This window comes from Thamnophis elegans, chromosome Z (genome assembly GCF_009769535.1).
Source record: "Thamnophis elegans isolate rThaEle1 chromosome Z, rThaEle1.pri, whole genome shotgun sequence".
In the NCBI taxonomy this organism is placed as follows: domain Eukaryota; kingdom Metazoa; phylum Chordata; class Lepidosauria; order Squamata; family Colubridae; genus Thamnophis; species Thamnophis elegans.
In genome coordinates, this window is record NC_045558.1 from 121279967 (window position 1) to 121333427 (window position 53461).

At 44.2% G+C, this 53461-nt stretch overlaps 1 protein-coding gene across 1 annotated transcript; it reads left to right on the forward strand.

Annotated features, from left to right (window-relative positions):
* Nucleotides 1-963: 963 nt before the first annotated feature.
* On the forward strand, nucleotides 964-39654 carry LOC116522113 (sacsin-like). The gene is given in 9 exon segments (XM_032236755.1): nucleotides 964-1128; nucleotides 2025-2054; nucleotides 5563-5650; nucleotides 9509-9587; nucleotides 9590-9619; nucleotides 22164-22310; nucleotides 24018-25473; nucleotides 26081-26169; nucleotides 28646-39654. Coding segments are annotated over 8 exon segments (12669 nt in total). The 5' UTR covers nucleotides 964-1128; nucleotides 2025-2031; the 3' UTR covers nucleotides 39403-39654.
* Nucleotides 39655-53461: the final 13807 nt, after the last annotated feature.

Sequence of the window (53461 nt, forward strand, 5' to 3'; positions counted from 1 at the left end):
TGCCACCATCTTAAATACATGCTGGCTGTCATTCTGATCATGTGACAGTGGGAAAGCTGCGATGGTTGTAAGTGAGGACTGATTTTAAGTCACTTTTTTCAGTGCTCTTTTAACTTTGAACGATTGCTAAATGGATAGTTGTAGTTCGAGGACTATCCTGTAGTTCCAAAGTGTGTGGGAAGACATTACTTTAACAGGACAGACATGAAGAGTTCTGTCTAACCCTGCCCTCACTCCCTTCTAGAAGAGAGGAAGTTCTGAGCCCCCAGACAATCCAAGAATCCCCTTCCATTGGCCATGCTGCTGGAGCTGCTAGGAATCCAATCAGCCTTATGAATCCTAGCAATAGCCCTTAGACTTATATACCACTTCATAGTGTTTTACAAGCCCTCTAAGCAGTTTGCATATTGTCAGCTATTGCCATATCCTCCTTTTTTAAAAACCAAACTTGAAAGGATGAGCCAGCCTTGACCCGCAATGTGATCTTTTCATCTTTTCTAAAAGTTTTTACTTTAGCAAGCAGTATGAATGCAATATGTATTATCTCCCAGGGCCATTCCCACCTAATGCCCATCAATCAAGGTGATCCAGCGATAGACAAATCTGGCTTTTGGGTGGGGTCAAGATAAACCTGAACACTCGTTATTTTATGTATGGGTGGTGTTTTCCCAGCAGAAATCCCGGTTCTGAATAGGATCGCATTTTGAGGCTTGCAATGCTTTACATTTACCAGTACTTACTTACTTAGGAATAACTCCCACTAAACGTCTCTGAAGCTTAAACTTTGCATAAATCAACCGTAGAAATGCTACATGTTCAAGCAGCATTTCAGTCTCCCCCACTTTCCTCCTCAATAAAACAAAAGACTTCGCCCCCTGATTTTACAGCTCAGGGAGGCCGTCTCACTCTACTTTCTGTTTCCATTCTCCTCCTCCGCCAGAATAACTTTCGGTTTCCATTTCTCCAGCAGGGACGGCTGAAAGTTATTTAATTGCGTGCAGACATTTCCGCTGCCCGCACTCTCCTGATTGAGCGGAGAAACGTCGGGGAGCCGCTTAGACCTTTTCGTGTTCAGAAGCGACGGAGCATCGCTGAATTAATCGCTTGAAGACCGGGAGTGGCGTGCAGGTAATGATGGGGATCAGCAGCGTACCTAAACAGTAACAGAGTTGGAAGGGATCTTTGCGGTCATCTAGTCCAACCTGTTCATGCAGGAGACCTATAGTAGGGATTCGAACCTCCGACCTTTCTGATCAACAAACTCACAGGTTTTGGGGAAGAAGAAAGAGAAAAGGGACTAGAACGGTTCAAGAAAGCAGACAGGATCTGAGCCAATGCATCTCTCGTGCATATTAGTACCATCTCTGGATCGCGCGATAGTTTGGAGCATCGCTTCGGGCAGAAACTTGGCACAGATCTTTATAGGTCCTTTTAATGTTTACAAGGTAATAACTTTTTTAAAAAGCAAATTAGAAAAAAATACTCTACATTAAGTAGCCTTGCTACAGCGAGGCTAAGAGGATCTGTATGGAAGTAATTTTTATGCCTCGGTTCGAAGTTTTGGCAGCCTAGGGATCCCATTTCCTGGATTTGAAAAAATGCAATTTGAGTGAGGAGGGGATTGTCTTGGACAGAATCTAATGATGGATCAAATAGATTCTCGCCTGCTGAATCTGTGACTAATCTCGAATGACTTGATTCAAGGAGGGGTATCTAAGTTTTGTTTTTAATCAATAAATGTCATAATATTGATGTTATTGATCCAAACATCAATAAATGTTTTGAAAGACCAGCTTTGATTTGAGATAGAAATGGGAGATATATTCAATGTGGAAATGAATTTCTCCTCTCAAATCGTTCCCAGCTTTCCTAAAAATTGACTTGTTCCAGATTAGCCAGTGGCGAAAGATCATTTCTGTGCATTCAGTCTATAATTAATTTGCACTCAGTTCAAATTAATTGGTGTGATTATGTTATGCATATGTTAAGTATTTCATGTGTATTTTCCTCTTTTGTTCCTGCAGGTTGAAGATGTCTCAAAAGGAGAGAAAAAAGTAAGGAAGTATATGTATGGTGTGTGGGGGGAGAGAGGGAGGGAGAGAGAGAAGAGAGAAGATTATGGCTGGGAATTGTGAAAATGGAAATCCCACATACATGGGACCGGGTGTAATGTAATGGTTGAAACATTGAACTACAGTAGAGCCATGCTTACATGTATGCACAGGTTGTGTGTATAGAGTTGTGTATCATCTTCCAAGAGAAACATGAATGTGACATATATTCCCTATAGAAGATTTTGTGTGATGCACATGCACTTGCACCTCATTAGGAAGGCTAGGGAGGGAGATTCAGGTCCCCAGCCTACCCTCAGCACAAGAACTAACCTGGAAAATGAAATAGTTGGACTAGGAGCAAGAAGAGAGAGGCGAGTTCTAATCTTCCCCCAGCTCATTAGGTAAATTTGGGGCAAGGTGTCTCTTAGCTCAGCCCAGAAAAAAATTAGGCATTATGTGTGGATGAGCCACTTTGGTGTAGTAGTTAAGGTACCAGGCTAGAAACTGGGTTACAGTGAATTCTAGTTTGCCTTACGCACAAAAGCCAGTTGGGTGACTTTGGGCCAGTTTCTCCCTGTCCGACCTAAAAAAACCTTGAACCTCTCTCTCTGAAAAACCTTGCCAAGAGAACTGCTGCTGGGGATTCTCAGAGGTTCAGGAGAATCTCTAGCTAAGATTCTGTTGCTCAGAGAACCGCCCAATCCACTTCTGGCTGGCCATGCCCACCCCTCCCCTCTCTCCCAGGAATCCCCACAAGGCCCACTTTGGATGCAGGTAAGTGCAGGGCATGCACAAAGGCTCGGGGAGAGGGAAAAACAGGCCTACCAGGAGTGGGTCGCCAGAGGGCCTCCGGAGCCTGGGGAGACCATTTTCACCCTCCTGGAGGTATGAGTAAAGCCTCCGGATCACGGGCAGGGCAAAATGCCTCCCCCTGTCATGGTCCAGGAGGCCACCTCGGCCGTGGCCACTATGGCCACGCCCACCTAGCAAACAGGTAGAGTACCCTTTCAGTGGTGGGTTTCAATTTATTTTACTACCGGTTCACTCGTGCGTGCATGTGATGCTTCTGCACATGCACAGAAGAGTCTGGGCAGGTGGATGAAGCCTCCCACTGCCGCCATTACCGGATTGTCTGATCCAGGGAAAACCAGCAGAAACCTCTGAAAACCCCTTGCTGAAAATTTTGAAGCCCATCCTTTACTGCAGCAACTAGACAGAAACTGACTTCATAGCGTAGGAGCACACAAACACAAAACCCTGTGTGTAGATGTAAACACCCAAAAAAGGAATAAGAAAAAGACTTAATGTATCTTTGCAACATTGGGAAAGATCGCGACTTCCCCCAGATCCTTCCCATTTCTGCAACATTATATAGGGTGGCCGAAACTTTTAATATATTTTCCTGTTTCTTTTTATCTAAAATCTGTAAGGATCTTAAAATGCCCAGAGTTTTTAGGGGACGTGGCAATGCTATACCCCCAAAGTAGGTAGAATCAGAACCAACATACATTTGATTCTATATAGCTGGTTTATGTACATGGATATATTTTTATTAATGTTTCTAGCCTGCTTTTCACTAACAGCAATTTTAGAGGTATTAACTTTGAACAGAGTTAATACCATTCTTCCTAGTGAATTTAAGAGAGCTATTTCAGATCCAGTGGTTAAGACACTAGGCTAGAAAGCAGGAGACTGAGTTCAAGTCCTGCCTTTGCCATGACTTTGGGTCAGTTTCTCCCTCAGCTCAACCCACCTTACTGGGTTGTTGTGGGGAAAGAAGGAGAAGGGAGATGTGTTGATATGTTTGACACCTTGAAATATTTGCAAAAATAATAAAGGTGATTACAAATAAAAAATGTTGGAAAAGAATTTGGATCTCATAGAGATGCAACACTTTGTTCTTTCCTTAACGGCCTATTCCTGGTGACCTAAAATGGGATCGCTTGCTTTAAGGAACCCAATGATTGATATTTAAAGTGAAACACTTTTTTGTTCTGGTTGTTTTAAAGAAGAGAACCAGAAGTATTCAAAGTACTCCCCCCCCCTGCCCAGAATTTGTCCAGCTATGATAGCTAATTTTATCTCTTTCCATCCAATTAAATTTCATAATTTGGCAATACTTTAAAGGGCCACTGGAAGTCATGCCCAAGACTTGTGGGGGATCAGACTGAGTTCTCCCACTGATCATAGTTCTATTTACCAATTTATCAAATTTGAGATGGCCCATCTCACTGTTCTAACCTTAGAATCACCTTGTGAGGATAGCATGAAAGGAATGGTGATGAGTTAAATGTAGCTAGAATATGATTTGTGAATGGCTTAATGTGTTGCATGAACGCAACCATACAAAACAGAGCTGACTATTAAATATTCGTGGTAAACCCTACCTGCCATGCAATGAAGCAAATTGTTTATTGAGGGAGCCAATAATTCAAAATTTAAATCTATGGTTATTCCTTGTCTGGTTTTAATCACAAATTATCTTCGCTTGCTCATATAATTTATGGGGCATTGTATTTGTACAGGTAGTTTTCAACTTAACGACTACAATTGGGACCAGAATTTTTTATTACTGAGGAAGGCTGTTGTTAAATGAGTCATACCCCTTTTTTGCCACAGCTGTTAAGCAAATCATTACAGCTGTTAAATGACCATGCCGTCATTAAGCAAATCTATCTTCCCACATTGACTTTGTTTGTTGGAAGCTGGCTGGGAAACGGCAAACAGCAATCCCATGACACTGAGATGCTGCAACCTTTGTAAAACATGTTTCTTGCAAGCGCTTGAAATTTTATTATGTGACCCTGGGGATCCTGCAATGTTTGTGAGTGCAAGGATGGGTCATAAGTCCCTTTTTACACTGCTGTTGTAACTTTGGAAGATTGCTACTAAATGAATGGCTGTATGTGAAGAACTACTTGTGTCTTTCTGATACTCATACTTTCTGATACTTCTCATACTTCTGCTTTTTTTAAGGCAGGACGCCTCCCCTTCCTCCTCCCCCAATATTTTATTTTAAAAAATGTTTGAAAACCTGACATCCTTGAGATGTTACTAAACTGCAGGTCCCAGCATTCCAGACAGAATCACAGCAATAAAAGATCTTTAGAATTATTTTTATTCCGTAGTAGCTGCTGCAGGGCCAAAACTCCTATGCTGGCGTGAGATAGATGGAGTAGCTACACATTGTATTTGAATAGGCATTGATAGAAGTTGGCTCATACCAGGGGTGAAATTTAGCAGGTTCTGGAGAATCTAGTGGAAATTCTGAGTAATTTGGAGAATTGGCAAATGCCACCTCTGCCTGGCCCCAGAGTGAGGAGAGAATGAGGTTTTGCAGTATCCTTCCCCTGGAGTGGGAGGGAATGGGGATTTTGCAGTATCCTTCCACTGTCACGCCCACCAAGCCACGCGCACAGAAGTGGTAATTAAAAAAATTGACTTTCACCACTGGCTCATACGCCATGGACCTTCCAAAGGCTGTATCTGAAGTTTGTGTCTCTTTCAGGAAGGGCTTTCGGCAGAAACCACCACCTATCCTCAAGTATTTGCAGGGTATCCTTCGCAAATACCCAGATGGAGGGCAGATATTAAAGGTGGGTTTGTGAGAATTCAGCACTGGATATTTTTGTCTTTGGAAATATTGATAGAGAAGTAGACTCCAGCTGTTTTGTTCCTCCTTCATTGACTTCATTCATTCCATCACATTGATAATAACTATCATCTCATAAAGTTAATTAAATGTATCTGCGAACTAGTTTTTGTTTGTTTGGTTACTTAGATAGGTTAAATGCACCTATATGCAATAAAAAGCTAGTGCAACATTCCATTTTGATGCAAGGATATGATTCCTAATTTTAGAAATTGCACAATTTATTTGTCAATAAAGACAATTTTGTTTTCCACATGAAAGATAGTAAGGAAATTTTTTGTTTTGATATATAATTTATTACATATTGCTGAAAATTTCAAGCTATGTAAGCCTCTCTGGGTAATTTTAGACTTACTGCTCAGTATATATAATTATTATTGTTAATCTACGTATTATTCAACTTACTTTATAAATTGGAAGTATGAAGGAATGACTAGAATTAAAGTACAAGCAAGGAGGGGATAATTATACATTCAGTTACAGTAGGAATTTTGGTTTAAAACTTTACGTTTTCCCTGCTAAGGGAAATGTGACAGCTGCATTTACCACCCACATGTAGGCCAACAGGTTAGGGAAGTCATGATGTTTTGGGGATTGAAGCCATTGGGGTTAGGTATATTTTCATATACCTATGTTCATTAGTCATAATAATAATGAACAGGTAGATCCCGCCTACTGACTGCCTCATTCCTTAGGAAGTGGAAAATATGTTACAACCAGTGACCACTTTTACAATCTTGCAGCAGTTTTCATTACATGATTGCTGTTATAGAAGGATGCATTATGCTGTGCCTTATCTGGTTTTCCCTTCTCTTCTCCTTGGGATTGGAAGGGATTACAAGAGAGTAAGCAGACACATGAAGTGTATATGGGTGCTGTTTGTCTAGCCCTGATGCACAGGTTCTGACCAATGTTCCCTCTAATTTTTTTTCAGTATGAGCAGAAAAGTATAGTGTTTGAGCGGCATATTTTCATGCCTGAGCACCTGAATTTTTTCACAGATGTCACTTAACAACGAAAATCAGTATTATTGAAACTCAAAGTTATGTTTATTCAAGGCACCCGCTTAATTAAAAGTGTTATATAATATCAGTATCACTTAACAACAGTCCTGCTTAGCAACCAAATGTTGGCTCAGAAACTCTGGCATTGAAGCATGCAAGACTTAAGCTGTCAAGTTACAAGACCCTTGCACCCCTAACCCTTTAGAAAAAAACCCAGGGGTCTTCACAAACCTGACAGCTTTAAGCCTTGTGGACTTCACTCCCAGAATTCCTCCTCCAGTCATGTTGCAGGCAATGTCATCTGGGTGGATCTGCTCCACCTCGGTTTTTTTTCACAGGGGGCAGGCTTGCCGCTGAAGATTCCAATGAGCCCCGCCGCCACTAGAATACTGCTGCTGCCGGCCTCCTCCTCCTCCTCCAACAGCACCAACATATTTGCTGCTGCCCAGCGCTGCAGCCAAGGTGAAGCCTCCAAAGCTCCCACAGCGCTCCTGGCAATGGCAGCAGCGGTGGTGCCTCCCCCTCCGCTTGGAGCACCTCAGCTGGCTCTGGGTTACCCCTGCCGCCGCCTCCACCTCCGCCGTGCTTTTGATAAGCCATAGGCCTTTTTCCTGCTCCCGCCCCCTCCGCCGCTTCCTACTAGCTCCTGCGGCCTCATGGCTCAAAAGCACGGCAGAGGAGGAAAGGGGAGGGAGAACGTGGGCCAGCTCAGGTGCTTCGCGTGGAGGGAGAGGCACCACTGCCACGGGCGGGGGTGCTGAGGGGGCTTTGCGGCTTCACTTCAGCCGCAGTGTTGGCGGCAAATCCAGCAGTGCTATTGGAGGAGGAGGAGACGGCAGCAGATATTCCCCTCAGTTTTCGAGCCTGTGACAGAAATCACTGCGCGCAGTTAGAAACGGCTTGCACGGGTGTTTCTCTTGCCACGTGCGCGGCCGCGCAGGGCCGCGCACCTTAGAGGGAACAGTGGTTCTGACCAGTTTTGGAGAACTGGTAGTGGAAATTTTGAGTAGTTTGGAGAACTGGTAAATATCACCTCGATTAGCCCCATCCACATCTATTCTCTGCCTCTCGAGTCCCCTCTGATTAGGAGGAATGGGGATTTTGCAGTAAACTTCCCCTAGAGTGGGGAGGGAATGGAGATTTTACAGTAACATTCCCCTGCCACGCCCACCAAGCCACGCCACAGAACCGATAGTAAAAAAATAAATAAATCCCACCACTGCCTGAGTACCATCATATTGCTTTGAGTGCATATTCACTATTGGGTACATGCTTACTCTCTTCTAATCCCTTCCTACCAATGAATGTAAATATAAATATTAATTCTCTGGTTGCTACTCATCCCAGCACCAGGTGAGCATTCCAAAGACCAGGGAGTGAGGAAAGGGAAAAGTATAGTGTCATAAAAATATCCCAATAAGAAGACACAGACAAACCACAAGCAATAAATCTTACTTTACGATCAGAGTTTATTTCATGAGCAATTTGGAACATGAATAGCCATCATAGCCAGGGGTGGGATTGAAAAATGTTAGCAACCGATTCTCTGCCCGGTTGCTGTGTGGGCGTGGCCTACCCAGCCTCCTGCACCACAGCGGGGGGAGGGGGCATTTTCACCCACCCCCAGGCTCCGGAGGCTTTCCCCAAGCTTCCAGGGGGGGGGGGGGGGGTGAAAATGGCCTCATCTGGGCTCTGGAGGCCGGAAACAAACGGCCATTTTCGGACTTCCGTACTTACAGTAGGCCCATTTTGTGCCCTCCCCAGGCTCCAGAAGCTTTCCTTGAGTGTCCAGGAGGGTGAAAACGGCCTCTCCTGGGTTCTGGAGACCCGGTTTTCGCCCCCTCAGAGCCTCCATGTGGGCCCTGCACTTACCTGGCTGATGAAGGGAATGCATGGAGACTCCTAGGGGGGGAGGGGTGGCCGTGGCCATCCAGTCCTTGCAACATCCGGTTCTTCTGAACCGGTGTGAACTGGTTAAATCCCACACCTGATCATAGCAGTACTTACATCAATAACCTATTGTAATGAGGTCCAGTGACATAACTGAGTCCAGCAAGGATTAGCTACGGCCAGTGGCCCTGACTCATCCCAATACATTCTTTTTATACTTTTCTGCACACATTTCACACTTACTTCCTTACCTCCTGACAGACCGTCCCCACATACACCCATGTACATCTCGAACCTCTATCCATCGGCTACTTTCAGTTCCCTATTTCTCACTGTTTCGATGTTCTGATTCCAGGTATATCTCAAAACTACATACTTGGCAAGATCACATTTCAAAGCAACAGCTCAGCAAGATTACAAATAGTTCTGATACACTTTGCAATCTTTTTATCTAAAACTTTGGTTCATGTTTTTTAGGGCCTACTATCCTTCGAAAACCTACATAATCAAACCCCAGTTTTCCTGTTCTCACAATAGTATAGTCACATGACCTAGTGATCACTTCTCTTAACGGCAAAGCTGCTGGTCCCAATTACATTCACTAAACAAAGACTATCTGTACACAATAAATACACTTACATTTCACCTGCACGTTTAATCTCTTGTGTTTATCACAATGGGGAATCCTTATAGATTATAACTGGAGAAGATGCAGAGATGAAGGCTAAAACCTTGGAGAGGAAGTCCCAGGAAATCTCATGGCCTTTAGGAGAGAGTCAGCCAGGATAAGTAGCATTTCATCTCAGATGAGTTTTAAAGAATGTCGTATTCGTAAAGGCATAGCTTAATATTTACCAGCTTTGGTTTCTACCTGAATCTGTTCTTTGCTTCTCTGCTTCTTCTCAAAGGAGCTGATCCAGAATGCAGATGATGCAGAGGCTGAAGAGGTGATTTTACTCTACGATGAACGGAGTTTTGGAACACAAAGCCTTTCTCTGATGGACTGGCAAGCACCCAAGGTATTGAGCAGACCATATGGAGAGGACTAAACGCTATTCACCTTAACCCAGAAATAATTCCAGCCGTCAATTGGGGTGGTGGGCGGGGTGTGTGCGTCTTGATGGTGGAGATCTATATTATGTGGTTTGGGATACAAACGCCCCTCCACAAAGACCTGTGATCCATGTTTAACTGATAGAAGGAGGATATATTACTACAAAAGGAGATTGTACAGGTAGTCCTCAACCTACGAGCCCCAAATTTATGTCACTGAGACTTTATTAAGTGAGTTTTGTCCCATTTTAGAACATTTCTTGCCACGGTTGTTGAGTGAATCATTGCAGTTTTTACGTTAATACCCAGTTGTCCAGTGAATCTGGCGTCTCCACTGACTTTGCTTGACAGAAGGTCGCAAAAGGGGATCTTATGGTGATCTGGAGACTGTCATAATATGAGTCAGTTGCCAAGTGGCCAAATCTTGGGTCACGAGGATGCTGCAATGGTCAGAGGTGTGAAAATGGTCATCAGTCACTTTTTCAGTGATGTAACTTTGAACAGTCACTAAATGAACTGTTGTTAAGGGATTTAAGGAATGGTTTTCCATTTCTTTTAGATGTACATTAGGCAGCAGGGGCCCTTGCCCCATTTAATTTGATGCTAATTAATTGAGTTTTTAAAGCCTTATATTTTAGAGATAGACCTCAACTTATGACCACAACTGAGCCCAAAAATTCTGTTGCTAAGCGAGACATTAAATAGGTTTTGCCCCATTTTACCCCTTCCTTGCCACAGATGTTAAGCAAATCACTGCAGTTGTTAAGTTAATGAGATGGTTTTGAAGTGAATCTGACTTCCCCATTGACCTTGCTTGTCAGAAAATCACAAAAGTAGATAATATGACTCCGGGACACTGTGACCGTCATAAATATGAACCACTTGCCAAGCTTCTGAATTTTGACCATGAGACCATGGGGATGCTGCAACGATTATAGGTGAAAAATGGTTATCTCTTTTTTTCAATGCTGTTCTAATTTTGAATAGTCACATCTAAGAAAATGAAATTTAATGGTGAAAAAAGTAAGCTTCTACATTTAGACAAGGAAAATGAAATGCACAGGTACTGTATATGTGGTACCTTGCTCAGTAGTAGTACCTGTGAAAGGGATCTCGGAGTCCTAGTGGACAACAATTTAAATAGGAGCCAACAGTGTGCAGCAGCTGTCAAAAAAGCCAACATAGTTCTAGGCTGCATCAACAGAGGAATAGAATCAAGATCACAGGTTGAAGTGTTAATACCACTTTATAATGCCTTGGTAAGGCCACACTTGGAATATTGCATCCAGTTTTGATCGTCACAATGTAGAAAAGATGTGGAGACTCTAGAAAGAGTGCAGAGAAGAGTAACAAGGATGATTAGAGGACTGGAGACTAAAACATATTAAGAATGGTTTTCTGGAACTGGTATGTCTAGTTCAATGAAAAGAAGGACTAGGGGAGACATGATAGTAGTGTTCCAATATCTTAGGGGTTGCCACAAAGAAGAGGGTGTCAAGCTATTCTCCAAAGCACTGAGTCTAGAACAAGAAGCAATGGATGGAAACTAATCAAGGAGAGAAGCAACTTAGAACTGAGGAGAAATTTCCTGACAGTTAGAACAATTAATCAGTGGAACAACTTGCCTCCAAAAGTTGTGAATGCTCTAGCACTGGATGTTTTTAAATAAGAGATTAAATAACCATTTGTCTTAAGTGGTGTAGGGTTTCCTGCCTAAGCAGGGGGTTGGACTAGAAGACCTTCAAGATCCCTTCTAACTGTTTTTCTATTCCTGTTCCTATTCTATTCTATTCTATGTACAATACAATAGCAGAGTTGGAAGGGATCTTGGAGATCTTCTAGTCCAACCCCCTGCCTAGGCAGGAAACCCTATACCATTTCAGACAAATGGCTATCCCACATCTTCTTAAAGACTTCCAGTATTGGGGCATTCACAACTTCTGGAGGCAATTTCTGTTCCACTGATTAATTGTTCTAACTGTCAGGAAATTTCTCCTCAGTTCTAAGTTGCTTCTCTCCTTGATTAGTTTCCACCCATTGCTTCTTGTTCTACCCTCAGATGCCTTGGAGAATACTTTGACTCCCTCTTCTTTGTGGTAACCCCTGAGATATTGGAACACTGCTATCATGTCTCCCCTAGTCCTTCTTTTCATTAAAGTAGACATACCCAGTTCCTGCAACCATTCTTCATGTGTTTGAGTCTCCAGTCCCTGATCATCTTTGTTGCTCTTCTCTGCCCTCTTTGTAGAGTCTCCACATTTTTTCTACATTGTAGGGACCAAAACTGAATGCAATATTCCAAGTGTGGCCTTATCAAGGCATTATAAAGTGGTATTAACACTTCACGTGATCTTGATTCTATCCCTCTGTTTATGTAGCCTAGAACTGTGTTGGCTTTTTGGCAGCTGCTGCACACTGCTGGCTCATATTTAAATGGTTGTCCACTAGGATTCCAAGATCCCTTTCACATTTACTACTATTGAGCAAGGTACCACCTATACCAGTGATGGCGAACCTATGACACGCGTGTCAGTGCTGACACGCGTAGCCATTTGGGGTGACACACACAGTATTTCATGCAATTCATCCTCGGCTCCTGCACGGCCGCCGAGGAGGAAAGAATCTGTGCTGGAGGAACGGGGGGGGACGTGTGATCTCCCCGCCCACACTCACTTACTGTATCGCCGCCGCCCCTTTCTGAGCGCAGGGGCTGCTGGTAAGGCGTGCGTGCCGTGCGCACACACGTCATCAGTGCGGCGAGGGAGGACCCGCAGGAGAGGAGCGCGGGAACAGTGATTAGAACAGTGCGCGCCTCTCTCCAGTCAGGCCGGCACAGAGAGTCTACTCCTGTACTGGGACTGTCGGTTACGACCCGCACCACAGCAGGGAACAGCGGAGTGCCAACGGGAACTGTGAGCGCCATTAGCAGCCCTCGCGTCACTAGGAATATTCATAGCAGGGGCGGGCTGGACGGCATGTTGATGAGGACGTGGAGCTGGAAGCAGCCGACTCCACAGCCCTGGTTCACGGCACCCCAAACAAGTTCAATAATATCAAGGGCAACATACGAAATCGACTGATGAACAAAGAAGTTACTAAGCAGGTATGTTAAATAATTTGTTTTTGGTTTATTAAATACAATTATATATTGCAATTATACATTTTTGTAGTTTAAACTATAAATTGCGCAAAATTATGTTTTGTCGAAGTGACACACAACACGAGTTATGCTCAATTTTTTGCCGATTTTTGACACACCACGCCAAAAAGGTTGCCCATCACTGACCTATACTGTACCTGTGCATTTCGTTTCCTTGCCTAAATGTAGAACCTTACTCTTCACCATTGAATTTCATTTTATTAGATAGTGTCCAATTTCAAGTTTGTCAAGATCCTTCTGCATTTTAAGCCTATCTTCTGGAGTGTTGGCTGTTCCTGCCAGCTTGGTGTTATCTGCAAATTTGATGAGCTCCCCATTTGTTCCCTCATCCAAATCATTGATGAAGATGTTGAAGAGTACTGGGCCTAAACAGAGCCTTGGGGTACTCCACTGCATACTTCCCTCCATGAAGATGCAGTTCCATTGAGGACTACACGTTGAGTGCGGTTGGTCAGCCAGTTATGAATCCATCTGGTGGTGATTCTGTCTAACACACATTCTTCTACTTTATCTAGTAGTAGGTTATGGTCTACCTTATCAAATGCCTTACTGAAGTCCAAGTAAACTATATCGATTGCATTCCTCTGGTCCACTAATTTTGACACTTTGTCAAAGAATGTAATAAGATTAGTCTGGCATGCTCTGTTTTTTGACAAACCCATGTTGGCTTTTGGCTATTACTTTGTTTACTTCTAGATGTTCGCTAATTCGTTGCTTGATTATCTTTTCCAGAATCTTTCCTGGTATTGAGGTCAGGCTGATAGGTCTATAGTTTCCTGGATCAATTTTTTTCCTTTTTGAAGATGGGAACGACATCAGCTCTTTTCCAGTCCTCTGGTAGTTCCCTGGTGCTCCATGATCCCTGAAATATATAGTTCAGTAGTTTTGAGATCTCGTCTGCCAGTTCCTTCAGAACCCTGGGGTGTAATCCATCCGGTCCTGGTGATTTGAACTCATCTAGGGTAGACATGTGCTCACTTACTATTTTCTTCCCTATTTCAAATTGTATTCCTAATCTGATTTTTGTGTTTGATAGGTTGGACTGTTTTATCCCTTTGTGTAAAGACAGATGCAAAAAATGAGTTAAATAGTTCTGCTTTCTCCCTGTTGCTTGTCACCTTCTTGCCACTTTCTCCCAGCAATGGACCAATTGTTTCCTTAACCCTTTTCTTGTTTTTAACATGTTGGAAGAAGTTTTTTTTTTTTGTTATTTTTTACTTTTGTAGCAAGCCTTTCTTCATTGTGAGCCTTAGTTTCCTCACTTCATCTTTACAGGCTCGGGCTATTTGCTGATATTCTACCTTAGTTATGTCCCCCTCTTTCTACTTTTTATACTTATCTTTTTGTCTTTCAATTTGTCAGAGAGTTTTTATGCAGCCATGCTGGTTTCTTTTGGGAACCGTTATTTTTCTTCTTCATTGGTATTGTGGTAGACTGGGCTTTTGTAATCTCATTTTTCAAAATTTCCCAAGCTTCTTGAGTTGTTTTCCCCCTTGAGGATTCTCATCCATGGAATTCTTCCCAAGCTCTCTCTAAGTTTATTGAAATTAGTTCTCTTAAAGTCCAAGACTCTAATTTGATTTTATTCTATGACTTGTGTTGAATTCCAATATTGCATGGTCACTTGCCCCCAGGGTTCCTGTGGCTTCAACACCTTCTATCATTTCCTCTCTGTTAGTGAGAATTAAGTCCAATATGGCTAATCCCCTTGTTCCCTTCTCTACTTTTTGGGAAACAAGGTTGTCTGCTAGGTTTGTTAGGAACTGTTGGATCTTCCACTTGGTGCAGAGTTTGTTTCCCAGTTGATGTCAGGGTAGTTAAAATCCCCCATTACTATTGTGGTGTGCTTCTTACATACCTTAGTTAGCTGATTAGCAAAAAGTTCATCTACTTCCTCTGCTTGGTGGTGGCCTGTGGTATAGACCTATGGCATTCCCCCCCCCCACAACCTTTAATATCGACCCAAATGCATTCAAGATAGTTCTCATCATTGTTGTGCTCTATTTCTGTAGAGATGTGTTTCTTATATATAGTGCAACTCCACCTCCTCTTTTATTTGGTCTATTTCTTTTAAATAATTTAAATTCTTCTAGCTATATGTTCCATTTTTGTGTTTCATCCCACCAAGTTTCTGTAACGGCAACAATAACATATCTTCCTTCATTTAGTTGAATTTCTAATTCACTCTGTTTATTCCTCATACTCTGTGCATTGGTGTATAGACATTTGAGTCCATTTTGATTGACCCTGTGTTTACTGTCTACATAATCTGTGTTATTCCTGACTGCCCCTATTTTCTTGCCATTTGTATGATTCGTGCACATGGTATGGCACTCACTATTAAATGCTTGGTTTTGCTTGACAGCAGAAGTGATAATCTTACCCGTACAAACATCTATGTTATACGCACTGATAACCCCATGAATTTTAGATTGCTGGGGATAGAAATGTTCTGTATCAATTAATTCTCTGTCCCCGCTGTTCAGTTTAAATGTTTATCCAGAAAATCTGTGATTTAATGCCAATAACTCAGTCCCTTTCTTGGATAGGTGCAAACCATCTCTTTTGTACAGTTTTTCATTGGACCAGCTGCAAACATCATGACAAATAAAACCAAAGCCTTCCCTTTTATACCACTCCTTTAGCCACACATTAAACTCTGCTACACTCTGGCCCTTCCCTTCCCTGTTCCTTTTATATTGGTAAAACCTCTGAAAAGATAAACCTGCAACCTATACCACTAAGTTTATACCCCAAGCTCTGGAAATCATTTTGCACAGAAAGTACATCTTTTTGGGACAGATCATTTGTGCCAAGATGTATAATAGCATCAATATCACAGTCCTTACTTCCATTCTTGACTATTTTGAGAATACGCTTCTTGTCTCTGCTGGCAGTAGCACCTGGCAGACACCTGACCTCTTTTAAAACCTCCATATCATTTCCTAAATTTATATCCCTTACGATTGAATCACCAACCAGAAAGTGACTTCTGTTTTGCATACCTTGCTCTTCTTACGCGACTGATGTGTGATACCTGTTTCCCCATTTCGCCTTTCCGAAGAAAGTTCTTCATTTTGGACAACGATCCCCTGCTTATTTGAGTCATCATTATCACAACTACCTTGACCTGTTTTTAGTGTCCCCATTGAGGTCAGTAAGGACGCTATATCTGTTATGCTATGTCACAGCAAAAGCTTTGTGTTTATGGTTCACAGCTCTCACCCTGCCAGATCCCACAGTTGTCCTGACTGCTCTTCTCCTGCAGGATCTTTGTGGTAGAGGGGGCTGATAGCATGGCATCTCCATAGAGCGGAATGGCCGAATTAGACACCTATATGAAAGGTTATAAGTCAAGGACTATCTCTATGAGTTCTTACAAGAGAATGTTGAAAATAAACTGGATTTGGAGGGTTATTTCTAGCAAGTTCTTCATGGACATGAGATTTGATGAGATTTGAACTGCCAGACTGCAGGCAGCCAGCAGGCAGCAGAAATAGCCTGCAGTACTGCATTCCAACCACTGCACCATCATAGCTCTTAAGATCAAACCATACATTCAGCTTGTAAAATCGAGATAGCATTTTACCAACATGTGTTTACCGATGGCTGTTTTCTTTTAGCTGGCTGTTAAGCATTTATTTTTGCCTTGGGGCCCTCCGCCTGCGGCCTTGGTGGCAATCAAGATGTTTCTATGATGCTTTGGGCAGACAAACAAGTTTTTTTTTTCCTTTTCCAAAGGCTGAAACATTAATGCTGTGATTTGCATCGGAGCATCTCAAGGGAGTTTGGGGCTTAGGTTATTTTTTCCATTAGCGGAACTCCTTCCTCACTCTCTCCTCTCAAGGCAGCTTCTTAAGTAGCCTTGCCAGTAAATCTTTTTAAAACACAGCCCCGTGGCAGCAAGGAAAGAGCCTTTGCCCAGTGCAGGAGCTGGCAGAAAACAATACCTCATGCAAAGTGATGATGACATTTCCAACCCGTATTCTGCCTATGCAGTGAAGCCAAATAGGGCTTATCTCCTCAAACGCAGAAAGGGGGAGGGAGGGGAGCAATGGTGGGTTCCGGATCCAATTGCAACCGGTATGCTGCAACGGGGCCAGCCGTCCACCACATGAACGTACGCAGCACACATGCTCAACACGCGCATGAGTACTTACTGCCCGTGATGCCTCTGCGACGCTCCAGCTGCTCAGGCGGAGCATCACGCATGTGCAGTACGCTCTGTGCGCAGAAGCCCCAAACCGCTCAAACACCAGTAAGGAGAGCAGGCGGGTGGGCGGACCCTTCAGAACGGTACCTGGTGCTCCCAGCAGGCATCAGTATGCACGTGCCAGGGCGTACCGCCTGTAACCCACCACTGGAGGGGAGTTACAGATAGTTCTTGATCTATGACCATAATTGAGCCCCAAATTTCTATTGCTAAGTGAAACATTTGTTAGGTGAGTTTGTCCTGTTTTTACGACCTTTCTTGCCCCAGTTGTTAAGTGAACCACTGAAGTTATTCAATTAGTCAAACTGTTGTTAAGTGAATCTGGTTTCCACATTAACTTTGCTTGTCACAAGGTCTCAAAGGGGGATCATATGATGTCGGGACACTGCAACCGTCATAAATATGAGTCAATTGCCAAGTGTCTGAATTTTGATCGCATGACCGTGGGGAATGCTACAACGCTCGCAAGAATGAAAACTGGTCATAAGCTATTTTTTCAGGGCTGTTGTGACTTTGAACAGTCACTAAATGAATGGTTGTAAGTCAAGGGTTACTTGTACCTCATTTGGTGTCAGTTCCACAGAAGATTGGATCTTCTGTTAGTTTTCTGATTCCAGGAAATTGGTGAGACTAGAGATCTACCAGAATGGAATCATTTTTGGCTTACTTCTCATGCCGCTTATAGTCAGTTTCCCATTCCCGCAATGCCATAGCTCCCTGGGATCAGAGAAATGGCCACAAAAGAGCTATTCTTCCTTCTGGGGAGGAACAAAGGGGGAAGCAGGAGGGCCTGGTGCCACTTCTTCCAGCACCAAAAAGACCACCTCACTACCTCCAGTATAGAGGTTGATGTAATGGAATGAATGGTTGACCTTGGGGAAGAGAAGGAGAGAGGATGCCTAGGAAACCATCAGATGAGGGGCAGGAGCCCTCGGTGGCTTAAAGGTTGCAGAAAGAAACTGAGGAAGGGCCTGACTTAATGGATCAAGCAGTTAAAAGCGGCAGACAGGAAGATTGTGCTTTGAGATTCCCAAGAGTCTGTTAATGTGGCCTTACACTTACTGTTTTTTTCGGAGTATAAGATACACCGGAATATAAGACGCAGCAAGGTTTTGAAGAGGCAAATTTTTAAAAAAGTAGGTAGGTAGGTAGATAGAGGGATAGACAGGGAGAGAAAGAGAAAGAAATACGGTAGGTGGGTAGGTAGGTAGGTAGGTAGGTAGGTAGGTAGGTAAATGGATAAAGAGAGAGAGAGAGAGGGGGGGGGAGGGAGAAATACAGAAGATAGGGAGAAAGCGAGTAGTTAGGTAGGTAGAAAGGGATAGAAAGAGAGAGAAAAATAGAGATAGAGAGAGTGTGTAGGTAGATAGGTAGGTAATTAGGTAGGTAGAGGGATAGATAGAAATAAATAGAAAGAGAGAGAGAGAGAGATACAGTAGATAGGTAGGGAGAGAGAGTGTGGGTAGGTAAGTAGAGGGATAGAGAGAGAGAAATGGAGAGAGAGAAATACAGTAGATAGGTAGGGAGAAAGAGAGAGTAGTTAGGTAAGTATGTAGGTAGATAAAGGGATAGAGAGAGAGAAATACAGTAGGTAGGAGAGAGAGTGTATAGGTAGATAGGTAGGTAGAGGGATAGAAAGAGAGAAATAGAGTAGATAGGTGTTTCTTCTGTTTGCACAGCACTTGATCAATGTAATTCTCATCAATCAGTTAAAGAGCTTTCCAAAAGAGAAAAAAAAGTTTTTGCACTCTGCAAACCTCCCAAAAATGGCCCATTTTTCACGAAAATGGGCCTTCCCCCCCCCCAAAAGGCATGAATAGCCTTGGGGGGGCTTGCAGAGTGGAGGAGGGGCAAAAACAGCCTATTTTTCATGAAAACGGGCCTGTTTTTTGTCAAACAAATTGCATGCATAGCCTTATGGAGAATTTTAGAGTGCTGTTGAGGGCTGGGGGGGGGGTGGTGGCAAAAATGGCCTGTTTTTTGCTCATTTCTGCCCTCCCCAGCCCCCAGGAACTCCGAAAGCCTCCATAAGGCTATGCACGGCCATTTTGGTGAAGGGGCAGGGCTTCGGGAGGCAAAAAATGCTGTATTGAATGTATAAGATGCACCCAGATTTTCAGCCTCTTTTTGAGGAAAAAAGGTATGTCTTATACTCCGAAAAATTCGGTAGTCCATCTAGTCTTTTTCCCTGTCCGGTTTTACCTGGGAAGCCCTGGCAGGAGCTGAAGAGCCAAGGTGGCGCAGTGGTTAAATGCAGCACTGCAGGCTACTGCTAGATCAGCAGGTCAGCGGTTCAAATCTCACCGGCTCAGGGTTGACTCAGCCTTCCATCCTTCCGAGGTGGGTAAAATGAGGACCCAGATTGTTGGGGGCAATATGCTGACTCTCTGTAAACCGCTTAGAGAGGGCTGAAAGGCCTATGAAGCGGTATATAAGTCTACTGCTATTGCTATTGCTATTGCTATTGAAGAGCTTCTGCTTCCTTTCCAGCAGCTTACAGGTCTGCAGTAGGTAGCCCCACAAAAATTGCTGCCCACAGCTTTAGCAGCAGGACTGCAGAACTAACGGTATATGAGAATGACTCTGGGAGGCGGAAAGAAGAGATGTTGCCTAGGGAATGGTCAGGGAGTGGTCAGATAAGACAGCATATGGTCCACTGCTGCGTAATGGGTGGAGAAAGAAACTCAGAAAGGCATCTTCCTGAAGGCTGCAAGGGAGACAGCAGGAGACTTGTACTTTTGAACTAGCAAGGCTCTGTTAATGTAGCCTTACAATAAAGTAGAGTTAGTTCATCTGGGCGTGTTTCCTATCTGGCCCACTTGGGAAGGCTGCCAAGAATGGCGTTTTTGGAGACTAACTGTAACTCTGAGTTAATTAGTTGGGTCTTCAAATCCAGTTTTGAGGCAAATATTTCCTCAAAAATAAGACACATCCTGAAAATAAGCCTCATTCTTTTACGCCTATGCCCAATGTAAAGCCATACTCCCAAAATTAAACCCTGGTTAAGACGCCACCCACTCCAGTGCACCTGGTGGCACAAAATGTGGTGAGGCGCACAGGTAAAAATCAAGCATGGGTGGGGATGGAGGAATGCCCTGCACCCACTTACCTTAGGATAGTTGCAGCCAGGCCTCCCACACCACGACACCTGCCTTGCTTTGCTGACCCACTTCTTCTACAGCCATTTGCCACCGCTTGTGCGCATTGCCTCCACACTTCATTGTTAGAGGCCTTCAGGAAAGGCCTCTGCAGCCAAGAAATGAGCTCCAGATTGACGCACTGGGCTCCTGGCCCCCTTTTCACCACCAGGCCTTTCAGAAGCCACACAGGCTCCTCCTGGGCAGGGCTGTTGATGTCCCTGCCATGAGGTAACACAGTGAAAGACATTGTCCAAAAATAAGACTTAATGCTCCTTATAGACCAGGTCTTATTTTGGGGGAAACAGGATAGTCTTCATTTAATGTCCACTCATTCAGCAACTGTTCAAACTTAAATGCTGAATGAGTGGTATTTAATGACTGGAAAAGATTGCAAGCCTTGAGAAAAGGGGGAATGTGAAAAAGAAGATCAAAATAACCATGGTTTGATGTTTATTATAAGATAGGGCAGAGAGAAACTTGCATAAACTTTCAAGAGTTAGACGCAAGTTTACTTTACTACAATTATTTATTCCTAAAATCCCAGCCCTGTTGGTTTTTTATTTTCCTGCCTGAAGGCCTGACAGGATGCTACCGGGCTACAGAATTGGGTCCTTTCCTTATCTCAATTATGAGTGGGAATTTATAGATGGATAGAAGGAAGGAAGGAAGGAAGGAAGGATAGAAGGATGGAAGGATGGATGGATGGATGGATAGGATTTAAACTTCTAGGCCGCCAATGTCTCCCAGAAGCAACTCTGGGTGGCTTGCAATCATAGAAATGATAAAACATGAAAACAATAAATATTTATACTCAAATTAATTTAAAACTAATAAGATGAGGAGGAAGGGAGCAAGATGTGTATGGGGAGGAGGTGGAGTTATCTTAGTTCATTAACCATCCCCAGAATCACCCCCCCCCCCATTGGGACCCCAAGCCAGTTGGCAGAGCCAGGTCTTCAGGCCCTTCAGAAAGCTGAAAGAGTGGGTAGATTTCACCTTGGAGGTACAGTATTCCATAGAAGCCATGGCAGAAAAGACTCTTCTTCTGGACCCCATTGGCTGGAATTCCTTAACCAACAGGATCTGCAGCATCTTGCTTCAGTTGGGGTGGATGGATGGGCAAATCCCATTGGGGTGAACACAGTTCCTCAGATAGCCTAGACCATTCCATGCAGGGCTTTGCAGGCAAGAATCAACACCTTGAATTGGACCTAGAAGTAAATTGCAACCAGTGCAGCATAAGGAACAGTGGTATCACATGGGCCACTTTAGGGACCCCATATAGTATCTGCTATGCCAGCTATAGCTTCCAAATACTCTTCAAGGTAGAGCACATTTCAATAGCCAATGTTTAGTTGGCAGGCAGCTAGGAAGCATTCTCTTCACAGCACAACCACAACTTTTGCAAAATGGTCGAATATAGCATAGCCTGGGAGTATGGGTGTGTGAAGCAGTAGCAATAGCACTTGGACTTATATACCGCTTTACAGTGCTTTACAGCCCTCTCTAAGCGGTTTACAGAGTCAACATATTGCCCTCAAAAATCTGGGTGCTCATTTTACTCACCTTGGAAGGTTGGAAGGCTGAGTCAACCTTGAGCCTGGTGATAATCGAACTGCCGAACTGCAGGCAGCCGGCAGGCAGCAGAAGTAGGCTGCAGTGCAGCATTCTAACCATTGAGCCACCACGGCTCTTAAGAAGGAGTTTTGATAGTTTGGGGTGGGGTTGGTGGAGCCTTAACTGAATGTCAGTTTATGTTCTGTGATTGGTTGGAGGGAACATTGACTGCCCTATTGGAATTCCCTGCAGACGTGAAGCATTCAGAAGTTGGCGGAAATGAAGAAGAGGAGTGAATGGGATAGAGGGGCTGGAAAATGGCAAAAGTGGCCTGGGAAAATGACTTTTGAAGGTGGAATGCTACAAAAAATAAGCGCCCTTTTTTGACCCTGTAATCTCTTACAAAGGACTATGTTTAAGTTCACGTTTTTCTCTTTTAGGACCTGCACTTCTGGCTTACAATAATGGCATTTTCACTGAGGATGACTGGGAGGGGATCAAAAGTCCTGGCATCAGTCATAAGGAAGATGATCCGTCTACTATTGGTAGATTCGGCTTAGGCTTCAATTCTGTCTACCATATTACTGGTGAGTAGCTCTGCATGGCTTGATTTAGGAGAGAGCAAATTTCAAAATCAACAGACATTTCTGAAAATAATTCCTTGTGCATAGTTTGACCACCACTGCCAAAATTCTGAAGTGTTTTGAGAAAATGGAGTCCTGTGCTTGCTTTGTGCATATGAAATCCAGCAAGACACATTCCCAATATTTTAGACAAGGGAGGAGTTGTTGTTTTTTTGTCAAAGTATCCTCTAATGTTTAGCTTCGTACATTGCCTTAACCATAGGTTAAAACCAAACAAATCACACTGTGCTGCCTGATTTATCAATTATGGCTTATCATTTATTGATTTGTGCAAATCCAGCCAATTGTAGTTTACTGTGAATGTAATGCCTCTGTTTTAGTGCAATACGGTTTGTATAGGGAACTACCGTATTTTTCAGACTATAAGACACACCAGAATATATGATGCACCATGATAAAAAAGTTTTTGCACTCTGCAGGCCTCCCAAACCCTCAGCACACCTCATTTTTTGCACACACAAAAAAGCGGGGGACGTGCAGATCTTTGGGAGGCTTGTAGAGTGCTCCTGGGGGCTGGGGGAGAGGGAAGGAATGAGCAAAAATACAGACCATTTTTCGCAAAAAAAACCAAGGGTGTGCAGAGGGTTTGTGAGGCTTGTAGAGTGCTCCTGGGGGCTGGTGAGGGAATGGCCCATTTTTTACTCTTTTAAGCCTCCCCCAGCCCTCAGGAGCATTTTGCAAGCCTCACAAACCCTCTGCACATCCATTTTTGCAAAGGGGTGGGGTTTCGGTGGGCCAAAAATGCTGTATTCAGTGTATAAGATGCACCCAGATTTTTACCCTCTTTTTGAGGGAAAAAGGTGCATTTTATACTTTAAAAAATAAGGTAAGCCTTAATGTTATTTGCCAGGTTTGATTTAGCTCAAAGTAATGGCTGTTAGAATCTAATGTGATATGTGGGCACCCAGTAAAGCGAAGACACTCTATACCAGGGTCTCCAATCTAGGCCCCTTTATAACTTGTAGACTTCAACTCCCAGAATTCCTCAGCTAGCGCATGCTGATTGAGGAATTCTGGGAGTTGAAGTCCACACATCTTAAAATCGCCAAGGTTGAGAAACACAGCTGTAGAATGCACAGCTAAATATCTATGGAGGTTCTCAGTCATCCAGGTGATAGTTGTCCCAAAGGTGCTTTTTCAAAAAGCAACTGAACTTCGTGTTTTTTCTTTGAAGATGCTTCACTTTCTCATCCAAGAAGGGAACTGAAGAAGCTTCTGGGGTGAGAAGCGAAACGTCTTCAAAGAAAAAGTAGAAAGTGCAGTTGGCTCTTGGAAAAACACGTTTGGGACATGGCTGTAGAATGAAATTAAACCCTGCTGAATGCATTTGCTCTTTGCTTGGTAACAATCCAATGATGATTAACCTTTGCCATTCCCTGCCATTTTCAATTTTGTTTTACACAATGTTGCCCCACCACAATCACTTGACGGTTCTTGGGGTACATTGCCTGGTTATCTGGTCTACGACATCAATATTTCCTCGTGGTCCAAGTATTAATTGGGTGCAACGTTGTTAAAGGTCTAAGATAAAGTAAGGCAGCTGCTACTACTGACTAATAGGGACTGAAATAAGAACGGAGGAAAGCAATTGAAGTAGGAGTGTTCCTCTCGTGCTTGTGAAGTTAAATTTCTTTCCTTCTCATCCTTCAGATTTTCCATCAATTCTCTCTGGTGAGTTTTTGGGAGTGCTGGACACACAGCAAACGGCATTAGAGGAAGGCGGTCAGCTGTGGAATATAGAGGAATGGGAGGAGGCATCTGATCAATTCCAGCCATTCTGGGCAACACTGGAATCCCTTGGGAAACCTTGCCCAGCAGTCGAGGGCTACTTTCCTGGCACCCTCTTTCGCTTTCCTATTCGACAGAGCCCTTCCAAGATCTCAGACAACATCTACAGTCCACAACGGGTGCAGGAACTGCTGCACTCGTTCTTAAATGATGCCCCTGTTAGCTTGCTGTTTCTCAGGAACATCCAGAAACTGACCCTGGGCATAGTTGGGTCCGACGGTGCCATCTGTGAACTGCTAAAGGCTGATGTCTCAACTCGTCCATATTGTGAGTCAAATGCTATTCAAGACACGCCAAAACCAACCAAGGCATCTCTTAACCATGGTAGCAATAGAAATATCTCGGAAATATTTGCCGATTATAGTCTTGGCGCCACATTGGAGACCAGTGGCTGCATCAAAACACTTGCTTTGCAAGGAACTGGGGTTGCTAAAGCCGCCAGCTGTGAGTGGCTTGTATTGTCAGCCGAAGCAAACAGAGATGCCCTCCAAGGATTGTGGGACCTAGCTGAGAAGGTGAAATCCAAACCAGCCTTATCCTTGGCCTACTGTTTGCAAGACAGATGCACTGGGCGCCTTAGCTGTGTCTTGCCCCTCCCAGCCACTGAGGAAAACGTCACTGGATTGCCACTGCACATCAGTGCTCCTTTTCAACTCACCGATGACAGGAGGCATGTGCAGTGGTCTGAGGAGGGGTCCCAGGCACGGGGGGCTGAGGGCCGCTGGAACCACGTACTGATGGAGGAGATGCTGCCTGTTGCTTATTGCCAAATGGTTGTGCTGGCCACTTCCTGTCCAGGTGACCCATATGGTGCATGGCCAGACCCAACTCATAGCCAACAACTCCGGTACAAGCCTTTAGTAACTGAAATATGCCAGAGGTTAAGGAACATGAAACTCTTGGTGAGGGTTGGAGAGGGGGAGCCTCGCTTGCTCCCTCCTTCTGAAGCCGTCTTCTTGCCAAGGGCCGTCTTGGATAAGGCTATAGGTATGGTGTTGGAGAAGGCCCTCCTTTTGGCAGGATCACCGCTGGCAGCTGCCCCCCCTCATGTGCGTCAAGCCTTGGTACTGGGTGCAAAAGATGGGACAGTACTGCAGGAGGCCACACCCAAGTTTGTGGCAGGAGCTTTGAAACATGCTACCAAAATCTGGAATTGTCTCACCAATTCTGAGAAAAGATTGTTGCTGGAATATTTGGTTGAAGGTGGATGTTACCTGGAACTGAAGGATCTGCCCCTACTTCCAACAGCCAAGGGGCACTGCACCCACTTTGGAGATGCTGGAGAGATTGTATATGTTGAGAATCCTGACTTTTCCAGGTGAGCATCCACCCTCCCTCCATCCCATCCACCCTCAATAGTCTAATGTTGTCTTCAGCTTTCTTCCCCCTTCAGCACACTGTAGCTCCTGATTTGATTATCTGAATCAAGTCAGATTGAAATCCTGTCAAGATAGAAATTCAAAATGCTTTAATTATGAAGGAAAGAAAAACTTTACTGATTTGTTCCAGAGTAGCCGAAGCTCAGTGTCAACAGAGGCATTTAAAAATGCCACACTCTAAATCTTTTAGGGAATGTACTTTCCTAAAATACCTTGTGTTGCAAGCAAAGAAAATTAAATGGAAAACTGTCGCATTTTAACTTGTAAATATATTGCTAGGCCCCAGATAGAACAGGTAGTAAGAATGGTAGCTGGCTTGTAGAAAATTGAAAACGCACTTGTTTGTTTAGAAAAAGATGGAAGAAGACATCCAGGGAAACAGACATCATCCAGGGTGCTGGCAGCTAGTGTCAAAGATTAATACCTTTAATGTTTGATGGGCCTGTGTAGTATTTACAACATTAAAATATAGAGAGTAAGACCCATTTTCTTGGCCTTCTGAGTAGTTTGCAGTTTATTTATAGAAACTTTCTCTTGATTTTGCAGAATCCTCTTGCCTTGTTTGGCCAATCAATTTCTTCCCAAAGATCTAAATCCTGTGTTGCTGAACCATTTAGAAGCAATTGCCAAAAAAGGTAAGTTGTTATCTTTCCCATATGTGAGCCCCTCAGAGACAAGAGTGTAATGGTCTGTGAGAATAACTTTGAGGAATAGAAAGAAGAGCTACAACTAAAACAATAGTAGTGTTGTCTTGGTTTGTGGCTCTCATTCATGTTCGTTGAGGTAATTGTTACATCCCATTAGAGTCATTGGGTACAGTTTTATCGAGTTGACAGCAGCTCCCACCATCAGTGGGATATTGTTGCAGAAGATGGAGTTAATTGAATATACCTGAAGGAGAATATGAAGCATGCCCATGTGGACACAGCAACCAGCTGCCCTCTGAGATACCATCCTCTAGAACAGGGGTCTCGAACCTTGGCAACATTAAGACTTGTGGACTTCAACTCCCAGAATTCCTGAGCCAGCAAAGGAATTCTGGGAGTTAAAGTCCACAAATCTTAAAGTTGCCAAGGTTCGAGACCCCTGCCCTAGAACACAGGGGTCAAACGCGATCATATCATGTGAAATATTGTGACATCACAACATTTTTTGCCTTTGTGGCCCAGGGGTGGGCATGGCCTGCGCATGATGCATCCAGCCCACGGGTGACCAGTTTGACAGGCCTCCCGTATAAGAATGACAGTTAGCCTTTCCACATTGCAATTGCTGCTCAGTGTAGGATACACCTGACTTACTGGTGCACGTAGAAGCAGGAAATCATTCTCCTTCCTGTTTTTTGTGGTTCTGTAAGGCAGAGGATTTGTCTTCCTGGGATTAAGGATTTTCTTCCGATAGAAAACAAAGAGCAAATGAAACTTCCTCCTGAAGGAAGTCAAAGACTCTTTCTGGCAATTATAGAGTCAACTAGATGCTTTGACTTCTGGCCACAAACTGCCTTCAGAGGTCCTTTAAGTATGTGAGACTGTCAGATCCATTTTGGACCAGGCATAGAGTGCATGTAAAAGTGCTACTCACATTCCAACAGCACATCCACATTCTCCTGTTAGAATCTTCCTCCTCCTCCTGTCATCAATCATCATCATTTTAGCCACTGCAGGATGAAGGCCTCTTCCGCATGTTTCCAACCAATACAATCCTGAGCTTTCTTTTGCCAATTGGGCCTGCAATACTTGCTGATGTCTTAACACCCTCTGTGTTCGGGCAGGTCTTGTTGCTTCAGTGAGTAATTCCAGGAGTGGGCTTAAATTTTTTTAGCAAGGGGTTCTCTGTCTGGTTGCTGGGTGGACATGGCCATGGTGGACGTCTCCTACTCGGCCTCTTGCACCAATGGGGTTGGGGTGTTTTTGCCCTCCCCGGGCTCTGGAGGCTTTTCTCTAGCGTCTGGGAGGGCGAAAACGTTCTCAGGCTCTGGAAGCTGGAAACGGGCTCGTTTCCGGCCTTCCTGAACTTCCAGTAGGCCCATTTTTCACCCTCCCCGAGCCTCTGCACACACCCTGCACATACCTGCATCCAAATTGGGTCATGTGGGGACTCCTGGGAGGTGTGTGTGTGGCGGGGCCAGCCAGGAGTGGGATTTGGGAGTTGTCCAAACTGCACAGAATCTTAGCTAGAGTTTCTCCCGAACCCCTGCAAACCCCCAGCAGCCCACCCCTGGGTAGTTGCCCTACAGCCTACAGAGAATGAAGGCTGTTTTTGAGGTTGTATTGGCATGTGGAAGGAATAGTTGGTCCTATGTGGGTTGGAAGATGTGATTGGTACTAGTCTGGTACATCCATCATGGCCTGTTTGCCTTGGGAGACCCTTCTGGACGTATACATGTCCGATGACATAGACCACTCCTTTTATGATCAAGGCCTTGATGTGTCAAAGGAGCTTGTGTGGGTAAATGAAATTGTGGGCTTGGTGGAATCATCAGCTGCAATTAGCTGGAAAAATAGTGGGGTACCTATAGAAGGTAATATTTGTAGCTCAGGGTTGAACTGTAGGTTCTTAGTGCTAAGGGGTCCTTGGGGCACTGAAGATGTTACCTACTTGGGTAATGAAATGTCTGTGGGAAAACAATCGTGTCAAGAGACCTCCAAGGACCCCACAATAGTGTGATCTCAGGCCATTCACAGACCCCTGCAGTAGAGCCTTTATCCCAGACCAAAAATACTTCTGTAGCTATTTAGCTCCAGCTGAGATGTCTCAAAGGTGCTTTTTCAAAAGGCAATGGGACTTTGTTTTCTCCTTGAAGAAGATGTTTCGCTTCAAGCTTCATCAGTTCTGATTGGATTGGGAGGGTGGGGGGAGGAAAGAAAGATTAATTCTGAAGTGAGAACTAACCAGAATTGACTTCAGAACGAATCCTTCCATCTTCCCCACCATCCAGTCGGAACGGATGAGACTTCTTGAAGGAGTGGGAACATTTCTTCCTCCAGCTGCCTTTTGAAAAAGCACCTTTGAGACAACCGTGGCCCTGGATGACTGGGAATCTCCATTGACATTCCTCTGACAGAGATGCACAAACATTGGTATTTGATCCTTGTGTCTTTCCTGTCTCTCTAGGGCTATTCAAAAATCTGGTCTCCTTGAATCGAGCCATCATTGAGAAGATTCTTCCTGGAGCTCTCCCAAGAAATTGGGTGAACAGCAAGTCTGTTCCTGTTATTTGGAAGCCCGGTGCGCACCCTGACGAACCTCCCTTTGAGTGGCTTTTTGCTTTCTGGACTTTCCTGACACGCCATGCTTCTTCCCTGGAGCCCTTCAAGGGATGCCCAATCATACCACTGACTCCTCTCTCCAGTTCTCTTGGTAGCATTCAGTTGGCTCGGATTTTGCCTCAACCCACCCTCATATTCCAGAGGCATAATGGGCAGTGCTTGACAGATGCGGTGGCTAGTATTTTGGAAGTGTTGGGCTGCACCGTGATCCAGAAATGGGACTCCAATTGGTCCCACCACCAGCTGGAAGAATATGTTCTAGAGCCCACACCTAGCAATGTATTACAAGCCTTTGTCCATCTGGGGTTAGCAGATGTAAAAAACCACCTGACATGTTTGTCGGCCTGCCAAATTGAAAATTTGAGTGCTTTTTTCTCTACGGCTGCCTCATTCTCTCGAAAAGATATCGGAGTCCTCACTAATTTGCCACTGTTCTTCAAGATGCCTTCTCTTCTTCCTCCTCCCAAGCCAGGCTTGGTATCAGCCCAAGATTATTTGGCTTTAGAAAAGACTTTGGTTCCACCAGTGCCTACCCATCTCCTGACCCCGGAGCCTGTGCTCTTGTGTCGCAATGAAGCTGAACGAAGCTTGCTTTTCAAAATCCGTGGAAAGCTTCTGGGGACGCCGGATCTGTGCCTGCTGTGTGTCCAAGCAATGAAGAAGGGGTCCTATGCCAATCGGGCTGAGGATGCCAAGCAATTCATGTTGTGGTTACTGCACAATGGAGACACACTCTTTCACCAGAGCCAAAAATTACAAGCTTTGTGCCGGGATCTTCCATTTGTGGATTGCGGATCGACAAAATTGCTCCCTCCCTGTCATCTCTATGACCCAGAGAACCACACCTTGCTGGCTTTATTAAGACCCAGCTGCTTTCCCAAAGGGCCCTTTCAGGAGCAAGCAGTGCTGCGAATCCTTCGTATGCTGGGTCTGAAATCGGAGCTCGGTGCTGTCTCTCCAGCAGATGCAATAATCGCTGCACAGGAAGTGAATGTAAGTGAAACGGCAACTGCCAAGGCAAAATCCCAGGCCCTTATCCGGGTTTGCAACGAGAGTCCTCTACTGTCGCGCTTCTCTCCTGAGATGCTAAAGCAGCTGAGGTCCCTGCCTTGGGTCCCTGCCATCAATTCCTCTAAACGTGGACCAGCTGGAGTCTTCCTAGCACCTGAATCAATCCGCTCAGAGAAGTATGCAGCTCTTGTAGGACAGGTCATGGGACTGACAAATGCTTTTTGGCCCCACGCTGCAGAAAAATTGGGCCTGGAATGTTCACCGCCTCCAGAAAAGGTGATGGAAAACTTAGCGGAATTGGTACAAGCCTATTGCTCTAGAGAGACTCCCCGGATAACTGAACGGTTGTGTAACATCTATCAACACATGCAACAGAATCTCTGTAATTTCCAACATCCGCCCTCATGCCCTTCAGTGTGGAATGGGAACGGCTTCTCGTGGCCAGCAGATGTGGTACTGTCCTTTCCTAACGATTTGGATTTTGCGCTCCTGATGCCACGAGTTCCTCCTGACTTCCAAAAATACAGCCTGCTTTTTGCAAAATGGGGTGTCCAGCAGTCACCCAGCGAGGAAGATGTAGACCGGGCTCTTCGTAAGTTGGCACAACAAATCAATGCCAGACCAAAAGGGGGTACGCAGGCTGAATTATTCCTCTTCATCACTGCCTTGGACTGGCTTAGCAATCAAAGTTATCACGGGGGAGAAGAAATGCTTATACCTGTGCAAAGCGTAGGCTTGGTTGGTTTTGCTCTTCGCCCTGCCAGTTCAGCACTGTATTGTGACATGGATCGTGCCCACCTTGCTGATTTGGGAGGAGACCTACCCTTTTCGGTGCATGAATCTGTTTCTTCTGCCACAGCTGCTTTCTTTGGAGTGGAGATGCTGAGTACCAAGTTGTCAGGCTTAGAACTGTTCGAAGCTTGGGGGCCTTCAGAGCCCATCACTCTCCGGATCCGTAACATCCTTCGGGAGTACAGCCAGGATGCTGACGTGTTTCAGGAACTGCTGCAGAATGCCGAAGATGCTGGGGCTCGGACTTGCCGCTTCTTAATAGACTTCCGGCAACATGACACTACTAAAGGACTTCTGGATCCTGGCATGGCTGCCTGCCAAGGCCCAGCCCTTTGGGCCCAGAACGATGCACTGTTTACTGAGGCAGATTTCTCCAACATTACCCAACTAGGTGCTGCCACCAAGGAGCACCAGGAGGACAAGATCGGCCGCTTTGGCCTAGGTTTCTGCACTGTCTACCACATGACTGATGTGCCTTTCCTTCTCAGTGGTCACACCATCCTCATCTTTGATCCCAATATCACCCATCTCCAAAAACATATCTGTGGTTCAGCCCGACCGGGCATCCGTTTGAAATTAACCTCCAAAGTCGCCGCTTCGTTTCCAGAGCAATTTGGGCCCTTCAGAGGGATCTTTGGATGTCGAATTGGGGAGAAATATCAAGGCACTCTGATCCGTTTGCCTTTCCGCACCGAACAGGAGGCCAAAGAATCTCAGATCTGCTCTGAGCCATTTGGACGCATGCGGATCAAAGGACTAGAAACTGGCTTCCAGGAGATGTCCCAGTACCTGCTGATTTTCCTACACAATGTGCAGGAGCTATCACTCTCCTGCCTTGCACATGGTTCCAGTTCTCCAGAAGCTGTCCAGCCACTGGCGATAGTAAGCAGAGAAGTACTGAATGAGGTGGGCTTTCCTATTATACAATTGAGAACAACATGGCGGTCAGCTGTGGACACGCAGCATTTTCTGCTCCATTCATGTTCAGCTAATGGACAAGCCAAGGAACTATTCAGAAAGGGAAGGCAAAAGGGTACCCATTTATTGCCGCCTTCTGCTAGGGTAGCATTGCCAATACGGCCTAGTACCACCGTTGGACGATGGCTCCCAGATATAAGTGGTTTTAAAGGCCGTGTCTTTTGCTTCTTACCTCTTCCCATTGAATCAGGTCTCCCACTGCATCTCACAGCCCCCTTCGCTGTGCTTAGCAATCGCAAAGGACTCTGGCACACTACAGAAAAGGGCCAGTGGAACACAGCACTGCTACGAGATTCGGTGGCAGCTGCATTGCTTGGGGCACTAACTCAGCTCCGAGACATGTACAAACAAGAACTGCTGGAGGACTACAAGTATTATGATTTTTGGCCTGATGTATACAGTATAAAGGATCCTTTCAGTGAAGTAGCCAAAGCCTTCTATCAAGCACTAATTGATGGAGTAAATGGGGAGCAGCCAGCTCTCTTCTCTGATGGACAAAAATGGCGCCCACTTAATCATGCTTGCATTTTGGATGACGATATCATTTGCGAGACGCAACTGAGTTCTACAGCAGTCAGAGCCTTCTCGTTACTCTTACCAGAACCACAGATTGCAGTTTCTCTTCCAGAGAAAGTTAAATCAAGCTTCAAAATCTACACCTCGGGAAACAGCTCAATGCTAAACACTTATAATTGGGCACGGTTCCTTCGGGAGCTTGTTTTACCCAATCTTGCTAAGCTTGCAGTGCCTGATCGTAATGCCCTGATTCTTCATGCCCTAGACATGAACGATGCCACGGTGAATGAGCGCCTGAAGTCCCTTCCTTGCATCCCTACTACTCCAAATAAAACGCTGAAAACTATTAAAGAACTTGTACACCCAAGGGGCCGTGTGGCACCTCTCTACGGTCCTGATGATGGCTGCTTTCCTATGGGTGAAGAGTTTCTGAAGCCGGAGAGGCTGTCGCGCTTGGAACAACTTGGCATGACCAAAGATTGGGTGGCAATGGAGGAACTGATCAGCCGAGCCCGAACTGTGGAAGCTTTGTGGCATCAGAACCCTGACAAAGCATGCCGGAGAATCTGCTGCATCTTGGAACTCCTTGATGGCCATCTCCAGGAAAGTTACGGAAATACTACCCAGGTTTTGTTTAGAGATATTCCCTTTTTGCCGGCAGTATTTCCTGGGAATATGCATAAAATCTGCTGTCCCAGTGAGATTTACCACCACAAGCAGTATTCCTTGGTACATCTGATTGAACCAATCCTGGACAAGGAAGCTCTTGGGGAAAGCGCCAAGCTCTCTACGGAGATAATGGAATTCCTAGGAGTGAAATGCAAACCACCTGTAGGTACAGTGCTAAAGCAACTGGAGAAGGCGTCATTTTGTTCCAATGCTCTCTCTAAGAAAAAGCTGGCTAAGATGGTACAAAGTTGCTATGCTTTTCTGAATGATGTAGTCCAGAACAATCAAAGTAGAGTAGAGGTGGCGCAAAGGGCACAGATGTTCCCCTTCGTCCTGGTCAGTGCTGGGTTTGTGCCGGTGTGTAAAGTGGCTCACAATCTGGCTTTTGATGCTACGCCATACCTCTTCAAATTGCCTGAGGAGTATCAGCAAGAAAAGAATCTGTGGGAGTGTATCGGTCTGCGTGACATATTTACCTTGGATGATTATGCTTCTGTCCTGGAAACCCTGGCCAAGGATGCAGCTGGAGAGCCTCTTTCTGTAGAGCAACTAATAATTGTACTTAGTTTGATCAATGCAGGGCTTGCTGGAGTTTTGCCAGAAAATCAACCACTGGATTCTTACTTGTCCCAGAAAATGTTTTTCCCAGACCAGGACAAAATCCTACGACAATTGCCTAAGCTGCTTTTTGATGATACTCCATGGCTCCCACGTAAGAGTGGAACACCGTTCTGCCATCATAGGATTCCACGAGAAATTGCTGTGCGCTGCGGCATGTCGACCTCAAAGCACCGTGCTTTGGAGAGGTGCCGGATCCTGACGCCTTCTCTTTGGAGCACACATTTTGGAGCTAAGGAAGACCTGTGTACCCGTTTGTCTAACATCCTCCGGGAGTATTCCTTTTCACAGGATGTGCTAAAGGAGCTGCTGCAGAACGCTGACGATTCTGGTGCGAGCGTCATCCATTTCCTTTGGGATCGCCGCCAGCATCCAACAGAGCGTGTCTTCAGCGATGCGTGGAAGTCCCTTCAAGGCCCAGCCCTCTGCATCTATAACAACCGGACCTTCCAAATGAGCGATATTGAGGGGATCCAGCGCTTAGGCTGTGGCGGCAAAGGAGGAAGGCAGGATGCTGTAGGAAAATACGGTCTGGGATTCAACACTGTTTACCATTTGACAGACTGCCCTGCGTTTGTCACAGGGGATAGAACACTATGTGTCTTTGACCCCACATTACTTTACCTCCCAGAATCCGATGAGGTCTCACCTGGTGCACAGTACAACCTCACAAACGATTTCAGAGATACCTTTTTGGATGTTTATGACACCTTTTTGCCTGACGTGTTTGAGCTGAAACAGGGCACACTTTTCCGGTTGCCCCTGCGTACTCCTGCAGGGGCGGACACCTCTCGAATTTGCAAGAATTCAGTGTCTGAGACATATATGGAGAATATGCTGGAGGCTCTTAAAGAAGATGCAGAATGCCTCATGATGTTCCTCAATCACATCCGCACTGTAGTTTTCTCTGTAATGGAGGAGAAAGACACGAGTCCCAAAGAATTGTTGCGGGTTGAAACTGAAGGAGGGGAGACTGGGAGGCTGGAGTACCAGAAGCATCTGCAACAGGCAGCTGCAGCAGGAGGCCTGGAGATGAGCAAACCAGTCACCGTCTTCTACAAAATGAAGATCAGCACTAATCTCTCGTGTGATCCCAGCACCTGGTGGGTTGGAAGGCAAATTGGAATGGACAGCACAGAGACCATAGAGGGCATGCTCCTCCCCTATGGTGGTGTGGCTGCTTGTCTTAATAGAGAAGCATGTGGGAGGGCTTTCTGCACCTTGCCTCTGCCAGGAAGGACAGGCCTTCCCATCCATGTCAATGGGAATTTTGCTGTTGATTCGGCTCGGCGTGACTTGCGGAAGGACCTCAGTGAAGAGGATGTCAGTTCAACCTGGAATAAGTTACTCATGCAGTTTCTGCTGGCCCCTCTATATGGCCAGTTACTTAAAAACCTGTGCCAGACACTGGGGAGGGAGCCATTGAAATTCTACACACTGAAGGCTTGTAATGATCATCTTGCTTTGAAATATTTGCAATATTTCCCAATTGTGACCAAGGATGTAGCCCCTGTTTGGCAGCACCTAGTGATCCATCTGTATAAACTGATTCACAAAGACCGGCTTCCATTGTTGCCAGTCTATCAGAAAAATGTTAATTACAAAAAGAGACCAGTAAGTGAAACGATAAGTGTGTGTTGGAGTGCACCCAGAGCAGAGGATTCCAATAGGGACCCCTATTTCCTGGAGGAGAGAATAGAGGATGAAATTCTTGAGCGCACTCTACAGGAGCTGGGTATGAGCTTGATCCCTGCCTTTAAACAGCTACAAGACATACATAAGCAATTTGTCATGGCAGAAATTGATGTACTGACTCTCAATTCTCCTTCCCTCTGTCATTTTTTGAAAAGTCTGCTCAATGTCTTACCATGCCCTCTAAATCAGACTGCTCTAAAGAATCGTGCCAACTGCTCTGCTCTCCTAACCTTTTCTCTAAGTGGTTTGGGTCCTGATGATGTGAGTTGCGTGGAAGGACTTCCATTACTGGTGACCAATGACAAAATACTGAGATGTTTCAGCCAACAAGAACCTGTTTATGAGAATATCTGGGTTTCTGAGCTTTTCCAGCATCGGCAGCACTGCTTTTCTACCTTTGTAAATCAGCGTCTATTAAAAATGGGGTTCCTGAAGAAATTTACTCTAGATGAATCTGTGGCTTACATCCAGGAGATGCTGACACTGGATAGCTGGGGCAATGATCACCAAAGCCAGAGGAGCTGGTTAGAGGAAGTGTGGAAGTTCTTTGAAAATCAAATCTGTGTCCCAAAGAAGGAAAAAATGAACCAGTTATTTGAAAATTTCATTGCCCTCTTCAGAGGGTGCCCTCTGCTCCCTGTCCATGGTTCCAGTGAGTTGATTCCTCTTGAATCCCTTGGTACATTGATGCCTAATAACTTAAGCCCAGTTTGTAAAATTCTTCATAAACTGGGCTTTGCCAAAATAGATTCCTCCCTGCTGCCTCCAGCGTTGAGTGTACACTGCATCAATCCAGAGCTGCTAAAGATTGGAGACCCTATGGTAGTACTAGAACAATTGTCTATCCACAGTAGCTTATACTGGGATAGACTTGAACCCTTGGATTTTCTTTTTCTCTTGGAGTTCCTCTGTGGGGATCTTGAAAAGCTAAATAATCGAGGATCATTAGCAAAACTGAAAGCTTTGCCTGTATTTGAGACATACCAAGGAAAACATGTATCATTAGTTTCATATGAAAAAGTGTATCGCCTGGTATCCAAAAATCCAAAGCTCTGTGAGAACTTTATGGAACTTTATGAAATGGATGCAAGGACTGTTTTACTGAAGGACACCTTTTGGAATCGAAGTGTGAGCAAGTGCTTGGATATTGAAGAATTGAATGATTTCCAACAGTTTATGCAGATTTTGCCTAGGGTACCCAGTCTTCCTGAAGCCCAAGTACTGGAAGCCTTGAAGTTGCTGTTCAGCATCAAATCAGAGTATGATGAAGAGTACAAGACTCATAAAGCAGCTGTGGTGTCAACATTCAAGTCTTTTGCCTTCATTCGGGATAAGGACAATGTGCTGCGTCTTGTATCATACTTCTACCAGGATGGTGACATTTTTAAAGAGTTGGGATTGGGCGCTCGATTTGTACCACGGCAATTCTATGATTCAATGCGTCCAATCAAAACATGGGACGTGAAGGGTTTTTTATTGCACCTGGGCTTGCAGAACGTGGTTTCTGAGGAAGATTTTTTAAAATGTGCAGCCCAGGTTGAACAAGAGGCATTCAGCAGTGATGCCACTTCTAAAAATGTCAGAAAAAAAAGTAAAACACTCTTGAAATACCTCTTTTCCAGAAAAGAAGATGAGCTGTCTAATTCCTTCCTGGCAAAATTGTCCAAGATCCATTTCCTTGTACCACGTGTCATCAATGATAAACTCTGTAGGCTTCACTTGCCATACGTTCCTTACAACGCTCCAGTGGCACCCCATGGTTCTTTGTACTGTTCAACACCTCTTGAACTCTTTTGGACATCAGCAGTTACTTTCTCTTTTGATGACTATGTAGGCAAAAAAGAGCAGGATGTTCTTCAAAAACTCGGAGTGATATGCAAATTACCTACCGAAGTGGTGTTGAAAAATTTGAGCAATGTATGTCAAGTGACCTGTGATACCCTAGAAAAAAAGGAAACCCGGGCAGAAGTTCTAAAATTAATGTATAGATTCCTCTCAGATGAGAAAGAAATAGATGTGAATTCCCTTAGAGGACTTCCTGTGATACTGACAAATGATAATGAAGTAGTTGAGGCAGAATATGTGGTGGTCCATCTGCAGCGCTCAGATGACTTTCGGCCATACCTCTACGTACTGCCATCCAAGTTAGGGTCATATATAGATCTCTTTGAGAAGTTTGGAGTGCAAACTGAGGCAACCATCTATCATTATGCCAGCGTTCTGGCCAGGATCTATGAAGAGACTACAGAACGGATGAAACTGCAACCCAATCTTTCTAAAGCAGTACTCAGAGCTACTCAGTTCCTCTTCCAGCTCCTGGAAGAAGCAAAAGAGCTAACAGATTTCACAAAGCTTCAAGAACTTTATCTCCCTTGCATTGATGGGAAGTTACATCCATCAAACACTTTAGTATTTAGCCACTACCAATCTGGCCAAGAACCCCTTGCTTTGAAAAACAGACTTCGCTTTCTGATCGATCTCTCTGAATGCTCCATATCAGCGGACAAGTATAAGCAGTGGAAACTTCTGTGCTTCCTACCTAAAAACCTTCGCCCCACGTATTTCCGTAACATTGTTGAAGATCAACTAGAAGAGTCTTCTCTGAAACTGTGCTTCTATCAGGAACATTGTGAGTTTCAGAACAGTCTCAAAGAACTTCTGGTTTCTCTTGAATTCCAGAATGCGTTGATTGCACTACTGAAATGGCAGAGTGCAACAGAGATAGAAGAGATGAATGATGGACTCTTCTCTCCAGATCAGCTAGAAGTGGTGTGCTATGAAAAGCTCTTCACTGTAATGGTCCACAACACTGAACGTTTGGAAGGAACTCAACGTGTCAAGACAGTGTATGTTGCAAGATTGCCAGATGACATGACAAAGATTTACCTTACTCACCAGGAAAACATGAGTCTGGAAGAGGGAGTCCATATTTTCTCAGTTCTAAGTCAAGAAGTTAATATGCTTTTGGGAGAAAAACTTCATCAGAATGCTACAGGGATTCTCATGGAGATTTTAGTTTGCAAGGAACCTAAAGATATTGCTGCAGTCCTAGAGAAGCACAGCGTGCCCCTGTGTCAGCAGGCAAACCTAAAGGCTTATGACCTTCCCCCTCCAGGAGAAGACATCCCTGAGGAATGGTACGACAGCCTGGATATGAGCATTCTGCATACCTTTGTGAAGGGAGATTATGTGGGCTACCTGGATTCTTCCCAACCCAACGAGCATTACCTGTATGCTGTTGTCCTTGAAGTACTTGAGTTGCAGAAAAATGGTGCTGGTCAAATACACACATACCGCATTGACTTGGGAGGAGGTCGGCAAGAAGAAGTGACTGCGTATGACTTGTACCACTTCAAGAGAGATAAGCCAGTCTCCAGTTCAAATAAAATGGTTATGCTGCCCCTAGGTTCCACTGATGCTGCCCAGTTGGTAAGACCGGATATGAATGAGTATTGGCATCAACGGCCACTGAACGAGGTCAAGAAAGAGATAGATGAGTGCCTAGCTCAAGTTTGGAGACTTTCAGAAGAGGAGAAGAAGAAAGCCCTTAGAAGATTATATCTGCGTTATCACCCAGATAAAAATCTCGGTCAAGAAGATTCTGCTAACGAACTCTTCAAGTACCTTAAAGAAAAGATCAAGGAGATGGAGAAGGGAATGTGGTCAAATGGCTCCGGTGGAGGATCCAAAAGTAGCAATTCCCATTGTAGAAACTTCTCAGACTGTTGGAGTCAATGGGATGAGCAAGCTCATCAACATCAACAGAAGCACTATGAATTTACCAGCCAAAGGTCGCCTGGAAGAGGAGGAGGTGGTGGAGGAGGAGGAAGGAGAGGGGGAGGATGCAGCAATTACAATTTCTGGTCATACTATCGCCAGAGTGGACCAAACTCTTCAAGATCACAGCCAAAGCACTGTTTCCTAGAGGCAAAGCGTTGGCTCCGGCAAGCAGAATGTGATCTGCAGGTAGCAGCCAACACTGCTGGAAATGGCAGCACTGAATGGCTGCTTTATATGGTTTTCCGAGCTATGGAGAAGACACTGACAGCAGTTGAGTACAATCAGGGAAGCAGCTTTGAGAGGAATCTCTCTCTTCCAAAGCTGGCTGACAAGGCAGCATCTTATGGATGTGAGCTGGCTAAGCTCCCTGAGAAGATAGAGATGCTCAGGAAGCACGGCGTGGATGACAAGGTAACACAGTATCCCAAATATCACCCTTTTCCCACCATTCCTCATGAGGCCTTTTCTGCCTGCAAAGAGCAGGATGTGCTACTGTTAGCTTGGGAGATCTTAAACATGGTAAAGAGTTGGCTTGACCGCTAAATAAATCTGGAAATATTAAAATATTAAAAGCTGCGAAAGACCATTGTGTATGTAATGCAGCAGTGCCTGTAAAGAAAATTTGCAGATAGTTGCTATAAAATGAGAAAGATTGTTCTTTAGAACAATCAGAGAACCTGGGTTTTTTTTGTAGATGGTAAAATAATGTGTCTATGAAAATAGTATGCATATTCTTTCATGCTGAAATTTTGTCTTTTAATAAATTGCTTCAATAAACTTCATTTTCTAAAATAAGTAATGAATTGTATATTTATGGAGGGGAGCAAAGGGAATTATTACAGCCATAGGTTCCTTGATAGAGATTTCATTTCCTCTTTATCCCTATTTGATTCTTCTATAACCGTGACAGCGAATCTATGGCACGCGTACCATAGGTGGGATGCAGAGCCTTATTTGCTGGCATGACAGCCCTTGGCTCCAGTGTGCATGCCGGCCAGATGATTGTTGGCCTTTCGGAGGGCCGAGGGAGACCGTTTTGGCCCTCCCCAGGCTCCAGGAAACCCTCGGAGCCTGGGTAGGGTGACACCCCCTTCCCCGCAGGGGAGTAACTTGCGTAGGTTGGGGTTGCACCTGCAAGGTTGGGTGGGCACACGCATGTGCGCAATAGCCTGCATACACAGTTTTATTACACCTTTAGAAAAAGGTTAGCCATCAATGTTCTAGAAGGTCAACCCCCAGTTGACGTCAGTACAACAAAAAATAAATAATAAACATCTGCAAGGCTGTATATTGGAGCTGTCATCCTGCACTGGCACTAAACAATAGAAGTTGCCTGAATTTTAGCCTAGGAGCAAGTGTTTTTGATATCCCTGTCCAGCTACCATTACTTCACGTTGCCAAGAATTGAATGGTGATTGAGCAGCCTTCCTTCACCACAAGTGTCATTGTCTGCAACAGAAACTTTGAATTTTTTTAGGGTACGGTGTTTATGCTGTTGACACAACGTCCTTTAATAGGTGGTGTTGAGGGCAGCAACAGCTTCAAGGTTGCATATCGCACTGCCTTGTGTGATGTAGGGGTTGTATTTCCTAGCCATGTTGTGGTGAGGTCCCAAGGCTTCTACTTGCTCTGGAAAAACACGTGTTCCTAAACTCAAATGTTCTGAATACCCAACAAGGTCAAATCATGCTCCTATCAATAATGATGTTGGACTATGTGGACATAATGGGGGCCAGTAGCTGTTGCCTTCCTGTTTCATCTACCATCAGATTGGCCAGTATCTAGGGAAATTATTTTTTGAGTGAAATGTCCCAGAGGTCCATACAACATTGAAGTAGCTCAAAGTGAGCTTTGAAAGACCCCTGCCCACCAGCCTCAAAGGAACTTCAACAATGCCACTGACTTGAGAAATTCTAAGCTCACATTAAATGGTTTCAGGCACCCACACATCCTCAGCAAATATATTGGGTTTTTTCATGAAGTTGCCAATTGATAAAATGCTTTTAATCTGCCCTACATCTAATCTGCATTTAACATTTTTTTACCCTATCTGCCCCACCCAGAGTCATCCCAATTGGAATCCTACTCAGTCCACCTTATGTATCTTAGGAAGTGAGATGGAGCTCATGAAATCCTATTTATTTATTTGATATATACATCCTACTTTTATTATTTTCACATTCACTCATAAATGAGGAAGGCCTGTTTGTTAGACATCAGAATAACAGCAGATGGCAAATTCCATGTTTAATGAAGCAAAAGAGGGGAGGATAAAGCTTATTTTGTCCTTGTATGGTTCCCATTGTGTAAATGATCAGTCAACCCAAAGTTTTCCTACACAAGTAGTCCTCAACTTACAACAGTTCATTTAATGGCCATTCAGTTACAACAGCACTGAAAAAAAGTGACTTATGAACCTTTTTCACATCGTGACATTTGTAGCATCCCCATGGTCAGATGATCAAAATGCTTGGTAACCAGTTCATATTTATGACAGTTGATGTGTCCAGGGATCATGTGATCAGCTTTTGTGATCTTCTGACAAAGTCAATGGGGAAGCCAGATCCCCTTAACAATGTTATTAACCACTGCAATGATTCACTTAACAACTGTGGCAAGAAAGCTTGTAAAATGGGGCAAAGCTCACTTAACAAATGTTTCCCTTAGCAACATAAATTTTGGACTCAATTGTTGTTGAAAGTCCACTGCATTGGCATCCATTTGTCTTTCACAAGCCTATGGTGCCATGCTCTGGAAAGAGGTAAAGCTGGAGTGTCCTCTCCAGGGCACGAGGCCTGGGTAGAATAATATGGACGATAAGACTGTTACCCAAGCAGCAGATCCCCCCTCTCCATGTTGTTGAAATAGTCCAATGGAATGGCAGAGCTGATACAATTGGTTCCAGTTGCGTCGCAGGAGTTACCAGAACCTGGTTGTACAGAGTCACGAACTGCTTCCATGACTCCGGCTCCGGATTTTGCCTGGAGGTTGACTCCTGAAGCCTTTTCCAGTAGTGGATATAGTCACAAGGCAGTGGAGGTTTGTAATCAGAGGTCCATACACACCTAAAAAGGGGAGAAAAGGAACATTTCAGGAAGGGATTCTGTAATCTTGTCTTTGCCCCCCAAATGAAGAAGTTGGAGTGCCAGATGAAGGGGGGGGGTTCTGAAGCAAGTTATAAAACTAACCTCATCTTGTCACCCCTGGCAACTGTCTCAATGCACTTCAACATGGACCATATGTACAGTACAGTGGGGGGGGGGGAATAAAGAACAAATATGAAAAGGGATAAAGGGATAAAAAAGGTTAAGTGTTTATAATTTTGCTTTACAAAGGCTGCTTCCCTTCCCCACCGTCTCTTTAGCGAGAGGGGTGGCAAGTGGGGTGGGGGAGAAGTGAGAGGCGTGGAGCGAGACATGGCTTCTCTTGTCGTCTCTTCTCCCCCACTCGCCGAGCATGGCAGGCTTCCTCTGCAGCTTCCAAGCCGGGGCAGAGAGGAGGCAAAAAGCTCACCACTGGGGATGAATCAGATGCTTCACTGGAGAAACTGCCCCACACCAACCCAGGCTTCCTAAATTTCTCACTCCTCAGATTGTCCCCCTCGCAAAGAAAGCCCAACCCAACGCAGGGCAGTGACAGGACACGTCAGAGCAGTGCGGCCAACCGCTCAGCCGGTGCAAAGAACAGGGAGGGGAGGTGATGGGGGCGACAGGACATGCAGTCCCATGCTTGCTGCCTCCTGCATCCCCAAAATAATGAGACAACACCCCCCCCCCCCGATAATAAGACCAATGCCATATTTTGTGGATCAAAATAAAATAAGACCCTGTGTTATTTTCGGGAAAACACAGTAGGGAGAGAGAGTGTACATAGGTAGGTAGAGGGGGGGGAGAGAGAGAGAGAGAGAGAGAAACATAGTAGGTAGCTAGGGAGAGAGTGTGTGTGCTTAGGTGGGTAGAGGGAGAGAGAGAAATAGAGGGAGAGAAATTTTCCACCTTAGCTAGCCCTGCTTTGGAGAGGGTGATTTAAACACTAGTTAATACATAGAGACTTAGAATAACTTTATTGTCACTTTGAATGTACACTAATCGGCATACATTAAACTGACATTTTGCTGCATAAAGCTCTCAAAGGATCACCACCTCCAATATACACTACATAAACATGACAAAATAAATAAATACAAAATTATGCATATACCCACATATATAAAATGTCAGTGATGGCTAACCTTTTTGTCGCTATGTGCCAAAAGCCTGTGGACACATGTGAACAGCTCCCATGGATGTGTGCACCCATAATGTAATGTGCATGCAATACACACACACACACACACACACACACACACTGTGCCGTGCCCCCTACACATGCTCGCACGACATCCCTGCTCTCTCCCCACACTATGCACATACACAGCAGAGACCTGAAAATCAGATGACCTGCGGGAGGCGCATGCGCATGCCCAATGGAGCTGAGCTGGGGTGACAGCTCACATGCCTGCAGTGAGGGCTCTGTGTGCCACCTGTCCCATGCGTGCCATAGGATCACCATCATGGTTATATGACATAGAGAATAAAATGATAAATTTGGCTAACAAACTCATAATAAAGACAGACATATCCAACAAGGGGCCTAACCATCTTCAGCGGGAGTCGTATTTCAGGCTAGTTAATCTGGCAGGTTAGGTGAGATCACCTATGCAGTTAATTATTCAGTGTATAGGCATATGTAGCCAATAGAACTGTAGTTCGCAGGTCACCAAAACGGAGCTAGGTTACTTCTGCTGAACCATTACAGGATTTCTTTGTTCCCGTATCCTGTACTCTGGTTTGAAAGGTATGGAGTTGTAGCCTTCCAGGGTCATTGAGCAGGAGTGGGACATAAAGATTAAGTAAAAATGGCAGCCCACTGCATATTCAAAAGCAATGTGGCATCAATCATGCAATTGGAGCTTCCATCATTTATTATATTCTTAGATTTTTATTTCACCTTTATTGCTTTATATGTAACTCAAGGCAATAAGCATGCTCATTGTTGTGAGTTATTTGTAAAAAAAATAATAAAGGTGAGATGTAAAATAACTTCCTCCTTGTCAGGGTTCCAAGTAATATATCCATTGCAAGCAAAACTCCGATATTTATTTCCAATAAATTATATTTATTGGAAATATCATATTGGCACATATCTGGTCTCTCAGTTTTCACCTAATTAAAAGTGAAAGACACCTCCCCCTCCCAAATCCCAAACAGTCACATAGCTCAACCAGTGCAGCATCGGCTGATCTGGTAACATCACTCCTCCTTCCTCTGGCCAGGTGTGAGAACATCACTGGTTCCCATGAGAAAGTATTTTATTTTGACTACACAACCCCAGCTATCTGGCTCATGACTTTTTAAATCCCGCTTGTGAATGCAGATTTAGCATTATATTTCTTAAACAATTTCTCTGTTTACTGTAAGACACCTCTGTACTGGCTTCTCTCTTTTAAGTGTTATGGATAAAGTTGATTTTTAACAGTTTCTGGTGCTTCAGATGTGAATGCATTCCTTTGCAAAAGGAAAACACCACCTGTGCCACCCAGCCTCTTTTCCTACAATGACTGTATCAACATTGTGCTCTAAACATTTGGCAGTGATTATTGATGAATTATAGTACAGTAGCATGCTTTAATATTTTCAAAATAAACACAATAATATAAGAATATGTTCAGTTCTTTAACAAAAATACTCTAAAAGTTTAGAAAGCTGAAAATTATCATAGCATGTACAGGTAGTACTCAACTTATGACCACAATTGAGCCCAAGACCTCTCTTGTCACAGTTGTTAACCATTGCAGTTGTTAAGTTAGTAACACGGTTGTGAAGTGAACTTAGCTTTCACATAGACTTTCTTGTGACAAAGTCACAAAAGGGGATCAAATGGCCCCGAACACTGCAACTGTCATAAATATGAATCAGTTGCCAAGTATCTGAATTCTGATTATGGGACCATGGGAATGCTGCAATGGATATAAGTGTGAAAAACGGTCATAAGGCACTTTTTAGTGTTGTAACTTTGTCACTAAATGAATTATCTGTATCTGATCAAGATGGGAAGAAAAAGCTACAGACCTTTAGCATTATAACTGAAAGGGGTGAACTAGGGTAAAATATACAAGTAGTTCTCCCTTAGTGACCAATAACTCCATTGCTAAGCAATGCAAGTGAAATCTTATGATTGCAATGGACTTACACCTTCACTTCTCTTTTTGTTAAGTGAGTCACTGTAGTTTATTGAGCAAGGCATCATGTGACTGCAACTTGCAATTTCATTTTTGGCTTCTCAATTGACTCAGCTTGTTGGAAGTCAGTTATGAAGTGTGCAAATGGCAAACACATGATCTCGGGGACACTGTGATGGTTGCAAATAAGAGGACTGGTTGTAAATATACATTTTCCCACCATCACAACTTTGAACTGCCATTAAACAGGACAGACTTAAGTCTGACTGCCTGTAATAGAATTATGTTTCAGGGATAATGTTTCAGGGATCTATACCATGACAGTGAAAGTTGAAACTTATTTTTCCTATAGTCCATACTGTTTGATATTGAGACTGGAGCAATAGGCTCCACCAAGGTCCTCCATTACAGCAGGAAAATACTCAGAGCTGATCGGCTGAGCCATCTGGCAGCTCCCTATAAAAGGGCTAGCTGTCATACAGGCCAGTGCTGGATCTGTATATAGTTGCTGAATAAAGAGCTGTTGCTGTCACTGAAGGCTGAGTCCTGTCTCATCTGTTCACCCTATCTAACACTGGTGATGTAGGTGGGATGCAGGAGTAAGGCGGTCCCCAGCCAAAAGCCTCAGCAGCGATTTGTGGTTGGTAATGAATTTGAATTCCCAACCATACAATACTCATGGAACTGCTTGATCCCTGCCACCTCAGCCAGTGCTTCCTATCAAACCGGCTATAGTTCTGTTTTATGGAAAATAGGGTCCTTCAGTAGTAGGCAATTGGGACCTTGGTTCCATTGGGCAGACTGTAGCTGAGGACTGCCCCTACGCTGAAGGGTGATGCGTCACAGGTCAAAACCAAAGGGAGAGTCTAGTGGTACTGAACCAGGAGGCTGTCCACTGACAGCAGCCGTTTGACAGCAGCGAATGCTGCGGCTTCAGATCTGCCACAGGTCCACTTGGCTTTCTTCCCCAAAAGTCGAGGCAAAGGTTCCATTATAGTTGCCTTCTGTTGCAAGAAGACGCTGTAAAAATTAAGAAGGCCAAGGAATACCTGTAGCTCAGTCTGGTTGTGAGGTGTGGGGGCGTCCTGAATAGCCTTAATTTTGGAATTTGTGGGGTGTATCCCGGAGCCGTTTACCAGGTACCCCAGGAATTCAACCTTGGGCATTGTGATTTTATACTTCTCTTTTTTCACGCTAAGGCCCTTTTCCCTACATTTGTTTAGGACGAATCTCAAGCGTTTGAAGAGCTGTTCCTTATTTGCAGCAGATATCAGGACTATTCCTCATATCCCCTGCAAAAGTTGTTCCATGACACTTAGGAATAGTCCAGGGGCTATGCTGACTCCAATCTGCAATCTAGTGCATTTGCATGCACCCCTGTGTGTCATGATGGTTTGAGCCTCTGTGGTAGCACCATCTACTGGCAATTGCTGGTAGTCCTGTGCCAGATCTAATTTGGTGAGTATTTTTCCTGGTCCAAGGGAATGAAGTAAATGCTGAACAATAGGTACCGGGTATGCACTTTGCTAGACTGCTTTGTCAGGGTGCACTTATAATCTGCGCAGTTGCAGATCGACCCATCAGGCTTAACTGGGGTCACTATAGGGCAGTGATGGCGAACCTTTTTGTAAAGGCATGCCAAAATTGTGTGTGTGTGCCCACACCCACAACTCAATGCATCCCACCCACCTGCATATGCGTGTGCGCCCCCCCCGTGCATGCGCACATAACCCACCCACCCCCGCATAGGTTTCTCCGCAGCCTGTGCATGGAGGGAAATGTCCTGCGGTCTCATGCAATGGTTTTTTCCTTTCAAACTGAAGGCGGCAAGCTTCATCCTTGCTATCAGATGAGAAATCACGTTTGGTGTTCTCACGATGTACCGCGACAGTTCAGCGCAGTTCAGACAGTTCAGTTTTGGGCTGCCATGCTTTTGCAGCATTTCTGTCAACTTAGTTGATTATTCTGTTGCTTTGGCTTCATCCAATGTAATCTGTAATGTGAGGTTTGTTTTTGCCAGCAGCCTCTGCTGCAGGTTAATGTCCCTCACCCCAGATTATTTTATCGAGCAGCAACTCGTACAAGTCTCTGAACTCACAGTACGCTGCAAATTTGTGAAGCACAGCAATGTACTAGTTGATGGTCTCCCCTTCTCTTTGGTTGCACAAATTGAATTCATGCTGCCACACGAACATGGATGGTTTAGGCTCATAGTGCATCTTGAGCATATTCGGTAGCATTTATTATTATTTATTTATTTATTTATTTATTTATTTTATTATTTATTTATTAATTAGACTTATATACCGCTTTATAGGGCTTTCAGCCCTCTCTAAGCGGTTTACATAATTTTTAGCAAATTGAGTCAGCAACTTGCCCCCACAGTCTGGGTCCTCATTTCACCCACCTCGGAAGGATGGAAGGCTGAGTCGACCTTGAGCCAGTGAGATTTGAACTGCTGAACTGCAGATCACAGTCAGCTGAAGTGGCCTGCAGTACTGCACCCTAACCACTGCGCCACCTCGGCTCTTTTAAGGTAGCATGGACCAGGTGACATGGCTGGTGACATAGCATGGCTCGATAGCATGGACCAGGTGACCTTCTGGACCGGAATTGATTTGACCAGTCAACTCCAGTCATTTAGCATAGGGGATAAAGTATATGCCAGTGGTGGGTTCAGCCGAACTGCTGGTGATTTGGTGGCCTGGGTCACTGAAACAGCAGCGATCTAGGCCTGCTATGGCCCCAAACTGGTTCTCCGGGAGGTGCCATAGGCGTCGCCATCTTTTTTTTTTTGTTGCTTCTGAGCATGTACAGAACAATTTGTATTGTATTGCGCATGCTGTCCATCCACGAGCGAACCGGCAGTAGTGGCTGCCAGAACCCACCCCTCGTATATGCCCACAATTATGCTGGGGATGCTCTCTGGGTTCCTGCCACAATCTTTGAAATTACCAGCCCTCGCTCTTACCGATTAAAGCTCAAGGACAGTAGAAACTGGAGAAGACACATTGACCAACTCTGAGGCTGACTCAGCCACTCCATGATTAGGTAACCAGAAATAACTCCAACACGAGTTAGCCAAGGCCCTACCCAAAAGTAGTCTTCACAGACTACTCAAGCCTGAAGGAGCCGGGGAACTTAGCTTAGGAAGCAGGAGTCCAACGGTGATCTCCAGGCAAATCGGCTCCAAGAACTTCAGCCATGGCCCAGGGAAACTTCCAGGCATTTCCATTGGTCGAGCCAGGAGAAGCAATAGGTCCGTCTGAACAGACCACTGCGTCCGCTCCAACTGAGCTGCGGAGGTCTGAAAGGGTTCCCAACACCCCGCCTACTTATGGGACTATGTAACAAATTGGGTAATCCCAACTAAGGGGGGAGGGGTGTTAGATATTGAGACTGGAGCTATAGGCTCTACCAAGGTCCTCCATTCCGGCAGTAAAATACTTAAAGCTGATTGGCTGAGCTGTCTGATAGCTCCCTATAAAAGGGCTAGCTGTCAGATAGGCCAGTGCTGGATCTGTAAATAGTTGCTGAATAAAGAGCTGTTGTTGTCACTAAAGGCTGAGTCCTGTCTCATCCATTCACCCTATCTAACACGTATCTTTTGTTGGCTTCGCACAATACACTTGTAACAGGTTTGGTATATTTGAGGCAGCATTGTGCTCAGCCAATTGTGGTTTACTCAAATTATCATGATTGGAAAAGTTATTGCTTAAGTTGGTATATAAACATTGTTACTCAGGGAGACTCTGGGGGCTAGGATTCCTTTTAGGCTGTGCACTAAGATGAATCGGATGCCGTCTGTTTCCCTCCAGTTATTATGGCATAAAAGCAGTTTTCTCCAGTCTGATGTTTTCCAAATGTGTGTTAGATTATAATTCCAGCCTCTTCACCTAGGGCAGCATATGGAATATATGGAAGATGGGGATGAAAAGAGTTGGAGGAAAACAGATCTGGATGGTGCCAGGTGGGAAGAAAGATGGGGCTAGTCATGCTCCAACTTTCTCTTATCAGTAAAAAAAAGGTGGGTGCAGTTCAGTGAAACACATAATTCCTGTTTCTACATGGGAAGCCAAAAGGTTAACATTAAAGAATATTTTGCTAACCTTGATGCTGTAATATCCCATCTAATTAAGGATAGGAAGAAAAAAAAGGAACACAGAGAAAAACATTAAGCCACCAGACTAGATAGCAGGAGACTGTGAGTGCTAGTTCCTCCTTAGGTATGAATACTGTCTGGATATCTTTGGGTCAATCACCAGGAGATTGTGAGTTCTAGTTCTGCCTTACGTATGAAAGCTATCTGGGTGACTTTGTGTCAATCACTCTCTCAGCCTAATCCGTCTCATAGGTTGTTGCTGTGGGGAAAATAGAATGGAATAGAATATAGAATAGAATAAAATAGAAAATAAAATAAAATAGAACTGGAAGGGACCTTGGAGGTCTTCTAGTCCAGCCCACTGCTGAAGAAGGAGAACCTATACCCCTAATGGCAAACCTATGGCACATGTGCACGGGGAGCCATTTGTTAGGGCATGTGAGGCGTTGCCGTTAGCTCCAGCGCACATGCACATGCTGGCCAGCTGACTTTGGCCTTCTTTGAGGCCGTTTTATGCCCTCCGGAGCCTTCAGGATGGCCCTATGGTGAACCTGGAAGTTCAGGAATGGTGACTTCCGGTTTGCTCATAGGGCCATTTCCTGCCCTCCAGAGCCTTCAGGGAAGCCTCTTTTTGCCCTCCCCAGGCTTCAGGAAAGCTCCTGAAGCCTCTGGAGGGCCTCCAGTGGGGGCTGTTTTCGCCCTTCCCAGGCTTTTAGAAAGCCTCTGGAGTCTGGTTAGGGTGAAAAAAAACACGCCAAAATTGGGGGTGGCATTGGTCATGCACCCATGCATGCTGAGTCGTGTGCATAGCGTTAGGGGTGGACAACCCCGCTGCGCTCCCCCCAACTTTTGGTATGGGAGCCAAAAAAGTTATCCATCACTACTATTTCAGATAAATGACTGTCCAGATTCTTCTTAAAAACATCCAGTGAAGGAGCACCCACGATTTCTGAAGGCAAGCTGTTCCAGTGGTTAATTGTCCTCACTGTTAAGAAGTTTCCAGGTTGCTCCTCTTTTGGATTAGTTTCTATCTATTGTTTCTTGTCCTGCCCTCTGGTGCTTTGTAGAACAATTTGAATCCCTCTTCTTTGTGGCAGTCCCTCAAATACTGGAATACTGCTATCATGTCACCCCTCATTCTTCTTTTCTTTAGACTAGCCCAGTGATGGTGAACATTTTTTGGCTCATGTGCCAAAAGCGGGGGGGAGCGCAGGGGGGTCATGCGCAGGTGCACCACACCCATAATGCTATGCATATGACCACAGTGCCCATGCACGCACAACCAGCTCTCGCCCCCATTTTTGGCATGCTTTTTTCGCCCTCCCCAGACTCCAGAGGCTTTATAGGAGCCTGGGGGGGGGGGGCAAAAACAGCCCCCCCTGGAGGCCCTTCGTAGGCCTCAGGAGCTTCCCTGAAACCTCCGGAGCACGAAAAACTGGCCTTACGGGCAAACCGGAAGTTCAGGAACGGACTTCCGGTTTGCTCATAGGGCCGGTTTTAGTCCTTCGGAGGCTTCAGGAGCCTCCAGGAGGCTTCCCTGAAAGCTCCAGAGGGCAAAGACTGGCCCTACGAGCAACCTAGAAGCCTCCTGAGGGCTCCTGAATGCTCCGGAGGACCAAAACCGGCCCTATGAGCAAACCAGAAGTCCGTTCCCGAACTTCTGGTTTGCCCATAGGGCCGTTTTTTTCGCACTCCGGAGGCTTCAGGGAGAAAAATGGCCTCAAAAGAAGGCCGAAGTCAGCTGGCCAGCACAAGCATGCGCACTGGCCAGCTGACAGGACAAGCCTCACGTGCCCTGACAAATGACTCCATGTGCCACCTGTGGCATGCATGCCTTAGGTTCGCCATCACGAGACTAGCCAAACCCAAATCCTGCAGCAATTCTTCATATGTTTTAGACTCCAGGCCTTTGATCATCTTAGTTGCTTTTCCCTAAACATTTTCCAAGGTCTCAACATCTTTTGTGTACTATGGTGACCAAAATTGGTTGCATTATTACATGTGTAGTCTTATTAGGGTTTTATAAAGCGATACTAATACTTCACATGATCCTGATTCTATGCCTCTGTTTATACAACCCAGGATTGTATTAGCTTTTTTGGCAGCTGTAGTACACTGCTGGCTCATATTCAAGTGATCATCCGCTAAGACTCCCAGGTCCCTCTCAGAGTTATTGTTTTTGAGCCAGACCTTGCCTAATCTGTACTTATACCTTTAATTTTTCCTGCCTAAATGTAAAACTTTGCTTTTCTCCACACTGAAATTCATTTTGTTGGATAGGGCTCATTGCTCAAGAGTATTATGTATGTTCATCCCTTTTGAGTTATTTATAAAAAGTGATAAAAGTGGGATAATAAAATAAAAAAAATTAGCAAGTTGCTCTATTTCCCCATATCTTCCCTTCTGTCTTTTTCTTCTTTTTTTTGAATTTTTTTTTATTGTTTTAATTGAACAAAAACACAAAAAAAGAATCATCCTTCATTACATCTTGTAGAAAGTGTGTTGACTGGTTACAAATACATTTTATGCATTTCTTCCACAATCATTACTTATACTTCATTCATATTGAATTGTACGTTTTAAATCAAAAATCTTTATGTATTTTACTATCAATGTACCATAATTCTCATTTAACTACAATTATTTAAACGTGCTTTTATCTGAAATCATTTGTATTTAAAGACACACCCACCTACTGGCATTCATTCGCAATTTCAATAAACCTCCAATAACATTACACCTTTATAACATATTCTGAAAAAAAATCAATTAATAATATTGCTAAGCATTTCCTCCCCAACTCACTATTTAAAGCTTGTATCCAATTTGCTTTTACCGATACAACACATGTATATATCATTAAACATAATCCATAAACATTTCCTTGTTATTGTTGTAGTTAGCTAAAATTGTTTACTATTTATATCACATCTCCTCTCATCAGGCCCAAAAGAAATTACACCTTTATAACAAGATCAAAACAAAAATTTATTAATAAAATGTATAGATCTTTTCTCCAAGTCCCAATTTACAATTTATATCCAACTTACTTTTACTAGTTAAGGTTATTATTTCATTATTGTTATCATAGTTAATTATATGTTAACGAATAAACATTTAATAACAATCTAAAACAATCTACAAAATACTAAAATTCCTACTTATTAATCACCAAAAATTAACTAATTTTTTATCATCAACTTTAATTATCAACCTGTATCTATCTAGTAGCAAAACAGTCTTATTTCTCTTGCCAATTGTTCTGTCAATTCTCTTTTTAACTCCTTTATAAAGTTTTTTATAAACTTCTCTCCACACTTTATTGCTTGAAAGATCTCTCAGATAATCTCGTTGCCCTTGAATTGTTAATGAAATTAGCTTGTCTTTGGTTGTCAGACTTATTTCTGAAAAGGTTTCTCTTCTTAACTCCATCATTATCACCTTGTTTTCTCTCCTGTATCTTGAAATCTGGGATAAAGTTCCAAATTGTCAAATTCACTTTTCCATCTTCCCTTCTTTCCACTTTCACCCATGTTTGCTCCATTAATAAGTTCATCTATTGTCTTGTCTTTATCTTCTATATTTTCATTCTCTTCTTTAATTTTTGGGGCTCCAACCCCATCATCTTTTGTTGTGAGAAACAATAGTCTATCCAACTTCTTCTCAAATCTCCCAAATCCTTCCTATGTATTTTGAATTCCAGCCAGGATATTTTGAAATTTTAAGGTTTCCTCATCTGCATATTGATGCCATTTTTCCCCCCAAAAAAGGAGAGAAAAAGAAAAAAGGAATCTGATAGCCACTGCCACTCTAGCCTTCCAAGCCTCTTTTGTGTGTGTGTGTGTGTTGTGAGATATAACCACAAGTTCTTTTGTACGCTTCAAAGAAGAAGGGTTCTATCTTTTTCTTTCCTTTTCCTTTCCTTGCCAAAATATTTTCCAAAAGCACCTGCGAAAGCAATTCATGCCCTTGACTCTTTATCAGATTTTGTAATCAAGTTGCAAACCCTTCAGTTACAAAGTCAGTGAGATCAAAGAAGAAAGAACAAGATATATTGTTTTAAAAAAAACCCAACCTCCAGACTCTGACCTTCTGTCTTTTTCTTTACCTCCCCCTTCCCACTCCCATTTCGGGCTGTTTCTTCAGAGGTTTTCCTGAAATCAACACACTGAATTTTCTGGGCCAAAAGTCAATAGAATAGGAATAGGAAAGGGAATGGGAATAGGGTAGGGTAGGGTGGAGTAGAGTAGAAAAATAAAACAGAAAAATAGAATAGGGTA